The sequence below is a fragment of the Humulus lupulus genome, chromosome 8 (genome assembly GCF_963169125.1).
Source record: "Humulus lupulus chromosome 8, drHumLupu1.1, whole genome shotgun sequence".
Taxonomy (NCBI): Eukaryota; Viridiplantae; Streptophyta; class Magnoliopsida; order Rosales; family Cannabaceae; genus Humulus; species Humulus lupulus.
In genome coordinates this window covers 45,924,400-45,995,857 of record NC_084800.1, presented here as the reverse complement: position 1 = coordinate 45,995,857, position 71,458 = coordinate 45,924,400, and the positions used below count along the sequence as shown (strand labels likewise).

The 71,458-nt window shown below is 37.2% G+C and overlaps 5 protein-coding genes across 5 annotated transcripts; 4 read left to right on the top strand and 1 right to left on the bottom strand.

The window, feature by feature from the left end:
* The first annotated feature begins 27,173 nt into the window (after positions 1 to 27,173).
* On the top strand, positions 27,174 to 28,892 carry LOC133797061 (peroxiredoxin-2-like). The gene is made up of 3 exons (XM_062234833.1): positions 27,174 to 27,492; positions 27,665 to 27,744; positions 28,522 to 28,892. The coding sequence occupies exons 1-3, from the start codon at positions 27,338 to 27,340 to the stop codon at positions 28,773 to 28,775; spliced, it is 489 nt and encodes a 162-aa protein (XP_062090817.1). The 5' UTR covers positions 27,174 to 27,337; the 3' UTR covers positions 28,776 to 28,892.
* Positions 28,893 to 32,877: 3,985 nt separating this feature from the next.
* LOC133795343 (uncharacterized) lies at positions 32,878 to 35,389 on the top strand. The gene is made up of 4 exons (XM_062232795.1): positions 32,878 to 32,932; positions 33,306 to 34,058; positions 34,159 to 34,811; positions 34,893 to 35,389. Exons 1-4 carry the CDS (start codon positions 32,878 to 32,880, stop codon positions 35,355 to 35,357), a joined length of 1,926 nt encoding a protein of 641 aa, XP_062088779.1. The 3' UTR covers positions 35,358 to 35,389.
* A 14,351-nt stretch (positions 35,390 to 49,740) lies between these two features.
* LOC133797060 (rac-like GTP-binding protein ARAC7) lies at positions 49,741 to 52,767 on the top strand. The gene is made up of 8 exons (XM_062234832.1): positions 49,741 to 50,221; positions 50,526 to 50,613; positions 50,761 to 50,870; positions 51,081 to 51,144; positions 51,247 to 51,311; positions 51,392 to 51,457; positions 51,612 to 51,718; positions 52,486 to 52,767. The coding sequence occupies exons 1-8, from the start codon at positions 50,120 to 50,122 to the stop codon at positions 52,514 to 52,516; spliced, it is 633 nt and encodes a 210-aa protein (XP_062090816.1). The 5' UTR covers positions 49,741 to 50,119; the 3' UTR covers positions 52,517 to 52,767.
* Positions 52,768 to 56,187: 3,420 nt separating this feature from the next.
* Positions 56,188 to 58,323, top strand: LOC133797059 (cyclin-dependent kinase F-1). Its single transcript, XM_062234831.1, has 2 exons — positions 56,188 to 56,792; positions 57,158 to 58,323. Exons 1-2 carry the CDS (start codon positions 56,304 to 56,306, stop codon positions 58,046 to 58,048), a joined length of 1,380 nt encoding a protein of 459 aa, XP_062090815.1. The 5' UTR covers positions 56,188 to 56,303; the 3' UTR covers positions 58,049 to 58,323.
* A 30-nt stretch (positions 58,324 to 58,353) lies between these two features.
* LOC133797057 (probable plastidic glucose transporter 2) lies at positions 58,354 to 64,179 on the bottom strand. The gene is made up of 14 exons (XM_062234830.1): positions 63,958 to 64,179; positions 63,203 to 63,374; positions 62,768 to 62,879; positions 62,562 to 62,629; positions 62,320 to 62,452; positions 61,576 to 61,675; positions 61,356 to 61,468; positions 61,181 to 61,274; positions 60,629 to 60,782; positions 60,280 to 60,423; positions 60,122 to 60,195; positions 59,630 to 59,718; positions 59,135 to 59,249; positions 58,354 to 58,928 (listed from the first exon to the last, which is right to left on the bottom strand). The coding sequence occupies exons 2-14, from the start codon at positions 63,324 to 63,326 to the stop codon at positions 58,746 to 58,748; spliced, it is 1,503 nt and encodes a 500-aa protein (XP_062090814.1). The 5' UTR covers positions 63,327 to 63,374; positions 63,958 to 64,179; the 3' UTR covers positions 58,354 to 58,745.
* Positions 64,180 to 71,458: the final 7,279 nt, after the last annotated feature.

Genomic DNA, 71,458 nt, shown 5'->3' with positions numbered 1-71,458 from the left:
GGCTACAGCCCAGACTAGCCCGTGATGTACATATCACCACTGTGGCAGGGGTTACTACTTATGCACAGGTGGTGGAGAAGGCACTCACAGCTGAGAGTGCAGAGACCAAGATCTGGCGTGACAGTGCAGCCAGAAAAGATTTCAGGAGGACCGTTCCTCCATTTGTGGATTCTGGTAGGGGTGTTGGCCCCAGTGATCAGAAGAGGAAGGTTCCTGATACCTTCCCAGTTCCAGGTCCTGACAGGAGGCCCCGTGGTATTACAATGGGTCGTCCTGGGGGTAGTGAAGCCTGGAAGACTTGTCCTGAATGCCCTAGATGCAAGAGGCGTCATTTGGGAGAGTGTAGGGCAAAGGCCTGCTACTTGTGTGGAGCAGTGAGTCATCTTAAGAAAGATTGCCCTCAGGTAGGGAAAAAAGAACCCAGAAAGGTGGACAGCTCGGCCCCAGCTCGAGTGTTCACGTTGACACAAGCAGAAGCTGAGGCTTCCCCCTCAGTTGTTACAGGTCAGCTTCTTAGTGCTGGAATCCATTATAATGTGTTGATTGATTTTGGTGCTACACATTCTTTTTTTGCTAGTAGCATTATTGATAGATTGTGTAGACCTTGTGATTTCTATGCTGTGTGGATTTGGTACTTTGTTACCCACTGGAGAGTTGGTGGTATCCAGGAGATGGGTCAGATCTTTGCCAGTGACAGTGGAGGGCAGAGAGTTGTCAGTGGACTTGATAGAGTTGGTTATGACTGACTTTGATATGATACTGGGTATGGATTGGTTGGCAAAGTATGGGGAAACTATTGATTGCAGAAGGAAGATGGTCACCTTTGAGCCTGATGGTGAGGATCCTTTTGTGTTCGTTGGTGCTGTGCATGGACCTCGCATTCCTATGATTTCTGTGTTGAGGGCCAGGGATCTATTGCAAAGAGGTTGCATTGGATTCTTAGCCAGTGTGGTTGACACCACCCAGGTCATGCCAGTGAAACCAGAGGATACTAGACTTGTATGTGAATTCCTGGATGTGTTTCCAGAAGATTTGTCAGGATGGCCACCACACAGGGAAATTGAGTTCGTTATAGAACTGGCACCAGGGACGGAGCCAGTGTCTAGAGCACCATACAGAATGGCCCCAGCTGAATTGAAAGAATTAAAGGTACAGTTGCAAGAGCTGTTAGATTTGGGTTTTATCAGACCTAGTTTCTCACCTTGGGGTGCGCCAGTTCTATTTGTGAAAAAGAAGGATGGTTCTCTGAGAATGTGTATAGATTACAGGGAACTAAATAAGTTGACAATTAAGAATAAGTATCCTTTGCCAAGATAGATGACATGTTCGATCAATTGCAAGGTAAGAAGGTATTCTCAAAGATCGACCTTCGTTGTGGTTATCATCAGTTGATGGTCAAGGAGGGAGACATACCGAAGACTGCCTTCCGTACCAGGTATGGGCATTATGAGTTTCTAGTTATGTCATTTGGATTGACTAATGCCCCTGCTGCTTTTATGGATCTGATGAATAAAGTGTTCAAGGATTATATAGACCAGTTTGTGATCGTCTTCATCGATGATATTCTGGTATATTCTCAGACTGAGTTAGAGCATGAGCAGCATCTGAGGTTGGTTCTACAGAGACTAGGAGAACACAGGCTGTTTGATAAATTCAAGAAATGTGAGTTCTGGTTGTCTCAGGTATCCTTTCTTGGACACATTGTCAGTAAGGAGGGGATTAAGGTAGATCCAGCAAAGATCGAAGCGGTCAAAGATTGGCCAAGGCCAAAGAATGCTTCTGAGGTTAGAAGTTTCCTTGGATTGGCAGGTTATTACAAGCGTTTCGTGGAAGGGTTCTCGAAGATTGCTACTGCTTTGACTGAGCTGACACGCAAGAATCAGAAATTTGTGTGGTCAGATAAATGTGAGAACAGCTTCCAGGAACTGAAGCAGAGATTGATTACAGCTCTGATTCTGAGTCTTCCGACAGATCAAGAGAAGTTTGTGATTTACTGTGGTGCTTCTCATCAGGGTTTGGGCTGTGTTTTGATGCAATCGGAGAAGGTTATTGCTTATGCTTCTCGTCAGTTGAAGGAGTATGAAAAGAGATATCCCACTCATGATTTAGAGTTGGCGGCTGTGGTTTTTGCTTTAAAGATATGGAAGCATTATCTCTATGGAGAGAAGTGTGAGATTTATACAGACCACAAGAGCCTGAAGTACTTCTTCACCCAGAAAGACCGGTTGCTGGAGTTGGTAAAAGATTATGACTGCGAGATTTTGTATCATCCAGGAAAAGCCAACATAGTAGCTGATGCTTTAAGTTAGAAGGGTCCGGGACAGATTCATGGTATGAGGCTGATAGCCAAAGAGTTAGCAGATGATATGACCAAAGCTGGTATAGAGTTGCTGGTGGGCCAGTTGGCTAACATTACGCTACAATCTACGCTGTTGGAGAGAATCAAAGAAGGTCAGTTGAGTGATCCACAGCTGATCAAGATCAGAGAGGATGTTCTGGCTGGAGCGTCCAGAGATTATTCAGTGTCTGAGACAGGCTTGTTGAGATACAAAGGGCGGATATGTGTTCCGTTAGACACCTTACTCTTTGCATCCAGGCACCACGAAGATGTATCAAGATGTGAGATTGTTATATTGGTGGTCGGGGATGAAGAGAGATGTAGTAGAGTATGTGGCTAAGTGCTTGACATGTCAACAGGTCAAGGCTGAGCATCAGAGGCCGGCAGGGTCATTGCAGCCTCTGGATATCCCAGAGTGGAAGTGGGAAGACATCACAATGGATTTTGTGGTGGGCTTACCCAGGACTACTGGTCAGCATGATTCTATTTGGGTGATAGTGGCTCGCTACACCAAGTCAGCTTACTTTCTGCCAGTGAGGACTACATATCCAATTGATCAGTATGCAGATCTCTATGTGAGAGAGATCGTGCGCCTCCATGGAGCACCTCAGTCGATCGTGTCAGATCGGGACCCCACTTTTACTTCCAAGTTTTGGGGGAGTTTGCAGAAAGCCATGGGGACACAGTTGAAGTTCAGTACAGCTTATCATCCTCAAACAGATGGGCAATGTGAGAGGACGATTCAGATTCTGGAAGACATGCTGAGAACATGTGTGCTGGACTTTGGTGGATCTTGGAGTAAGTATCTGGCTTTGATAGAATTCTCCTACAACAACAGTTATCAATCTACCATTGGAGTAGCACCTTATAAGATGTTGTATGGTAGGAAGTGCAGATCTCTCATTCATTAGGATGAGACAGGTGAAAAGAGATACTTAGGTCCTGATGCAGTTCAGAGGACCAATGAGGCTATTGAGAAAATTAGAGCTCGAATGCTTGCTTCTCAGAGTAGACAGAAGAGCTATGCAGATCCCAAGCACAAGAACGTGGAGTCCCAGGTAGGAGACTATGTTTTCCTCAGAGTCTCGCCATGGAAAGGGGTGAGAAGGTTTGGGAAGAAAGGCAAGCTGAGTCCTAGATTTGTAGGTCCATTTGAGATCCTGGAGAGGGTTGGTCAGGTAGCTTACAGATTGGCCTTGCCTCCGGCGTTGTCTGTCGTGCATAATGTGTTCCATGTATCAGCTCTTCGGAGGTATATATCTGATGTGAGCCATATTTTGAGTTACGAAGATCTGGAACTTGAACCAGATCTCTCCTTTGAGGAGCAGCCAGTTCAGATACTTGACAAAAAAGACAAGGTCCTCGGAAATAAGACGATACCTTTGGTTAAGGTATTGCAGAGGAACAGCAAGGTCGAGGAGGCAACCTGGGAGCTGGAGTCAGATATGCGGAGTCAGTATCCCGAGCTGTTCAGGTAAATTTTGAGGACGAAATTTCAGTAAGGAGGGGATAGTTGTAATGCCCCGAATTCTCCGTTATGGTTTAGTGACGGGAATAGTAGGCCGGGAGGGCCATACTTGTTTAATTATGTCGTTAATTGATAAAATGCATGTATATGTGGATTATATTATAATATGATGTGAAATGCATGCATGTGAGTCCATATTTCTAACTACAGGGGTGTGATGGTAATTTGGCCGTTGGGGGTAAATTGTATATTTGTATGCATGTCAGTGATATATGTTGAAACCACATTATAATGTGGGTTTGTTCGAGCCATTCGGCATGAGACGATCATGGTATGTAAATTATCGGTTTGGTCATAACAGGCTTAATCTCGGGGCTCGGGGTGAGTCTCGGGGTGATGTTGATGATTAGAGTGTTACCCGGAATTAAAGGGTAACGGGATATGAATTATTGGTGTTTGAGACTATCGAGGTTAGCGGGAATTGGAGAGCGTTAATTATGATTAACGAGATAGGTTGGAAATGACAAATATGCCCTTGGGAGCCTTTAGAAACCCTTAAATGACCTAGGGGTATAATGGTCTTTTTACCCCTAGGATAGATATAAACTCCTTTATGCTGTAAGTTGATGAGAGAAACAGAGCAAGTTCTTGAGCTTCCCGTACCTTCTCCTTCTTCCATTTCTCTTTGTGATTTTTGGTGATCTTGTTGAGGATTCAAGCTTGGGAAGTAGGCCTTGGGAGTTTGGGAGAGTGTTCCACCATTGAAGAGCATCACAACCTGAGTTTGAGGTAAGATTCCAGCCATTGGTTTACTAGTGTACTCTATTTTGGTGTTAGTTTTCAACTTGTGTTTTATGGTGGATTGTTGGAATTGATGGAAGTTTTGGTTGAGGTTTATCTTGGGTTTTGCTAAGGGAGTGATATAGATCAAGTTTAGGGGTTGTATTGGAGGTTTGAGTGGTGTTTAAATTTGGTTTGAAGGGTTGGTTCCAAGAGAAATCGCAAGGGAAGAAAAACAGGAGTTTTGGTTGAACTGAAGGTTGGGCCGCGGCATGGCCAGGGAGGGCCGCGGCCCTTGAAGGATGCTGAAGTTAGGTGCCTCTGTTTGAGGGGCGGGTCGCGGCATGGCCAAGGAGGGCCACGGCCCTTAGTGGCTTTTTGGCCAGAAATGGCTTTTTGGCTTAGGGATGCAAGCCTTAGGCCTCGGGGTCGATCCTATTACCTGGTTTAGTAGTGTTTGATGTCTCAGAGGCTAGGTTTGGGTTTGGGAACCCTTTGTTATTCATTTTATTGATGGAATCCCATAATTGGTTATGACCAGGGAACCGCCAAAGGACCAAAAGGTTGATCGTTCTCAAGGGTCGTTCTTCTATTCATTCTAGCTCGAATCAGAGGTAAGAAAATTGCACCCCAAATGTGACATGCATGGTTATTCATAAGGCATGTTGGTGTGTATAAATGTGGACATGAATTGATTATGAAATACTTAGCAAATATTGCTCACTTGTGCATGGTATGTTAGGAACGAGTTTCCTAATACGCAGCGGAATGGTGGTGTGGTTGGCCCAATGTACAACAAAATTTTTGTAACATATTTAAACTACCTTTAAATATGCGGATCCATTAATATACATACATTAATTATAAGCAAGATACTAATAGAAATCATACCTCTTGAAGCCTATCAAGTGTCATTGCTATCTTTTCGTATTTAGAACGATCTTCCTATCCAAGCCGCTCCCACGTACTCACACCAAGATCTTCCAAAGCGTTCTCTACACCTCAAGAAATGTGTGGGCACTTAGAGAATGAATGATAGTTTATTTGTGATTCTACTTGATGTACTCAACTCATGAGATCAAGAGAATAGGCATGACAATTGGTTCTTTATTTTCAGGGAGAGAGAAAACTATCGTTCTATTTTTCACAGAGCGAATGATCTGAGTTGTCTCACACTCTTCTCTTATTTTGAATAATAATCTAATCAGTCTTACTTAACAGAAAATATTCAAAATTTTAAAAATAAATCTGTAACCATTTTACAATTTACTTTTTAATTAATTAATTATTCCATTAATGAAAAAATCCAAAAACCAATTCTTGAATTATCCATTAATTAATTAATTAAATAAATAAAATTGAAAATCTCATCCCTGAAAAATACATGCTCTACACGCCACACACAGTCCTAGACTGTGTGTGAACGTGTAGCTTCCTAATTTATAAGGATATTGGTTTTTCAAATTTTATTTAATTATTTATTCAAATTACTTTGTCAGATAAGTTCTAACAACCTGATAACTAATTCAAATTAATTATCTATTTAATTAATTATCAAATATAATTAATTATTTGAATAAATATTAATATTTTAAATTCAAATCCAATTTGAACTTATAAGATTATTTTCTCCCACTCAAATAAATATATTTAATTAATTCTACCAATTATTTAAATCCAAAATTTTCGAAAATAAATATTTAATTAATCATAATTTCGAAAATTACAATTAATTAATTATTTAATTAAATTTCGAAATTTAATTTAATTATTTAGTATAATTTCGAAAATTATACAATAATTAAATATTAATTAATTTTGTTAACTACAACTAATTTGTAATTAATTAATTAATCACTATTATCATATAATTGCATATTTGGCCTAAAGAAGAAGAACAAGTTTCTTCTTAAATATGTCTTCAAACTATTTTCCATTCATATCAACTCTTACCTTGAACAGTGTTGATAGAGCCGCTATGGGGACCTATGGACCTATAATTGCAAGCTACAATAAATTTGAGATTATTAATTAAACTCTTTAATTAAATAATCTTAATTTATTAATCTCATGATTATTCCACTATAAATATGAAACTGCACTCTTGTAATTATAGACATTTCATTTACTGAGTACTTTATAGTCATAAAGCGTCCATTGATATAATCATTGCATACAACTTGACCCTCTAATAATGGTTCATAATTAATCGGGAATAAAATTACCGTTTTACCCTTTTAATTATCTCTTGTTTCCTTAAGTACCATTGACTCTACTAGTGAAGGTTAATTCATAATTAAATTATGAATTTGAGCTCAATAACCTTTCAGTCCCAAAAGTCAACCCTTAAGAGAACCATCATTCAATCTCTTGCGATAAGGTATAGATTCCATATTTGTATACTATGTCCCCAGCCATCTATATTAATGAGTTCCCAAAACAAAAGTTTTTAGCCTGATCATTCTGACAGACCCTAACAAGTGAATCAAAGAACTCATATAACATAAACAGGAGTTCATAGTAACTTCAGGATTAAGATCTATTTGTATATGATCATCAGTTGATATATTTAATTAATACTTCGAAACGCTATTTAACTAAGTATTAATAAACATATCTGGTCCAGTTCTATATATTCTCTAATATATAAAGCACCTCCACTAAAGTGTCCTACCACACTAGTGATCCGGATCTAGATCACATGTATTCATAATACTAGTGGACCGTACTTGCAGTAATTAATCTAAAGATTTCATAACTTTATTTTACTGCGAACTATTCAAGTTCATTTATCTCAAACTGTTATCCCTAAAAATGGAGATTAATGACGTGGCAATAGAGGTGACAAATGGCAGTACATGGTCCGTAAAAGACACATTAAATAGTCAATAAATGCATTGACTCCTCAGAGTTGTGATAAAGTGACCCGGTAGACTGGTGAAGAATTTGGACTGCTTGAAAGATGTCATAACCAAGCCAAGTGCATCCTAGGAGACCTCAAGGGGGTGGTCCTAGGAGAGCTAAGGAGAGTGCATCCTAGGAGATCCCAAGGGTGTGGTCCGAGGAGACCCCAAGGGGGTGGTCCTGGGAGAGCTAAGGAGAGTGCATCCTAGGAGATCCCAAGGATGTGGTCCGAGGAGAGCCCAAGGGACTTTGGTCCGAGGAGAACCCAAGAGAGTGGTCCTAGGAGACCCCAAGAGAGTGGTCCTAGGAGACCCCAAGGATGTGGTCCGAGGAGAGCCCAAGAATTTGGTCTTTATACATATGTCCAACAAGTGCATGGTTGCCCAAATAAAAGAGTGCCATGTTAGAGGAGAGATATGGCATGCTAGAGGAGAGTGCCATGTTAGAGGAGAGATATGGCATGTTAGAGGAGAGGAGTGCATGTCCTACCACCATGCACTTGTCCGACCCACAAAAACATGTCCTACCACCATGCACATGTCCGACCAGCACTTGCATGAGTGGTCAGTAGGAGGTGGATCAACTAGCTAGAGGAGGACTAAGTCAAGATTCCCAGAAACAACTTCAACAAGATATGCGGGAATCTCTCATTCTTCCCACAAATGGGGGGTTTGTTACATTTTGAATGTTTTTTGTAATTTAAATGTAATGAATATAATAAAATATCCTGATTCTAGGGGATATCAGATGTATGACCCTAAGCCTATAAATAGAGGGCTTATGGGATTAGAGAGGGCTTCTGCTTCTTCTTTCTAGGCTTTTGGGTATGAGTATTCTAGAGAGAGAAAGTGCTGGTATTTGAAAGGATTCTTGTATTTTTGCAATCTGTACTGAAGAAACTCAGTTGGCTCAATCCATCTGATCTTGAGTACAGATCTATAATCACAACTCTAAGTGGATTAGGCTATTACCGACTGATCGGGGCTGAACCACTATAAAAATCTTGTGTGTTATTTACTTTTCTTGATAAAACTGTCTGTGTCGTTTAAATTCTCTTGAAGGTTTATCGTTTTTTGACGTTCTCACGTCGTTGGCTAAAAACACAATCCTCTCGTACTAATACGTGTTTGAGATTACATACATGAACTTATGAATTTTCCTGATATTTACATAATATTATCATAGAATAATATAGTCCATAAAATATATGCATAAAAAATTCAATTTATTTATTTATTTCATAAAACAATGTCTACTACATATGCTTTCAGGGCACATTTCCAACATGGTACTGACTCATTAGTCAGATTTGGCAAAGGTGCTAGTATCAACTGTGAAGCTGTGACTCATTAGTCAGGTTCGGCAGTGGTACTGGGCACTGGTCACATTGCGCTGACTCATTAGTCAGGACGGTCTTAGCGTGTGCAACGCAAGCCAATAAAGATTAGATCTAATCGACTTTCTGCATTGAATGACTCAAAGAGCATTAATGTCGGACCGACCTCAAGTTCGATGAATATTATAAGCGCTTGAAGGCTAGTGGCTTACCCATCAGCCACTCTTCCATTTCAATAAGTGACCTGCTTGTCAGTCACTCAATATGGTTTACCAGAACCTGTTGAAGGCTAGTGGCTTACCCATCAGCCACTCTTCCATTTGAATAAGTGACTTGTTTGTCAGTCACTCAGTATGGTTTATCAGAACCTCAAGTGATATTCACTCATTTGTTTGAAAGCTATGAGCTCTGTGTGATTATAATGATAATCATTTGATGATGTTTACATACAATGTTATGTTTTCTTGCTGGGCTTTGGCTCATGGGTGCTATGTGGTGCAGGTAAAGGGAAAGAAAAGCTCACCCAGCCTTGAGTGGAGAGCTTAGGTGGTGATGTGTACATATGCGGCCGCTTGACCACCACGGCCAAGGAGTTTACCCTATTTTTGCCGCTTAGGTCGGCGGGGTTTGAAATTTTGGAACAGTAATGACCTTTTTGAGTTGTAAATAACTTGTAAATATTCTTGTGGGCCCATGAACAATTTTATGTATTAAATGAAATATATCATTTCCTTTTTACTGGTTTTCACCTTAACCTGTTAATAACACTTAGAACACGTTTTTAACCAAAGGACTCAAGCAATGAGTCAAATTTCCGGTTCACCGTTCACCGTAACTGTTCTGAGGCAACCAGGGCGTTACACTTGTCCCATCAGCAGCTTTCCCAGCCGCATGGAGCTTCTTCTGCCCAAACCTCCTAAGCTCCCCAACCACCGTGGGCCTTCCCTGCAGCTTCAGCCAGGTCCAACCGAAATCTTCAGCTGCCAGCAACCTCCTTCAGCAATCCTCCCCAGCTTCTCCTGTTTGCCTCAGTCGAAGTCCACATGCCCACCACACCCAGCCTAGTGTCACGGGCCGGATATTTGGGTACTCCAACTAGACGGAACGTGCGGCACTTGCAGACTCTTCAAGCTAGCAAGTCAGCCTACAACACACACCTACAGGCAAACAAACTCAGCGGTTAGCCACATACATATCTCGGACATGCAACGGGCAATGACGAAGTATGAGCAAGCACAAAGCAAGTCATTCCTAGGAACGTCCACACAACACAAAGCACACAACAAGGCAAGTGGCACGCAATGGCCCAACGAATATAACAAACAAGTAACACATAAGCAACAAGGAAGCACACAGGGGCAAGTATGGATAAATGTTGTTTTATTAATATATAGCCTTGATAGGGCAAGGGAGTACACAGCTTTGGCCCCTATCTGCTGATGGCCATGGTGTTTCCCTAAGTCACCAGGTCACCTCCCCCTAAGGAGCCTTCTAGAGAAATAAAGTCTTCCCAGGAACATATATGATTTTTGTCTGGGAGACATATGCAATATTACAAAACTGCCACTACCCTATCCCATGAGGTTGCTTGGTGCAAGACTTAACTAATGATCAAGCACCAAGGCATGCTCACTTACAAAATGGCCCCATGTGGGTGTGCCAAAGGGGCAGGACGCCACATTCTCCCCCACTCAATCCTTCGGCGTCCTCGACGAAGTAGCTTGTAGATCTTCAATCTTCTGCGTGAGCTTCTTCAAGTCTTCCGCCCTCTCCCAACTGATCTCGTCATCTGCGAGCCCCTTCTATTTTACCAGATGCTCTTTATGCTTTTTGCGGTCAGTGGTAACCGTCCTTTCCGCCAGGATTTCTTCAGGTTGATGCTTGCTCCTTGGCTGAACGATGACTCCTCCTCTGTTTGCGCTCTGGATTTACTGGATCTTCATGATACGGCTTCAAGTTGCTGAAGTGAAGGACCGGGTGTATCTTCATCCAAGCTGGTAGGTCGACTTTGTAGGAAGTTAGGCCAACTTTTGAGATGATTGAGACCGGACCCTCGTACTTGCGAACGAGTCTGATGACTTTGTCCCATCGAAATCTCAATTGTTCAGGCCTCAGCTTGATTAACACTAAGTCACCTACTTTGAAATCCAGTGGTATGCGCTTCTGATCTGCCCACTTCTTTATTCTTCTTGATGCTTTTCTAAACAAGCTCGGGCAATCTCTGTCGTTTTCTTCCAGTCTTTTGTGAAGTGAAGAGGTCGCGGGTTCCGACCGCGATATTTGTCCACTGTGTGGGGCAACAGTGGTTGCTATCCATTAACAGCTTCAAAAGGGCTCTTATTCGATGAAGAACTCTTTTGAGAGTAGAATCAAAATTGAGCAACATCGAGTAGTTGCGGCCAATTCTTCTGATTGGCATTAACAAAGTGGCACAAGTACTCCTCCAACATCTCGTTGAATCTTTCTGTCTGCCCATCTGTCTACGGATGGTAGCTCGAGGAAATGTTCAGTTATGACCCCAAGAGATTGAATAGTTTGGACCAAAAGGTCCCAGTGAATCTTCCATCTTGGTCACTAACAATGTTCTGGGGCACTCCCCAATATTTGACATATGCTTGAAAAATTGTCTGGCTGTCTCTTCTGCCGAACAGTACTTCGACTGTAATGCCCCGGATTCCCTATTATGGTTAATGGTTGGATTAGTAGGTCGGGAGGGCCATAACTGTTTAATTATGCCATTAAATGTGCTTATGCATGTTTATGAGAATTATATTATAATATGATGTTAAATGCATGCATGTGAGTTCACATTTGTTTACAGGGGTATTATGGTAATTTGGCCCGTTGAGGGTATAATTGAATATTTGATTGTATGATAATGATATATTGTGAGACCACATTATAATGTGGATTGGTTCGAGTTTTCCGACATGAGACGATCTTAGAACATGATTTATCGGTTTGGTCATAATAGGTTTGAGCTCGGGGCTCGGGGTGAGTCTCGGGGTGATATTAAAGGTTATAGCGTTACTGGGGATTTTAGGGTAACGGGATATGAACTATTGGTGTTTGAGGATATTGATATTAGCGAGAATTGGGAAGCGTTAATTATGATTAACGGGTTAAGCTAGAAGTACCAATTTTGCCCTTGGGTTGATTTAAGAGGTTTTGGATGGTATAAGGGCATTTTGGTCATTTTAGGGGTGGATATACTTGTTTTAAATGGCTGAAGGCTGTAGAATAAAACAGAACAAAACAGAGGCTCTATCTTCTCTTCCCGTACCTTCCCATAGCTTCATCTTCTCCATTGCCTTCTTTGAGAGTTTTGTGTTCTTGGTGGTAATTCAAGCTAGAGGAACTTAAGGCTGGGTTGGAGCACTTGTGTTAGCCTGTGAGGGAGGCTTAAAGCTAGTCTCAAGGTGAGTTTTGGCCATTAATTTCAGTTGGTGCTCTGTTTTGCTTATAGATTTTTAGTTCATGGATTTTGATGTGGGGAGTAAGGATTAAAGGGAGTTTTTATGTAGTTTTGATTGGGGTTTAATGTGAGTGAGCTAAGGTTGTTATTTGAGGGTTTAATTACATGTTTGGAGGAGGTTTTATGATGGTTTGAGAGAAAAACGCACAGGGGGAAAATCTGGTTTGTGCGTGGGCTAGTTGCTGAACTGGGCTGGGTGCCGCGGCACAGCTTTTGCGTGCCGCGGCCCATGCGCGTCTGGCAGATGGGGGCCTTTTTGTTTGGGGGCGTGCCACGGAACAGCTTTTGGGGGCCGCGGCCCATAAGGCCAAATTTGCTAAAAAGTGGTTTTTAGCTTAGGGATTCAAACCATAGGCCTCGGGGTTGGACCTAGTACCCGGTTGGGTAGTATTTGAGGTCTCGGGGGGCTGGGATTTGGTTTGGGAACCCTCAGTTATCATTTTTATTGATGAATCCTATATTTTGGTTATGACCAGGTGACCGTCGAGGAATTTAAAGGTTGATCGTTCTCAGGGGTCGTTCATATAATTATTCTCACTCGAACCAGAGGTAAGAAAACGGTGTTTGAGTACAGTTGCACCCTATATAGGTATATGACATGCGTGGTTTGATACTTGAGGCATGTTGGTTGATATATGTGGACATGGATTGCATATTAAATGTTGTTGAACGTTGTTTACCTGTTTAAGACACAGACTAGTCAGGGACCGACTCTAAAATCGAGAATCATGCATTGAATGACTCTATAGCACTAATGCCAGACCGACCCTAGGGTCGAGGAACTTATAAGCGCTTGCCTGGCTTACAACCAGATGAATTTAGCCAAGGTATATGACCCCGGTGACTGTTTGTCACATGGCTAAGGGACATTGTCCATAGTTACGACTCCAGAGTCGAAAGGAAGGTTATGTTGGTGACTAATCACCATACACCTGTCCTAACACAACTTATGAAAGATTCATTTCTCAGTTAAGCCCTGGTGACCCTATCATCGCATGGCTAGAGGGAGCGATGCTCATTATTGTGACTTTTGGCTATTGTCACCTATTTGTTGGACTGATAGTCCTGAATGGTTATTGTGATCGTTGTTGATATTATATCATGTTTTATCATGTTTTCTTGCTGGGCCTTGGCTCATGGGTGCTATGTGGTGCAGGTAAAGGAAAGGAAAAGCTTAGCCAGCCTTGAGTGGAGAGCTTGGGCGGTGTGATGTACATACAGGGCCGCTTGATCACCATGGTCAAGGAGTTCTCAGAGGGACTAGGGGTTTACCCTATTTTTGCCGCTTAGGCCGGCGGGGATTGTATATTTGGAACTGTAGCAACTCTTTTGTAACATGAACTACTTGTAAACATTTTAAAAAGGCTCATGAGCAATTTATTTACTTAATGAAAAGTGCCCTTTCCCTTTTTACTGGTTTTACACCTTAATCTGTTAATGACACTTAGATCACGTTTTTAACCAAAGGACTCGGGTAGCGAGTCAAATTTCCGGTTCACCGTTCTCCGTAACTGTTCTGGGGTAGCCAGGGCGTTACATCGACACTGGGATGAATGTTGCGTACTTTGAGAATCTGTCCATGACCACCAAGATCGCACTTAGATCCCCTATCTTCGGTAGACTGGTGATAAAGTCAAGCGACACACTCTCCCATGGTCGGCTTGGGAACAACCCAGGTGTCTTGTTCCTATCGACCTTGTCTTGCTGGCAAACGAGACAGGTCTTGGTGTACTCCACTACATCATCTCGTATTTGTGGCCAGTAGTAGCCCTGCTTCAAGAGGGCATGGGTTCTCTGCCACCCTGGATGACCTGCCCACAAGGTGTCATGACACTCGCTTAGTAATGTCCTCCATAAATCTCCAGCTTTCAGAACATATAAGCGACCCCCTTTAGCCCACAGAAGATCATCCTCCACCCAGAACTGGCGAGTCTTGCCTTCTTTTACGAGCTTCAGGATGGTCCTGACAACCGGGTCTTTCTCCAGGTTTTCTTTGATGCGCTCCTTGAGTGGAGTGTTCACCACGCTAGCGGATAAACTAGCCAAGATCTTTAGAGTCGCCAATTCAACTTTGCGACTCAAGGCGTCAGCTGCCTGGTTCAAGCGTCCTGCCCTGTGCTCAAAACAGAAGTCGAATTCTGCCACGAACTCCTGCCATCGAGCCTGCTTAGGGGTCAGTTTCGGCTGAGTAAGGAAATGACTAACCGCTGCATTATCCATTTTCACCACGAACTTTGACCCCAGCAAGTAATGCCTCCACACTCACAAGCAATGGATAACTGCGAGGATTTCCTTCTCCTGGGCAGTATACCGCCTTTCAGCTTCAGACAGCTTGCAGCTCTCATATGCGACCGGGTGGTCTTCTTGTACTAGTACCCCTCCCAGGGCATAATCTAAGGCATCTGTCTGTACTTCGAAGGGCTTGCTAATAGTTGGCAAGGCAAGAACAGGATCCTTCATCATGGCTTCCTTCAAATCCTGAATGCGTCAGCACACTTTTCAGTCCACGCCCAAATCACACCCTTTTTCAGAAGCTCGGTCAAGGGTGTCGCCCTTCTTGAGTAGTCGTCCACAAATCGTCTATAGTAGTTGGCTAGGCCCAAGAAGGAGCGGAGTTCTTTTACATTTGTGGGGGCTTTCCATCCTTGGATTGCCCTCACCTTCTCCAGATCCATACGAATTCAGCCACGTTCCACCACGTGGCCTAAGAATTTGATGCTCTCCTGTGCAAACGAGCATTTCTCGCGCTTCACATATAGCTGGTTCTCTCTCAACTTCTGAAACACTTGAGCCAAGTGTTCTTAATGCTCTTCAATCGTGGCGCTATAAACCACGATATCATCCAAGTGCACCACCATGAACTTATCTAAATACTCGTGTAATACTTGGTTCATCAGTGTACAGAAAGTAGCAGGTGTATTTGTCAACCCAAACGGCATTACTCGAAACTCAAATGCTCCGTATCGAGTAACACACGTTGTCTTTGGTTCATCCCCATCTGCAATCCTCACCTAATAGTAGCCCGATCTCAAGTCCAACTTTGTGAAGTATTTGGCTCCACTTAGCTGGTCGAACAAATCAGCGATCAAAGGGATGGGGAAGGTGTTGCGAACTGTCACCTTGTTGAGAGCCCTATAGTCAATGCACAGTCTCAAGCTCCCATCGTGCTTCTTTTGGAATAGCACCGGTGCGCCAAATGGCGCCTTCGACGGTCTGATGAAGCCTGCCTCCAATAACTCTTTTAGTTGTCTTCTCAACTCTTCTAGCTTAAGGGGTGCCATTCTATAAGGCGCTTTAGTTTGAGGTTTTGCTCCCGGCACCAGCTCTATATGGTGATCAATCCCCCTCTTTGGTGGCAAGGCTTTGGGGAGTTTATCTGGCATCACGTCCCCATACATCTTTAAAACCCTCGTAATTTCTAGTGGAACAATTTCTTCCACTACTTCTTCGAACACGGTGGGTACAGCTACATAAGTGGGCTCCTGCTTCTTCACACCCTTCTTGAACTGTAAAGCTGATAGAAGCTTCACACCAGGGGTGGTTTCACCTTTGCAGGCATCATTGAAGGAGTCTCTCCCATTATGAGTAAGCTTTCAGTGGCAAGAATTGGAATGGCGCCTTTCTCGGTTAGAAAGTCCATTCCCAAAACTACATCAAAGTCGTCCATATGGACGACCACTAAGTCAGTCTGCTCCTCCCACATGTCAATTCTCACTTTGACCCCTTTAGCCACGCCAGTTGTGGCCAAGGCCTTGGAGTTGACCGCTTTCATGCGGCCTGCATCTTTCTCCAACTTTAGTCCCAGTCGCTTTGCTTCAAGTTCAGAGATGAAGTTGTGGGTGGCGCCAGTATCAATCATCACGCTTTTGGCAGGCTTGTCATTGATAGTGGCATCCACGAACATTAGCCCATTCCTCAGGGTCTTCTTCCCTTTCTCGCCATGTTTCTTGAGAGTATTCAACAGGCGAACAACACCCATGTGCGTGCACTCTTCGTCTTCCTCTTCTCCTTCGCCCTGTTGTTCTTGGCCAATGAGGGCATTCAGCTTGCCCCTGTAAGGGCAAACTGCCGACTTATGTAGGCCTTTGCAAAGCCAACAAGCTAGCGGCTTCCTCCCTGCAGCAGCATCTGTCCCACTGGAAGAATTAAACTCAGTTGTCCTCTTCTCTTCCCCACTCTTGCCCTGCCAAGACTTCCCAGACTTCTTACTCCCAGCGCTACTTGAGCTGGTTGGAGGAGTAGCCCTTTTCGGCAGGCTGCTCTCCAGATTGCAATCTGTTAAGCGTTCAACAGCAGCTTGAGCGGTGGCAAGATCAGACACACGCTGTCTTTGAAGTTCTTGTTTGGCCCACGGTTTCAATCCCTCGAGGAAGCAGAAGAGCCTGTCTACTTCGGACATGTCCTTTATATCGAGCATCAGTCCCGAAAATCTCTTCACATATTCTCGGACTGTCCCGACTTGTTTGAGCTCTCTCAACTGGCGACGAGCTATGTAAGCGACATTTTATGGCATAAATTGCGTCTTTAATTCTCTCTTCAGGTCTGTCCAAGATGTGATGGTGCACCTACCATTCTCTATGTCATCATACTTGGTCCTCCACCACACCTTGGCATCCCCAAACAAATACATGGTAGCCATGGCGACCTTTCCGTCTCTGGCCCCGTTATAGGGCCTCGGCTCGGGTACTTTAGCTCGGCCATACTCCATACCTATCGGCCCTGTTGCAGGGGCATTCCCAACCGCTCGCATGGTTAGGTTTACCTTGGCAGTTAGCTCAGCCATTTCTTCTCTGAGCACGCCAACTGCCTCCCTGCAGTCTTCCGTAGTATCATTTATGGAAACTTCTTGTTCCTTCAGCATGCGTTCCACTACCGCGATGCGCTCTTCCCACCGAGGGGAAACAGAAGTACTTGTTGGAGTGTTTCTTTTCTCCAACGCGATTATTCTGGATAGGAGAACATCATTCTCCTTTTCCAGCGCAGCTATGCGATTGTTTGCATCAGACGATCCCGAGTCATGACTTGCAGAGGAAAGATCCCTGACCCTTTCGTCCAGGCCATCTAGTTCCCCTAACCGCTTCTCAAGAGCTTCGATCCTCTGAGTGTTGCTCACCATAGTGTGTTTTTCCAAGCTCTTTCTAACTTGGCTCTGATACCAACTGTCACGGGCCGGCTATTTGGGTACTCCAACTAGACGGAACGTGCGGCACTTGCAGACTCTTCAAGCTAGCAAGTCAGCCTACAACACACACCTACAGGCAAACAAACTCAGCGGTTAGCCACATACATATCTCGGACATGCAACGGGCAATGACGAAGTATGAGCAAGCACAAAGCAAGTCATTCCTAGGAACGTCCACACAACACAAAGCACACAACAAGGCAAGTGGCACGCAATGGCCCAACGAAGATAACAAACAAGTAACACATAAGCAACAAGGAAGCACACAGGGGCAAGTATGGATAAATGTTGTTTTATTAATATATACCCTTGATAGGGCAAGGGAGTACACAGCTTTGGCCCCTATCTGCTGATGTCCATGGTGTTTCCCTAAGTCACCAGGTCACCTCCCCCTAAGGAGCCTTCTAGGGAAATAAAGTCTTCCCAGGAACATATATGATTTTTGTTTGGGAGACATATGCAATATTACAAAACTGCCACTACCCTATCCCATGAGGTTGCTTGGTGCAAGACTTGACTAATGATCAAGCACCAAGGCATGCTCACTTACAAAATGGCCCCATGTGGGTGTGCCAAAGGGGCAGCACGCCACACCTGGCACCTTCAGCTTCCCCAACACTTGGCTCACCTCTCCCACCTGCCAAGCCAAGCCTGCCACTTAGCAACCCAGGCCCGTGCCTCCCTCTCCCAGCAAATGGGCCTGCACCTGCCCAACCCAACTCCCCAAGCCAGCTAAAAATAGCCATCTTCCCAGCTGTTTTATTCTCCTTCTTGAGCCCATAAAATGCATTTTGTCCTCTTGTCCCTTTGTCCCAAAATACCACATTTTTACCCAAACTTTTCTACACATTTTACCCAAAAACATCATCATTACACCCTATAATTTACCCATATTTGTCATATTATTATTAATTCAATTAATTTAATCAATTTAAATTGATTATTTTAATACTCATATTTTGGCTATAAATAAAGAATTTTCAAGACCATTTGGAGTGCTACATTTTTTGTTACCATTTTCTCTCTTCCATTTTGGGTTTTTCAAGAGCATTTTCAAGTATGTATTTCATTTATTTTGTAATTTATATTCTAGTTATGTGCTTCTAATCTTTTTCATAAGATTATTAAGATCATGATGAAGCAACTTGTAACTAGATAATATTTATGTTGTATGTTGATTTCCCTTGTAATGCAACAAAGTTTATGGATTTTTCTTCTTTATATATGTCTTTCATCTTCAATATCACATATTTTGGAGTGTTAGATAATACACTTTGTTCTTCATTTTGCAAAACATAATATTCTTTGTGTAAGATGTGTCATTAAATTGTACATATCCAATGCTTAGAACAAAAATATTATGTTTTGCCTTATAAATAATGTTATTTAATTTTTTGTTATTTCATTAGGTTAATTCACATTAAATACTTTGAAATTATACTTTTTGAAAAGTGAAGAAAAATCATATCTTTTTAGAAGTAATTTGTGCTTAAAATTATAAACCTATTTGGAAAATTATAGTTTGGCTTATTTTAACTATCACTAAAACTTGGGAATTAATATACTAATAAGTATTATTAAACTTACATTTTGTAGATTCTAGTATCTTAATAATCTTTCTTTTAACACTTATTTTCAAATCATTATTGGTTTATTTTTATTCTCTTAAATAGCTTTATTTTAAAAAAATTATTTTATATTCATGACATTAAACCTCATCAATCTTTGAAGCTAGGTTAGAATTTATTAATTTTGATTTAAAATAGTTTTCTTTTTTATTTTAGACAACTCATTTGGGTTCGATCTCGTACTTACACGAACACTATATTCCATATACGATTCGTGCGCTTGCAAGTATAAATTTTTAAAACATACTCATTTTGAATCCCTCAATATATGATTATATATATGAGAATATTATTATATATAGATTAAAAAATTGTTATTTATAGTTATTTTTTTATATTTTTAGTACATAGATAAGTTGTCACTCTACTATTTTACATGACAGTATATAATGTAGTTGCAAGAACCTACTACAAATTTTCAATTTTTTTTTTATAGTTTAGGATTTCAAAATTAGAATTTAAACAATTTGTTGCATGTGTGTTTGTTTTGATATTTATAAGTTGGTTTTGGTTTATATTTATATTTAAAAATGGGAATTTTAGAATATGTAGGTTTGGGTTTCGAGAAACTAAAGCAGAGGGCTCGGGAACGATTCCATTACCCGGTTTAGTGGAATTCGAGGTCTCGAGGGCTAGGGGCTAGGGGCTCCATCTTAAAACTCTTAATCGGTTTAGTTCTTGATGGATATTCCTTAATATGTTGTGACTAGGGGTACCGCAGGAGGAAAGGATTGTGCTAGTTGCCGCTTTACCTTATCGCTCAGGACTTGAAGTAAGAAAACCGCACTTGCACTGAGTGTAGGGCATGCACCCCAATTATAGGGCACGGGGATGACTATGTCATGAATCTGTTTAAAGTTAAATGTCTGCTTTGTATGAACTTATGTTGTTATAACTGTTTATACTGATTGATTGTGATCATGATCGTTCGGTCGTGAGACTGTTATGGGCATTGCATGCGTAGTGCAGGTCGTAGTGGTGGGGCCATTACAGGGGTGCGATATCCGCCGTAGTGGCGAGGCCATTGTGGGGGTGTGATATCCATTTACTCGGCGTGAGTCGTATATTGATTGGAAAATCTATATGAACCTGTTGTGGTTATAAAGTATGAAGTACATGTTAGTGTCTATCTGGATATCTGTTTTATTTGTTTGGGTTTTCTTGCGCGAGCCTTGGCTTGCGGGTACTTCATGGTGCAGGTAAGGGCAAAGGAAAGATGGACCAGCCATGAGTTGGAGAGTTTCAGGGGCGATGTGTACATATGCAACCTACTCGACCACCACAGTCGAGACTTCTTTTGGGGATCTAGGGTTTTGGTTGATTTTGTCGCCTAGGTCGACCATTATGTACCTTGTTTAGGGTTGTAACCACTTATAAACTCTTGTCTAGGATCCCATGTATATATTGAAATTTTTGAATGAACAGTATTACTCTTTTGGCCAAAAACTTTAATGCATAATCCTTTAATTAATTTTAATTATACGTTTAAATCCAAATGACTCATTTAATGAGTTAAGCACTATTTTTAAACACACAGTGTAACGGTCCTGAATTAGTAAGGCGTTACAGAAATGGTGTAGAATAAAAAAAGTGAGTGCCAATAGAATCACTCGGGGAGTTTGTTATAAGTTTTGGGTGTCATGAGAGTGTGTGGCAATGACTCACATGTGGGTGGGGTAATATAAAACTCATAATTTTAAAAGTATTGACATTACCTACTAAAACTTTGTTGGACCCACCACATTCTCACCTAAAAAATGGCACATACATGGTGTACACTTCAAATGCCCACTCATCCCAACACTTCTCCATATAATAAATAAAATAAATATCATGTAATTGATTATTTAATATTGATTGAACACATTTGATAATAAATGATTTATATGATTAATTATTCAATATTGATCGAGCATAATTATCAATAAATACTAACAATATATTGCAATTGAATCTAATTCATATTCTTAATTTTAATAAGGTGAAAATAGCCTTATTTTTACCTTCAATAGACAAGGATTTTCTTTTATGAGTTTTTTTTTAATAAAAATAATTTTAGAAGAATGATTAGGACAGTAAATTTTTAAAGGATTTATATATTTTTTGACTATGTATTTTGTCTCATTGCCTGATTGGACCATCTGTTTTGGAAAATTATTTTTTGGACCCTATGGTTTATAAAATTGTTCAAATATAACCATAATCTCGATTTTGGTCAAAATTTTCTTAACTGAAATCACAAATAATTCATCAAACTAACAATTCAAAACAAAAATAAAATCATTCTGCTTAAAAACTGTGTTGTTATATTCAATTTTTTATTCATCAAAATGAGTTTAGGGGTCTATTTGAACCATTTTACAAAATATAAGGTCCAAAAATATTTTTTTTTAAATACAGAGTCTAAACAGATAATCAGAAAAAATACACGGTCCAAAAAAGTATAAACCCATTTTTAAATAATATGTAATAATATGAGGATATTTATTTGGTTTGGGCGATTCTTTTTACCTCATTATATTGGCTAAGTAAGACGGTATTATAAGATTTCGAATAGAATTGTTTGCATGTTATCTGTGCACTTTTATTAATTAAAAGAATTATTTATATTTTTTTCTTCCTATATTTTATCTCGTTAATTGTTTGGACTATGTTTTGACAAATTACATTTTAAACCATGTGTTTTGTAAAATAATGTAAATATGTCATTAAATCTAATTTTGGTCAAAAAATTTTTAACTAAAATTACAAATCATTCACCAAACTAATAATTCAGAACAATAACACAATAGTATTGCCTAATAAATAAGTTCTCATATTCAATTTTTTTATTTATCAAAATTAAATTTAAAAATCTATTTGAACAATTTTATAAAATAAAATACCAAAAATAGTTTATTAAAATACAGGTACAAACCACAAAAGCAGTAAAAAAGATTATATAAAAAAGGAAGAAATCAATTACGAAATTGAAATAGTAGCTGAAAGGAATCCTTTCCAAGCCCGAACAAGCTCTTATCTTCCAATCGTCTTACGACTATGACGATCGAAGGAAGATTGACATAATCAATCTCAAGCAAATAAGGTAAGTCTTTTTCCGGTAGTTTACGTTAGTTGCTTCTTAGATTTGTGGTAAATTCTATCTTTATGAAAAGTGGAGAATTTTTTATTTAAAAAACTGAGCTTTTACTGGTGTTTCTCTGCTTTTTTATGAGTATATTCGGCATTGTGATTGATTTGGCATATATAAATATATTTAGCTATGACTCATTCAAAAAGGCTATTATGTTTACGGTTCAGAAAACTAACTTGTAACCTGGTATGCCATCTAACATGCTTAACCTGCTTAAATATACCCCAAAAAAATAACGATAAAATTTGGGTAAAAAATATTAGACAATACCGAATACAATCATCAAAAACAATACACGAAAAGCAAAGTCTACATAAAAAAAAATACACTAAAGGCAAATGAACACCAATAAAAGCCCAGATTTTTTTAATAAAATATACTACTTTTCAATTATGAGAACTTGTAGTATTCCATATAATATTTGGGTTTTCATGTCCCATTCGCACACACTTGTCTAATAATCTTATAAAAACAAAATATTACCACCAATCTAAACATTCATATGTAAACTATGACGAAAAGAAACTTACCTTATTTGCCAGAAATTAGTTTAATCAAACTTTCTTAGATTGTCGTTAGACGAATTTGAAGAGAAGAGCGCGGATGTCTTTTTCCCCCAAAAAAATCAGCTATTATTTCAAAAAATAAAAGTGTGCAAATTAAATGCAAACAGTTCTATTCTAAATCCCGTAAAACCATTTAGTTGGCCAATAAAATAAAGTGAAATGCTAAGTAGACTATATATAACACTTTTTTTTTACCTTTTTAGATAATAAATAATATGAACAACCGATTTTTATATGGGCTGTCATATTTGCATCTCATTAATTAAAAAAAATTAATTTTAACATTTTTTCTCAATATTTGTTTTGACATTCTCTAATTTCTTTTTTTTTTGTCAATCTCAATAATTTTATTTTATATTGTTTTCAGAATTTTTTTTTTTAAAATAATGTATAATTTTTAGAAAAAAACTTATTTTAACAAGTTTTTATTATTTTTTGTTTTAAGTAAATATTTAACATATATATTATTTATGTATTTTTTACAAAATGTGAGTTGAAAAAAAATACTATATATTAATTTTTAATAAAAATAAGGTGTCTTAATCAAATTTTGGGTGCAAATACAATGCCATTTTTATATATGTAATTTACTATTATATCCCTATTTAATCACTCGGAAAAAAAAAAATCTACTAGTTATCTTCCTATTGTGTCCTTCTTACCTACTCAGTTTTTTCATAATTTATTTTTTTACATTTAATTTCCTATTATACCTTCGTTTAAACACTTGAAGAAAAAAAATTAATAGTGAAATTCTTATTATGCCCTTTCTCATTTGCATCTGTCTCCGGCATTGATTACATAATCTAATCGGTAATATAAATTGAAAAAGAAAAAAAAAACTACAGTGTTAGTAATTGGAGGATGCCAGACTTTTGATTGACGGGAGAAACGGATAGCCAAGAAATAAAGAAATCTACTTGGCATAATAGAATTAGTGGACCTATTACGCCAACTCCAGTTGAGAGATATGGCTTAAATTGTCACTTTAAAATTTAACCAATCAAACAAAAGAAAAAAAAAATAAAAAATTGAAGGCAACGTTGCTACTATTGGGCAACGTTGCCAAATTTCAACACAAATTAATCTCTTCACATCAGTTTTTATTTTCCACCTTTGACCATCTCTGACAAGGCATTAGGTAAAGCAACTCCCATTGGAGTTGGCCTTATGGCAATAATACATTGGGCCCGGGGCCTATGTTGATTTCTGAATAGAAGAAACCTAAATAATTGATGATCAATGTTATACTCTTGAGTAATGATACCCATAAACATAAAACACTAAGTAAACATTTGGTATGAGAAGTTCATAGTTTTCATATTACTGTAAAAGTTGAAGAGTTGAAGAGGGTAATCTGATAGTCTAGAAATTTACATCATTGTGTTTGGTTGTGCACTGTAACATTATCTATAATTTATGGAAATATCACTTTCTGTGTTTGGTTGTGCATAGGAATCTGTTAAGTTTTCATATTTTCATAAAATTAATATAATAATATATTTCATCAAAATAATTTATAAACAATTTTACTCATGAAATATTTTTTAACAGAATTAAAAAAATACATTTATTGAATACTAGAATCAAATATAATTTTTAAAATTACAAAAATACTCTTATTTTATTTTTAATAATATTTCATTTGTTATTTTAAACTAAAGTAATGATATAAAAGCTTTACAAATTAATTTCTTTAAATAAACAAATATTATTTATCATTTTATAATTTGATATATGTATATTTGTTTTTTTTCTTCATATTTTCATAAAATTAATATAATAATATATTTCATCAAAATAATTTATAAACAATTTTACTCATGAAATATTTTTTAACAAAATTAAAAAAATACATCTATTGAATACTAGAATCAAGTATAATTTTTAAAATTACAAAAATACCTTTATTTTATTTTTAATAATATTTAATTTGTTATTTTAAACTAAAGTAGTGATATAAAGGCTTTACAAATCAATTTCTTTAAATAAATAAATATTATTTATCATTTTATAGTTTGATATATGTATATTTCTTTTATATTATAAGCTTCAAAAATAAAATAAGCCATTAACTAAAAAATTATTGGTTTAAGATTTTTTTTTTAAATAATAATAATAATTTTGAAGTGTTTCACATTCCTGGGTATCTAAAAACCACTTGTCAGATGGGTTTCACTTGAATCTAGAATCATGAAAAGTTAAAACCCCTGGAGTACAGATTCACAGGTTATAAAAACTCAAACCCAGTACCAAACATGAGAAAGTGTTCAGATTCTCATTCCCGTGTCCAGATTCCTGCATACCAAACGACCCCTAAAGGGTTTATACTTTTTTTGTGCTTATATTTTGTCTCATTAATTATTTAGATTCTATGTTTTAATAAATTACTTTTTAGACCCTATATTTTGTAAATGATTAAAATAGAATCTTAAATTCAATTTCGATAAATAAAAAATTGAATATAACAACACAGTTTTTAAGCAGAATGATTTTATTTTTGTTCTGAATTATTAGTTTGGTAAATTATTTGTGATTTTAGTTGAGAAATTATTGACTAAAATCGGATTTAGGGTTCTATTTTAACTATTTTACAAAACATAAAGTCTAAAAAATAATTTATCAAAACACAAATCCAAATAGATAATGGGACAAAACACATGATCCAAAAATATATAAACCTAACACTAAAACATACACATTTATGTGTTAATTATTTTTTAATGTAGTTGGTTTTATCATAAATTAATGTGATCTATCATAAAAATATTAATGATATATTTCAGTAACTATAGTAATTAGTGTGTAATTTTATAATTACAGAATTTAAAATGTGAAAACCATACATAAAAATATTAAATAATTAATATTGATGATACATGTAGATTTGATGCGTTTGTCTTAGTAAGAACAATGATATCAGTACTTAAAATATGTACTCAAATATTACACATAATAATATTACAATTTAACCTAACCAATTATATTTATTAAAATTAGGTTAGAAATCACTATTTAAAAAAAGCAATAATACATGTGTATAATATTTAGTCACATGAGTCCGCATATCATTACTCCTCCTAGTAATACTAGGGAAATTTGATAAATCATGCTTACATTAGCTTAATATTTAAAATTTGAACCAAAGTTAACCACCATATGATACAAATGCTCATCTTTCATTTAATACCAAAAATACCCTCATACATTTCCTCTCTATTCTCCCTCTTCCTCTCTACCTTTCATTTAATAGCTTAATAATTAAAATTTGAACCAAAGTTAACCACCATTTAGAATGTTGTTTAGATGTTGGATCTGTAGTTTGTTGGTATTTTTTGCTGTTTTTTTAGTGAAAATCGTGTTCTGTGAAAACCTGCGTTTTTTTTTGTTCCTTGAGTTTTTTTCGAAATGCCCGATAGTGTCCGATAGAGGCCCGATTCGGGCACGATAGTTATTGAGTTTCAAGGTTAGGGATAAAGGTCCGATGACAACCCGATGGTTGCCCGATAGTCAAGGTTAGGGATGGTGGTACGACGGTATTACGATAGTGGGTACGATAGTGTGCAATACTGTAGTTATTTCCATAATGGGTACGATGATGGTACGATATTAGCACGATAGGTGTACGATAGAATTTGTTAAGTAGTTACTATAACATCGTAATTTTAGAATTTGTAGTGGGACGATATAGGTACGATGGTAGTACGATAATAGTTAGTTTCAAATTGTTAACTTACTTTGTCAATGGTACGATGATGGTACGACAGTGGGACGCTAGTGGGTACGATGGTGTATAATACTGTAGTTTTTGCCATAAATGTACGATGATGGTACGACATTAGCACGATAGGGCAACTATCGGGTAACCAAAACTATCGAGCAACCATCGGGTTTCTATCGGACCTTCATCCCTAACCTTGAAACTCAACAACTATCGTGCCCGAATCGGGCCTCTATCGGACACTATCGGGCATTTCGAAAAAAACTCAAGGAACCCAAAAAAAACGCAGATTTTCACAGAACACGATTTTCACCCAAAAAAACTACAAAAAAATACCAACAAACTACAAATCCAACATCTAAACAGCATTCTAAATAGTGGTTAACTTTGGTTCAAATTTTAATTATTAAGCTATTAAATGAAAGGTAGAGAGAAAGATGGAGAATAGAGAGGAAAGGTATGGGGGTATTTTTGGTATTAAATGAAAGATGAGCATTTGTTTCATATAGTAGTTAACTTTGGTTCAAATTTTAAATATTAAGCTAATGTAAGCATGATTTATCAAATTTCCCTAATACTAATACTCATTAATTATTATTATTTTAGAGGCGGACTCAAAGAGTAATATCAAATCCAGCTAAATACAATTCCCTAAGCCCGACACTCGATATCTCCAGAGTCCAACCTCTATAATATATACGTCCAGGGCTAGCACAACGAGGAGCGAGTGAGCTTTTATTCAACTACTCATACTTCACTCTGCGATCTCATCTGCCTTTTTCCTCTTCCAGCGTTGATCAACAGCAATGGCCCCGATTGCCGTTGGTGATGACTTACCCGACGGAACCTTAAGCTTCTTCGACGAAAGTGGCGCTCTCCAAAACGTATCCGTACACTCTCTGGCCGCCGGCAAGAAGGTCATTCTCTTCGGTGTTCCCGGTGCATTCACTCCTACTTGCAGGTCCTTTTTACTTTATTTTTCTCTCTTCTAGTTACTAATTTTGAGATCTGGTTGCTGAAAAAACTGTAGGAAAAAAAGGCGATCCATTAGCCATATAGCATCACTTGTTGAGGAGTGTTTTTAATTGATTTTGATTGAAATTGAGACTGGGTTTTTTTTTGGGGTGGAACAGCACGAAGCACGTACCGGGTTTCATTGAGAAAGAAGCTGAATTCAAGGCTAAGGGCGTAAATGAAATTTTCTTACTAAGCGGTACGACTGACCTTTTTTTTTTTCTTTGGGTGTTCGGGAGTCAAGATAATCTTGCTTTGTTCTACTTTGTATATATTTTTGCAGTTTATTGTACAAGTACAACTATTTTGGAAGTTTAATTGGCTAATTTCACTCTGATTTGGATATCATTACACGAACACTGTCTTAGTCAATCTGTGGATTATTTCCAATTGTGGTTGCAGTCATAGCTTGTTTTTAACATCATCGGGTCCTAAGGTCGAATTCTTTAGCCCCTTATTTTAAAGAAAGAAAGTAAAAAAAGGGTATTCATTTGTCAATAAAATTATAGTCTTTGAGTTGAGTGAGAATAAAATGAATGGGACCATTATATTTTGCTGATATATCTAATCTTTGCTTTCATCTGTATCTTCCTAGACCATTCAACATACATTAACACGGGTTTTAAATATATTCCTTATTTATTTAGTCATTGAGGTATATTGAAACAGTTTATATTTTCCTTGGTGGCTTATGTATGAACTGTCAAAATATGAAGTAAACAACACCCAATTATTCTGTCTAAATTGTTAAATTCTTCTCAGGTTTGCGTTAGATCGAAAGATTAGTTTGATCGTCCTTCTTGAACTTTTAGATGACTGAACCAAACTTTTTCTTTGCATCTTTTAGCTCTTCATTTTGCCAATTTATTATGGATTGATAGAAATGTCCAATTCCATAGTTAAGATATCGATGATGAAACAAGCCAAATTTGAATTTCCCAATCTAACTTGCTTCCTTATTCACTCGTTTTTGCAGTCAATGACCCCTTTGTCATGAGGGCATGGGCTCAAACCTACTCTGATAACAAGAATGTCAAGTTCCTTGCTGATGGTGCCGCAATATACACCAAAACTCTTGGCCTTGAGCTTGACCTTTCAGAGAAAGGCCTGGGAATCCGTTCTAAGAGATTTGCTCTCGTGGTTGATAACCTCAAGGTGAAGGTTGCAAACATCGAAAATGCCGGAGAGTTTGCCGTCTCCAGCGCCGATGACATCCTCAAGGTTCTTTGAGTTTGTGTTGTCTTGGTGACTGCTCATACATGTTTCCTTTATGACTCTTTCGATGGTTTTAAAGGTTCTTTGTTAAACATGGAGCACTTTATGGAAATAAATGAGGCGATTCCTACTCTTCCGTTTTTACATATCGTTTTATGCACCAGTTTGACTTAATGAATAATGGGTGGAAGAAATGATGGTGGATGGGTAATATCAATTAAAAAGAAATGCTTGTGTTTGTTAAACTACCTCAAGGTGATGATGGATTGTCGTTTCTTAGCGCAAACGACTCGTTTTGTTTGATTGATCAGCGCAAACGCCTATGTCGTTTTTGTTACTCTCAGTTATTGTTGTTTTCGGTCACGTGGGTTTTCCAAAAATTAGGTGGAAGAGAGTAGTTCTGCAACACGTTTTTATTTTATTTTATTTGTTAAAAAAAAAAAGCCTTTTTAAGTCATTGAGCTCCCAAAAATCAAAAGCTCACATGCCCTTTTTGAATTTCTTCCCTGATCATTGCTCAAAGATTCTTACACTTGTTCTGTTGAAATATTATGAGATTTGAGAGATTCTTACACTTGTTCTGTTGAAATATTGTGAGATTTGAGAAATCATTTGCACGTATGTTTATGGTGCGAATAACGGATTTTTTTTTTATTTAATACTTTTTTTATTTTCTAGAACCATTGGTTAAAGTAAATAAATTAAAAAAATAATAAAATTATCTAAATAATATAAATAAATAAAAAGTATTAAATAAGTTGTAAAAAATTTCATATTAAAATACTTAAATTATTTTTTTCAAAAAAAAAAAAATACTTAAATTATTTTATTAATTATGTTTTAAAAAATATGACCAAAAAATGTGTGGTGAAATTATTCTATTCATTCTATTATTAATTATATATTTTGTTTATTCTATTAATTAAAATACTTAAATTACTCTATTAATTGTATTCAATTTTAGTTGTAAATAATTTTATTATATTGTCAAAAATGTATCACTAACGGTGAAAAAATAAACAACTATTTTAATATTTAGATTTTATCAATCATAATTTTTTATTATATATTTTTATTTATATAAATTAAATTATAATTGCAGCATATACCTGGTATGTACTTCCACGACCAGTACTAATATACATCTATGTTGTTCGTCCAAAGACAAAGCACCAATTTTCTTCTCTCCTCTGAGCTTCATATATGCGTGAACCACATACGATTTCCCTGTCATTGTGTTGTCAGAAATTGGACTGTCTTCTCCAATTCTGAATTTGAGTGTCTCACTAATTCTTTGTGACCTCAAACCAGAAGTTCTTGTTATGATCATTTTAGGAAATTGGAAACTTTTCAAAAGGAAATAAATCAAAATGTAATCCCAAAATTTAAGCCCTAAAATGATATAATAGCTTTATAAACTGATATGTCTGCATTCATTAAGAGTTGTTAATATCTAAGTTAATTACGAATATAAATTTTAATAGTGAAAAAATTACTAAATAATCGATAGTGAAAAGAATTAGGATGAAGTTTTTTTTCACTTAAAAAAAATCCATTATTAAATATATGTGTCCGAGTTTGATGAAAATGTTACTATGAAAATAATGTTTTGTGCAGTGCACCTAAGCACACTTACACTAGCTTCTCTACTCTATGTTTCAAAATATATCACCAAAACCCCCACTTTTTTATTTTACGTCAAATTTTTACATTACACATTTCATCATCTTATCTATATTTTTTTTACATAGTTAATATACTACATTTTTAATAAAAAATTTACATTATTATAATTATTATTTTTTAAAGTTGAATTGGAAAATGAAAAAGATAGAAACGAAGAGTGGGACACTATTAAAAAAAAGTTAGATCAGCACTGAAGGTGGAGGGATGCAAGGGAGGAGTCGACATTCTTCGCAAGGGGGACAACACATGGGATGTGATGATGTTTGCCACACCAAGGGCAGCATAGTGACGACTTCTAGGCAAGGCTGCCACAGCAGTAGCTATTGGGCAAGGTCGATGAAGCGGCAACACCTAGTTCTAGTCGACAATGGGCTTCGATGGAGAAGGGGTGGAGCTGCCGATGGGATGATCATCTTTAATCTCTCTCTCTTTTCTTCAATTTTTTGGTCTATCATTTGAAAGTTTGAATTGTTTTCTTTGACATTTGATTTAGATTTGAGTTTGTTGTTGTTGATTTGTGAATGGTGTATTTGGAAGTGATAAAGATGAAGGGTTAGTGATGATGATGAACTAGTCGGATTAGGGTTAATGATGAAGATGAAATGATTTGTTTGTTTCATTATTTAGTTTAGATTTTTTTAAATAGTTTAATTTTGTTTTGTATTTAGTTTTGGGAATAATTTTTAGTATGATTTAATTTATTTTAATTATAGGGTTTATACATTTTACGGACTTTGTGTTTTGTCTCATTATCTGTCTGAACAGTGTATTTTAACAAATTACTTTTTAGACCTTGTGTTTGTAGAGGTGATTTCCTACAATTGATTAGATGGGCACCAGCAACCTGTCAATAACAAAAAGAAGAGAGACGAGAGTTCAATTGGGAGCACCGGTGGGGTGTCAGCCAAAGGGACTCCGACGCTCAAGTCAGTCGGGTTGTAACGAGAGCTAATAGAAAGTAATAAAATTAAGATATAAATAGTCGAAATGATGATGGATGAAGGAGTCGTAAAATGGTCAGAGTGACGATGGCGATGACGGAGGAGTCAAGCGACTAGGTCAGGTCCAATCAGACTGACTAATTAGTCTTGCTTGACTGGATTGCTCAGAAATAGAGTAGCCTTCGTTTCAATTAGAGAGTAAAGAAAGTTCAGTGATTATTTGATGCCTTTTCTCAACCTCTGATGGTCTTATTTATTGTCCTCCTCCTCGTTCCGTCCTCCTCCGTCTTTCTCCTTCGCTTGACTCGCTCCAAGTGGTTTTATTCCGAGATTCTTGGCGAACGTGATGGGAGCCTTGACTGTTTCAAGGTCCCTGGCTGACTGAGTGTATCCGAATTCGGGTCCGGGTATGGTTTTGGGTAATTGGATGGTACTTTGTATATGCGAGCCTATTTTACATGGGCTTTGGGCCTTCTTGGCTAGTTAGATAGCTTATTGGGCTGACTGACTGCTTGTTGGACTATTATTTTTCAAGTATACGAATTTTGTCCACTACAGTTTGTCCCTCACTCTTTGGTATAGAATTCATTCTTTTATCAAAGAGTAAAAAAGAAATTAATTCCATCAGAATTTATCCATTTTCCCAATAGTTACAGAATATGCATTGACTCAATTTACCTTTTTCAGAAATTATTCACGGGGGTCTCGCTGAGTGATGGGCACCTACGCATCCGGCTGTCCGAGTGACCTGTGGATGCGCGCGGCCTGGTTGGCCGATCGGCTGTTTGGGCCGACTGGCTGCTTACTTTGCGGCCGAGTGATGCGCACCTACGCATCCGGCCGAGTAATGAGCACATATGCATCCGGCTGTCCGAGTGGATTGCGGATGCGCGCGGGCCTGGTTGGCCGACCGGCTGCTTGGGCCGACTGGATGCTTGGGCCGAACGGCCTTCTGGCCTAGTGGTCCACGGGGTGGCCCTGAGGCATGGCCGAGTGGGTCACATGTTGGCCGACTGAATGGGCTGCACGAGCCGAGTGTTCCTCCGGGAAGGCCGAGTGTTTCGTTGGCATGGCTGATTGCTCCCCCGAGTGCTTTACCGGGGTGGCCGAGTGCTTTGTCGGCATGGCCGAGTGCTCCTCCGGGTGGGCCGAGTGCTTCGCCTGGGTGGCCGAGTGACTCGTGTGTTTGGGCCGAGTGGTCTGCCGAGGAGGTAGTGTGTCCGGGGGAGATGGCCGAGTGGGCCTAGTGCGCTCAATGTGAATTTTCATTTGTCTCTGAGACTTTAAGTGTCCTTAGGAAGTTAAATCCTTTTTGGTAGGGCCACCTGATGGTTGACACTTGGCACTAATCGGGTGGATTTGTGTGCCTATATAAGGGTGGTTTGTTTTTACTATTGCATTCATTTGAGGAAGGCTTGGAGAGGAGGTGCAAGGTGTGGAGTAAAAGAGCTTCTCAAGAGGTAAGTTTTCTCTCATTTGTTTTCCTTTCAATGTCCTTATGCATGTTCTTTGTGTTCTTCGTGTTCTTCATGTTCTTCGTGCTAGGTTAGTTTATTCAACTGTTATTTTTGTTTGATCCTGTAGATTTTCTGTTTGCGTTTGATCTGATTGCAATGGTGGCATATGAATTTCTGTTGTTTAGGCGTATGTCTAATTCATGTGTTTCTGTTCCTTGAGCTGAGTGGTATGTCTGACTGATTAGTAGAGACTTATAGGCTGACTGCTGTTTAACTGAATACTTTGTAATCTAATTTGATATAGTAGTCTGTTTTGCCTCGTTTAATCATATGTTTTTTATGTTTGGTCCGTCTGACTGATTGATTGATGAGTCGTCCAGCGCTTCTTGATTGTGTATCGAGCTAAATATTCTTTATGTCTTTTTTGTGTTCCTTAAGGCTTAGCTGTTGTTTTGCTCTAGGTGATCAGCTCATTATGTCTACAAGTAGGTGTGATAGTCACGCTGATTCAGTCTGTCGACTGTCTTGTTCGTTTAGTGAAGAAGATTTTAGTTCTCTCTTTCAAAGTTCTGCTGAGATGGTTGATTGCAACCGAATTACAGTAGTAGAATTGGGGGGTCGTCCTTTAGGTGATGTTACTGGAAGGGGAATAGATTCTAACGAACCTATTGATGGTGGTATGCCGGGTTCTGGTAGTATGCTTAGTTCTAATCCTAGGTCTTCCATAAGTTTAGGTGAGTTGACCTATCTTCGTCGTCATTATGAGATCCCTGATACCATCAGTCTGCATGCTCCTGCTAAGGCGGAGCGGCCTGACTGGCACTTACCTGGTTGGGTGTGTCTGTATGAACTTCCCTTCAAAGAAGGGCTTCGGTTTCCCATCCCCCGATTAGTCGTTGAGTTGTGTGAGTACCACGAGATTTCGCCCGGACAACTAATGCCAAATTCATGGCGGATTTTGATGTCTCTCGAAGTCCTTTGTGAAAGGCACAAGATAACACTTGGGGTGGCTGACTTGTTGAGAGCTTACTACTTGAAGGCACACCTTAATGACAAAGGTAGGTACCAGTTAACAACTAGGGGGAAGGACCCTCCTTTAATTATTAGTTTGAAGAGCGGAGATAAGAGGTGGAAGGACCGTTACTTCTTCGTCCCTTTCGTCTCGTTGGGGTTACCTGCTGATAGTAGGATACCTTGTTCATGGTCTCCTGCATGTGAGTCTTTTATGCTTGCCTACTAATCCGTTTCCTTGCATATACATGTTGTTGTTGTTTTTATTTTATTTTGTGTGCTGATACTTCTATCATTTTGCAGGTAGGCTTCGAGTTGAGTACCTTTGGGATTCGAGGGAGTCTTCTGGTCGACTTAAGAGTATTCTTGCTATTCCTGAGGCGGAGCGTGAGTGGAGTGATTTGTTGTCTGAATCGAGTCTTCGTCAGAGTTCTTTGTGGCGCTCTGTTGAAAAACTCCCTGAAGGTATTCCTCTTCTACAGAGTCCTGATAATCCTCGTGTTGTGTTTATCAAGAGAAGTTTAGAAGTCTTGGGATATACTCCCAATTTTTTGACTGAATTGACGACAAGTGAGCGGTTGTTTGCAGACGTAGCTATGTCCCGACCCTTTACACTTCCTCTAACCGGTTCCAATGCCTTGGAACGTTTGCGTCAAGCAAAGAAATCGTCCGTTGGGAGCTCAGAAGCTGACAGAGAGGTTGTCGTGCCTCCGGCTGATCCCCCTGTTTTGACGCGGAGTCAGACGAAAAAAAAGAAGAAGGCTGTGCAGGATGATTCTTCCGACCCATTTAGCGACACCGTTGCCCTTTCGTTCCCTTCCAATGCTGCGGCCTATAGTGAGATTGGGCCTCACTTAGGAGAGATTGATAAGTTGTTGTGGCCCGAAGATGATCACAGAATGGAGCAGGTTGGTACGGATGGGTCAATTGATACCACTGTTTCTCATTTGTTCCAGGTACGAATATTTCATTTAGTTTTGTTTGTGCCGACTAGCTGATTTCTCTTGTTGTCTTACATTTTCTTTTTTATGTGTCAGGGTTTGCAAGGGGTCATTTGGCTGAAGAAGAAAATCAAGTCCTTAATGGCAACTCTAAAGGAAGTAAGGAGTCAGAGAAATGATCTTCGGGGTGAAGTTAGTCGGCTGAAAGATTCCAAGAAGGAGTCTGATCAACTCATAGCTGATTTGAAGGCTCAACTAGAATCCAAGGAAGCTGATGTCGAGAAGCTGAGAGTGACTCTTGGTCAAGTTGATGATTTGAAAGCCGAGGTTGCTTCGTTGGAGAATCGGATGTTGGTCATTGGGCTGGAGGCTGAGATCCAATGCCGTGGCGTAATGGCTAGTGAGTTTCGGGATGGTAAGGCTGATAGCTGGGATGTTCCCAAATACATTGCTGATCTTGAGGAATTGGAGAAGATGAGGGCTGAAGAGATAACCCGGGCCGAAGAGTTAGCCACTTCTTTTGGCATCATGACTACTAATGATCTGGTTGTGGATGACTGATTCCTCTTCTTTTTGTGTTCATTGTCATGGGATAACAGAGTTTGTCGGGCCTTTTCTAGTTGTTGTATGAACTTTTTCTTATGTAGTATTGTATCCTGATCTAACTGACCTAGTTCTGTTGTATTATGGCTTGTTGTAGCTTCTGTTAGTGTTGTTTAAGTTATTGTATCGGATGCTGATTGGCTGAATGACTTATGGAGTATTAGTGTCTTATTCCCCCAATCTAAGTATAAAGTGACTTAGTCAATTTATTTTTAGATTTGTTATTGAACTGTTCGTAGTATATATATAAAGAAAAAATGGTTGTGATAGGGGGCTGCGCTCCGTGGAGCTGCCTACATACCCTTTGCAGGGATCAAGCCCAAATGTAGTTCTGACACTTCCTGCATTATAAGTGTCAGTATGTTGCTCGAATGAAGATCTTGTGAGAATACTGATGAAAGAATATGAAAGTAGACTGGGTTAAGTTAAGAGTGATACAGTCTCAAGTGGATAGCATTCCAGCTGTTGTTGATATCGCGTCCCTCCTTTGTTTGTAGCTTGTATGCTCCATGTCCGACTACCTTTGTGATGAGGTAGGGACCTTCCCATGTCGGGGCGAGCTTACCTGCTCCAGCTTCCTTAGTGTTCTGGAAGACTCTTCGTAGAACCCAATCTCCTACTTTGAATGTCCGAGTGCGGATGTTCTTGTTGTAATGTCTGGCTATGCTCTGTTGATAGGCTGAGACTCTTAAGAGTGCTTTGTCCCTTCTTTCGTCGATGGTGTCGAGTTCATGGCACATGTTTTCCCAATTTTCTTCGTCTGTAGTTAGCTCATATCTGGCTGTCGGAACTTCGCTCTCAGTTGGGATGACTGCCTCCATCCCGTAAGCTAATGAGAATGGTGTCTCCCCTGTCGCAGTCCTAGTTGTGGTTCGATAGGACCACAGGACTCCTGGCAACTCGTCAGCCCATCTTCCCTTAGCTTTTTCGAGGCGCTTCTTGATGTTGTTCATGATGGTCTTGTTGGATGACTCTGCCTGTCCATTTGCTTGGGGATACCTTGGTGTCGAGAAGCTGAGCTTGATGTTCCAGAACTTGCAGAAGTCTTGGAAGTCAAAACTGATGAATTGAGAACCATTGTCTGTCACAATTTCTTTTGGTACTCCGTACCTACAGATCACATTCTTCCAAATGAAACCCTTTACTTCTTTGTCTCGGACTTGGTGGAATGAGTCTGCTTCGATCCACTTGCTGAAGTAGTCGGTCACTGCAAGCATGTACATTTTCTGTCCTGGTGCGGTTGGAAGCTTGCCTACTATATCCATCCCCCATTTCATGAATGGCCAAGGGGACGTGATTGAGATGAGACGCTCCGGAGGTTGGTGGGATATCTGAGCGAACCGTTGGCATTTGTCGCATCGTCTGGCATAGTCAGAGGCATCAGCTCGCATGGTTGGCCAGTAGTAGCCTTGTGTTAGGGCACGGTGCGCCAAGCTTCGTCCTCCAGAGTGGTTGCCGCACTCTCCTTCATGCAACTCAGCCAGTACGTATTTGGCCTCTGCAGGGTTAATGCATTTCAAATATGGACCAGAAAATGAACGTTTATATAGTTTACCTTGTATAATAGTGAAGCGGGCTGACTGAGCCTTGACCCGACGTGCTTCGTTCTTATCTTCGGGAAGTATGTCATGTTCTAAGTACTCGACTATTGAAGTCATCCATGTTCGGTTGTTGGAGATGTCATTAACTTGCTCTTCTTCATCTTTCCAGACAGCTGGCCATTGGAGATATACTACAGGTATTGTCTTGGGGTCGGTTGTCTGGATGGAGGATCCAAGGTTTGCTAATGCATCTGCATGGCTGTTCTCCCCTCTTGGTACTTGGTTGATAGTGAACTCGTCGAAGACTGACTGCAACTCTTTAGTCTTGTTGAGGTAGGCAGTCATCTTGTTATCCCGGGCCTGGTAGCTACCTTGCATTTGGTTGACTACCAATTGAGAATCACTGAAGACCACGATCTTTTTTATTCCCATGTCTTTGGCTAGTCCGAGTCCTGCTATCATTGCTTCGTATTCAGCTTCATTGTTGGTAGCTTTGAACCCGCATCGGACTGCTTGTTCGATTATGTCACCTTGGGGTGAAGTCAGGACGAGTCCGAGTCCACTTCCTCTGGTGTTACTTGAGCCGTCTACTTGCAACTTCCAGATTCCGACTGATTGTCCCTCGGTCAGACAACAAAGTTCTTTTTCTGCCTGCACATGCATGTTAGGTGTAAAATCTGCAATGAAATCAGCTAATACCTGAGATTTGAGGGAAGTTCGTGGCTTGTATGTTACTTCGTACTCGCTGAGCTCTACCGCCCACTTGGTAAGTCTGCCTGACAATTCTGGTTTATGGAGGATTGTTTTGAGTGGGAAGGTGGTCAAGACCGTTATTGGATGGCACTGGAAGTATGGGCGTAGCTTCCTTGCTGCGTGGATGAGTGCTAGTGCAAGCTTCTCCAGCTGGCTATATCGGGTTTCTGCATTAAGCAAAGCTTTGCTTACATAGTAGACTGGAGACTGCTTGCCTTCCTCTTCCCGGACTAGGACTGCGCTAACTGCCGTCTCGGATACTGCTAGATAGATGAATAATGTCTCATTGTCTTTTGGCTTTGAGAGGAGAGGCGGGCTGGTCAGGTACTGTTTTAGCTGGCCCAGTGCCTCTTCGCATTCAGCTGTCCACTCGAAGGTTTTTGATTTCCTTAGCGTGTTGAAGAAGTGGTGACATCGTTCTGAAGACTTTGAGATGAATCGGCTGAGTGCTGCAATGCGTCCAGTTAGTTTCTGTACGTCTTTTATGCACGTTGGGGAAAGAATCCTTTGGATTGACTCTATCTGTGCTGGGTTTGCCTCGATTCCCCTTTGGGTTACAAGGTACCCAAGGAACTTTCCTGCAGTCACACCAAAAGAACATTTAGTTGGATTCAGTTTCATATTATATTTCCTGAGAATGTCAAAAGATTGTTTTAAATGGTTGATATGGTCCTCTGCAATGAGGGATTTGACGAGCATGTCGTCAATGTAGACTTCCATCGTCTTCCCCAGTAATCCGGCAAACATCTTGTTGACTAGTCTCTGATATGTTGCTCCTGCGTTCTTCAATCCGAATGGCATGACCTTGTAGCAGAATATGCCTAAGTTGGTCATGAAGGCTGTCTTTTCCTGGTCGTCTGGATGCATCAGGATCTGGTTGTATCCTGAGTATGCGTCCATGAAGCTTAGGAGTTCATGACCGGCTGTGGCGTCTACTAGCATGTCTATGTGCGGTAATGGGAACGAGTCTTTTGGACACGCCTTGTTGAGGTCTGTGAAGTCAATGCAAACTCGCCATTTGCCATTCTTTTTTTTCACAATGACTACGTTAGCCAACCAGTCGGGATAATGCACCTCCCTCACGAACCCATTATCAATAAGCTTTTGAACTTCTTCGTTAATGGCTTTGTTCCTTTCAGGGGCAAATTTTCTTCTTTTTTGCTTCCTTGGTGGGTAGTCTGGATCAACCTGCAATTTATGGACAATTATTTTGGGGTCAATTCCAGTCATGTCCGCATGGGACCAAGCAAAACAATCATAATGGGCAGATAAAAAGTCAATGAGCTTAGTTCTGATGTCAGGATCCAATCGTGATCCGATTTGGACTTTGTGATCTGGAAAGTCCGGATGTATCTGGACTTCGTCCAACTCCTCCATGTCTGGTTGGTTCAACTGGGAGTCAGTCAGTCTGTCTTCCTGTAATTGCTATAACTGAGCGGGTTTGGGTTTCATGGTAGTCTGGTAACACGCTCTCGAATCTTTCTGTTGGCCTTTAATTTCTTTTACTCCCCACTTAGTTGGGAACCTTAAAACTTGGTGGTATGTTGAAGGGACTGCCTCCATTTCATGTATCCATGGTCGTCCCAGTATCACGTTGTAAGCAGACGGAGAGTCTACTACCAGGAATCTTGTGCATAGATTGACTCCTTCGGCATAGACAGGTAGCTCGATCTCTCCTAGTGTGTTCTTTTGTTCTCCACTGAAACCGATGAGGATTGTAGTCTTCTTTATAATCTTTGATTCATCTATCCCCATTTCCCTGAGAGCACTTAAAAATAAAATGTTAGCTGAACTACCATTATCAATAAGTATACGTTTAGTAAGACAATTAGCAATGTAAAGTGCAATGACAAGAGCATCATGATGTGGGTTGAGGAGTCTGGTTGACTCTGTTGTTGAGAAACTGATGGTTTGAGCTGGTAGGTTGATGGTATTCTTCTCTGTCTCGTCGGACTCTCCTTTGACCCAGTTGGTCTGCCTGGCATGTCTTTTGGCTGCTGAATGGGTGACTCCGCTTACCTCAAAGCCACCAGTTATTACGTTCACCGTCCGTTCATGAGTAGGTGGTTTCGGCGGGGTTACTTCTCTTCGGACGACTGACCTGTCTGCCTCCTGCTGGAATGTTCTTTTGCCTTTGTCTGTAAGTAAGTCAGTCAGGTGACCACGCTTTAACAGGTTGGATACTTCGAGTTTTAAGGCAATGCACTCATCCGTTCGGTGACCGTGGTCATTGTGGAATTCACACCATTTTGCTTTGTCTCGCTGGTCAGACGGAGTCCTCATCCTTTCCGGCCATTTCACTTTGTCTCCGAGTCCTTTCAGTACGCCAACGACTTCAGCTGGTGAAATTGAAAGATTGTATTCTGGTATCTTTGGTCCATCTCGCAGACGTGTCTCGGACGACCGGTTGTACTCCCTCCTTCTGTTCTCTGATCTGTTGGGATACGGGTATGGCTCGGATCGTCTATCACTCTGCCGTCTGCCTGCCCTCGAGTCTCTTCGAGTGTCTTTCCTCGGAGAAGAGTGATAATAGTTAACTTCATCCTCCTCCCACTTGATCTGTGCCCAGGCTTTGGCGAGAACATCTTCCATCGTCTTGCAAGGATACTTGGTAAGTTCTTTGTATAGGTCTGAGTCGTACCGGAGTCCCTTGCGGAAGGCTGAGATGGCTGTGTCCTGATTACAATGGGTTATAGAAACCTTTTCTTTGTTGAAGCGGCCTACGTACTCTCGTAAAGGCTCACCCCGTCGTTGAACTATGATGTAGAGGTCTTCTGCAGACTTTTCAAGTTTCCTGCTACTAGCAAACTGCTCAACAAAAGTGTCAGTCAATTGTGCAAAAGTAGAAATAGAATTATTAGGTAAATTAGTATACCACTGGAGGGCTGGTCCAATCAGACTAGAACCAAACCCCTTACACATGCATGCTTCCCTCATATCACGTGGGATGGCAACGGTGAACATCCTCTGCCTATACTGTGCGATGTGATCATCCGGGTCAGACGTCCCGTCAAACATCTTCATATTTGGGAAGTTGAACTTCTTTGGCATTTCCACTAGTGCAATGTCATCTACGAATGGAGAGTCCGCATAACAGCTTGCTGCACTCTTCTTAATCGGAGCCGGCATCCCAGGAATCCGTTGAATGAGCGCCTCCATCTCAGCTAACTTTCGAGCCAACTCAGGATCTTGGATTGGAAATGAGCTTGTGGTTGCTCGGCGGATTGGCTCGCTCAAGACTGGGTGATTAAATCCGATTGCCTGTTGCTCAGGTATATTCTGACCAGCTCCAATGATGATCTGGCTGGCTCCAATGGTAGGCTGACTAGCACTTGGAACCTGCTGCTGTCCGGGTCCAGTGACTGGCTGACTGGCTCCTGGAATCTGTTGCTGTCCGGGTCCAGTGGCTGGCTGACTGGCTCCTGGAATCTGTTGCTGTCCAGCTGCACCGGCTGGCTGACTGGCTCCTGGAATCTGTTGCTGTCCAGCTGCACCGGCTGGCTGGCTGATTCCCGGAATCTGCTGTGATCCGGGCGCATGTTCAGTCATGGTTACCTGTTCGCCTGTATTGACAACATAATTTTGAATGTTAGACATGGTGGGTGGAGTTTGATAATTCCTTACCGAGGGTGATGGAACTGTCTGATTCGGTCCATCACTGTTAGAGATAGGAGTGAGGTCTCCCAGAGGTTGCATAGGGCTGACTGGGCCTCGGAAGCGGGATGGCTGAGCCTCGGTGGCTTGAGAGGACATGGCCTCCATTCGTACGAGCAGGTCAGCATTTTCAGTTTCGAGCCTCCTCATTTTCTCGCGTTCTTCATTCATCTGGGCAGTAAGAGCAGCGAGTTGAGCAGACAGATCGGGTGTCTCAGTCACGTCTGACATGGCTCTCAAGTGAACTTTTTGATCTCTTTGTTGATCGTTTGATTGCTAGGGCCCCACGGTGGGCGCCAAATTGTAGAGGTGATTTCCTACAATTGATTAGATGGGCACCAGCAACCTGTCAATAACAAAAAGAAGAGAGACGAGAGTTCAATTGGGAGCACCGGTGGGGTGTCAGCCAAAGGGACTCCGACGCTCAAGTCAGTCGGGTTGTAACGAGAGCTAATAGAAAGTAATAAAATTAAGATATAAATAGTCGAAATGATGATGGATGAAGGAGTCGTAAAATGGTCAGAGTGACGATGGCGATGACGGAGGAGTCAAGCGACTAGGTCAGGTCCAATCAGACTGACTAATTAGTCTTGCTTGACTGGATTGCTCAGAAATAGAGTAGCCTTCGTTTCAATTAGAGAGTAAAGAAAGTTCAGTGATTATTTGATGCCTTTTCTCAACCTCTGATGGTCTTATTTATTGTCCTCCTCCTCGTTCCGTCCTCCTCCGTCTTTCTCCTTCGCTTGACTCGCTCCAAGTGGTTTTATTCCGAGATTCTTGGCGAACGTGATGGGAGCCTTGACTGTTTCAAGGTCCCTGGCTGACTGAGTGTATCCGAATTCGGGTCCGGGTATGGTTTTGGGTAATTGGATGGTACTTTGTATATGCGAGCCTATTTTACATGGGCTTTGGGCCTTCTTGGCTAGTTAGATAGCTTATTGGGCTGACTGACTGCTTGTTGGACTATTATTTTTCAAGTATACGAATTTTGTCCACTACAGTGTTTTGCAAAATGGTTCAAATAAACCCCTAAAATCAATTTTGGTGAATGTTTTTTTTAACTAAAATCACAAATAATTCACCAAAATAATAATTCAATTGAAAAGCACAATCATTGTGCCTAATAACTGTGTTGTCATATTCAATTTTTCTTCATCAAAATTAAGTTTAGGGGTCTATTTGAACTTGTAATGCCCTAAAATCCCTAATGTAGTTTAATAGTTGGATTAGTAGGCCGGGAGGGCCATAATTGATTTATTATGCCATTAAATGATTACGTGCATGTTTATGGGAATTATATTATAATATGATGTTAAATGCATGCATGCAGATCCATATTTCATCATAGGGGCATTTTGGTAATTTTGCTCGTTGAGGGCGTAATTGTGTATTTTCATGCATGTTGGTGAACCATTGTTGATGCCACATAATAATGTGGATTTGTTCGAGCCATTCAGCATGAGACGATCTTTGAGTGCAAGTTAGCGGTTTGGTCATAACGGGATTAAGTTCGAGGCTCGGGGTGAGACTCGGAGTATTTTGGTGATTAGAGCGTTGCCGGGAATTAAAGGGTAACATGATATGAATTATTGGTATCTGAGAATTTTGAGAATAGTGGGAAATGGAGGGTGTTAATTATGATTAACGAAATAGGCGGGAAATGACGGTTTTACCCTTGGGAGCCTTTAGAAAACTTTAAATGACCTAGGGGCAATTTAGTCTTTTCACCCCTAGGATATGTTTAAGCCATTGAAGGTTGTGGAATGTTAGCCAAAACAGAGTATCAAAGCTTCTCTCCCGTACAACTTTCCTTCTCATTTTCTCTTTATTTTCTCCTTGGATTTTTTAGCTTAATTTGAGGATTCAAGGTAGGGAAGAAGATCTTGAGGGCTTAGGATTGTGTTCCACCATTGAAGATGGTTCTAAACTGAGCTTGAGGTAAGTTTCTAGCCATTAAAACTCTGGTTTCCTCTGTTTTTGTTTTGAAATTCAGCTTGGATTTCTAGGTTGGTTAAAGGGAATTGACGAGAGTTTTTGGCTAGGGTTACTTGGGTTGTGATGCCTAGGGCATGTGTAGATGGTTTTTGGGTTCAATTGGGACTTAAAATGAGGTTTGGAAGCTTTTAGTTCAGGTTGGAAATGGTGGAGTCGAAGGGGGAAGATTCAGGGCAAAACTGGTTGGTTGTAGCGCTACAGCACTACTCAGGGGGGTTTCAATCTGTCTAGAGCGCTGGGGTATAGCGCTACCCTATTTCTTTAGATTCCTGCTTTGGGCCTTTTTAAGGGTTTTGGCTCGAGGTTTCAATTCCAAAGGCTCAGGATTGAATCTACTCACCGTTTGGGTACAATTTTGGGTCCCGGGAGTGAGGTTTAGGTCAAGACCCTTTTATTGTTGATTTTCATTAATGGAAGTTATAATTGGTTATGATTAGATAACCGCTAAGGAATCAAAAGGTCGATCGTTCTCAAGGGTCGTTCTTTTATTATTTCTCGCTCGAACTAGAGGTAAGAAAATTGCACCCCATATGTGGCATGCATGGTTATTCATGAGGCATGTGAGTGTTTAAATGTGGACATTGATTGCATAACAAAGGCTTGTGCATGGCACTGACTAATTAGTCAAAATTGGCAATGGTGTCAGTATTAAGTGTGAAGTTGTGACTCACTTGTCAAGTTGGGCAGTAGTACTAAGCACTGGTCACATGGTATTGACTAATAAGTGAAGAACGGTCTTAGCGTGTTTAACGCAAGCCGACAAATATTAGATCTAATCAACATCTGCATTGAATGACTCATAACGAGCATTAATACCGAACCGACCTCAAGTTCGATGAAAACTAAAAGCGTTTGTCTAGCCTATGGCTAGTCACTTAAAGCCAGGGCCAGAGGCCCCAAGTGACTGCTTTGTCACATGGCTATGGGTGCTGAGTCCTAGTGACTTACTCATCAGTCACTCATCTAATTAGGGCTAAAAGCCATATTATGGTTAAACAGAACCTCAAAGTGATATTCACTCATCTGTTAAGGGCTATAAGCTCTGTATGATTATCTTAATCATCATTTGGTATTATTTACATGCATTAATGAGTTTTCTTGTTGGGCTTTGGCTCATGGGTGCTATATGGTGCAGGTAAAGGGAAAGAAAAACTCACTCAGCCTTGAGTGGAGAGCTTAAGTGGTGATGTGTACATATGCGGCTGCTTGACCACCACGGCCAATGAGTTCTTGGAGGAACTAGGGGTTAACCCTATTTTTGCCGCTTAGGTTGGCGGGTTCTAATTTTACACTGTAATGACCATTTTGGATTGTAAATAATTTATAAACGTTTTTATGGGCCCATGAACAGTTTTATGTTTTAAATAAAATATATCATTTCCTTTTGATTGGTTTTCCACCTTAATCTATTAATAACACCTAGATGCACATTTATAACCAAACAACTCGATTAGCGAGTTAAGCACGGTTCAAAATTCACAGTAACGGTCTTGGAGTAACCAAGGTGTTACAGAACCATTTAACAAAACATAGAGTCCAAAAATGTATATACTCTTAATTATATATAATTTGAAAATTTTGTTAAAATTTAATTTGTATTGATTATTGTTTTTTAATTAATTGATTATATTTTAATTTTAAAATTAATTTATAATAATATATGAGTTGGACAAATTAGATTAGCACACTTGTTTAGTTCAATGTCACATAAGCAAAAGTTAACGGTGTTAGGAGGTGGATAGTAAATGTGCACTTATTTTAGAGTATTACGGTAGTTTTACCGTCAAGAAAAAAATTGAAGTATTTAAGTATAACAAACCAACAAGCATAAGTAGTTTAACTATGATTATTTAAACAAATGAGATGTTAATTAAAAGATAACATATAATTTTTTTTTTAATTTTGGGGCGAAAGCCTTGATGCATTAGGATCTTCTTTGGCATTTTGTTTGGTTAGTATATACTTTTGAATGACCTATACAAATCGTCCCAAAATTCATCATGGAAGATCGGACTTGAGTCAACTTCAATTAAAGAAGGAATACAAAGATTATGTACGGCTATCCCTGAAGATGCTGTCTTGGTTGTTCGTTTTTTCATCTGCTTAGCCTTTTTTTGCCTTATTGGCTGGCAATTTGGCATTTTGTTTGATCCACATTTTTATTACTTTCTAGTTCTAATAATAAAATTGAACAAAATTTTGATTATCGAAATGTTGATTTTTGGGATGTAGGTGTTTCTGCCAGCTTCAACCAGACTGGTTACTGTGAATTTGAAAAGAAACCCATTCCATCAATATATTCCAAAGCAAACAATGAAAAAGTAAGTAGCAAACAAAACCATTTTATTCAACTTTCCAGCTAGATTCTTCCTTATATTACCATACAATGCCAAAATCAAATAAATACTTTATGCTAAAACTTGCATGTGTTTGCATAATGAAATGCTAAGGCCGTGAAGTTGTTGCAGAGCTCTATTAAGGTACTTTGGAACTTGCCAAATAATCATTTAACGTCATCATCAATTGAATTTGGCTACAAAATGATGATCGCTTACATATTTTGTAATCTTTCGGTTTGTCGTTAAATTGACTATAGTATTTAATCACACTCAATATTCAACTTTATTCTTCAAAATACTTGGACAAAACACTTGTTTATCTCTTTTACTTTAAAATTTTCTATTTTTTTATATTATTTAAATATTATATTTTAATATATTTTATTAATTTTAAATATTTCTTTAACTATTAATAATATAATTATATTTTTAATATTTATAATATTTACCTAAATATTTTCTCAAGCTATTAATATTGTAATATTATTATAATATAAATTATTTATATCTCTTCTATATAAAAAATAAGTAGATAACGAAAATTCTTAATTTTAAGGATTTGTTTTGTTAATTTTTAGTAGAATTGTCTTTTTATTTTAACAATGAGAGAGGAGAATTTAATTTTTGTTTTATAAATGTTGTTAAATAGTTCTATAAAAAGTTTATATCTATATAGTTTTTAAATTTGGTATAATTTGTAATGTACAATTTTAATTGATTTTAAAAATATTTAGAGTCTTTAAAATAGATTTTGATGATTTTTAAATAGGATTTAGATCAATAAGGTGTGGCCAATGTATCTCCACATATTTTTAGTTAGTTTTGATGGCAGAGACTTTTGATAGAAACAAAAGTAGCTATTTGAGTAGTTATGCCGTCAATATTTTACACAAATATTTAAATACTACAAAAACAACTACTTGGGAAATTTCATTGCAAATTTCTCTATTTGACCAATGAGGTGTGACACATGACCTCCGCACAAATTTTTGGTTAGTTTTAACAATGAGATTAAGGACTGAAACAAAATAGCATTGTCATCAAATTTTTTTTTTAAATATTTAAGTGCTATAAAATCTATTTAAAGAATTTCACTGCAAATTTCCCTAAATTATTGGATGAAATCTTAAATTTTTTACTATATTATATTTTTTTTCCATGTGAAGTCAACAAAGGTAGGTAGTGTCTTCAATTTCAAACTCAATGGTAATTTAAGAATTTACAGATAATACTACAAGTGGGATAAAAGAGGGCATGATCTCCATTATTTTTATAGACAACAACATGATATCCAATGAGAGAGAGGAGTATTTTCAAAATGTAATATTTCAACCCACAACAACAATAAGAAGATCAATCTGTTAATGATTAACATAAGAATCATAATAGGTCATCATCTTACCATAAGAATCATTAACTACCACCAGCAGTTAAGTCAACAAGCGTTGAAATGTGAAAGACTAATAATAGCAATTGTATAAACCAATCACTTCCTATTTTGTATCCCAATGTTTTCTTCTTACACTATAACCAAACACATGTTTAATATTCCTCCTCGTGAAAGCTTCAGTACAGCTTAGACTGACCAAGGAGGCTTTATGAACTCCGTTATTGTGGAACGATGCAATAGCTTCGGTTAGATCAAAGCTCAAAATAGCATAATCAAATGATTGTTTAGCTAATGATGGATTTTGCGCTATGGAATAAATTAAAGAACTGAAGACGCTTCTAATACCGATAGCAGCTCCTGCTGAAGTAATTGTAGCAACTCCGAAACATTAATTTTGCACCTTCTAACATTTCTTAAAAAATCAAATTCTCATCACACTTTCTTTTTTATTCACGATTAAATGTTATGGATTCCTCATCCATGGAATCCTTATCAATTCTTCCCCCTCATTCTTTTTATCTTGGCATCTCATACAAAGACTCAAAACTAACCCAATCTTGATATCCTCACTAAACACGAAAAAAAATATTGGAATTTTTGAAGACTTTACATCACAAGTGAGAAATGGTTCTTAACCAATGGTGACTGGCTCAATTTTTGACCTTTAAGCGATGCTTTCTCGATCTGATTTCTCACTTGAAGAAAGATAGCCAGCCAAAATTCAGTGGAAGCTTTTGTGCAAATTTCATTAAACACTGTAAAATTGTATAACCTATAATTAGCAACAGCAATTCTGAGTAGGTAGGAAAAGTGGGCATATTATTATAATTAAGTAATATTACAAATACTATGAGATAACAAACAAAAGAATCCGTAGATTATGCCTGAACATACTACAAGCATATGCACATAATATGTTACGTCTTAGAAAAGGCACAAAAATAAAAATAATAGTAAGAATAAAAATAACAATGTGTGACAGATTGGGAACAAGGCGTGGTCGGCAAAGTGAGAGATGGGTAGGACCCATATTTTTTTTAATAAATACACACTTCCAAGTTTGATGCATGTGTATAACTTTTAACTAATAAGGACAATATCCAACGGTCTCTTATGAGTCTTTTCAAAATTTAAAACCATTGATTAAGAAACTAAAAGATAAATAAATGAAATAGGAAAAATATTCATATTCTACTTATTCTTTTACGTGACAAGGAAGAAGATAATAAAGAAGGGTTGCGTTGCATTTGTCTTATGCAATTGTTGGCTTGCTCCTTCATGGCATCGCAAAAGTCAAGCTTGACCTCAGTCAAATGGACCAAGCAACTAGTGAACAAAGCACTTTTACTTATGGGAATTACCATTTCAGCAACTGTAACTGTAAGTTTAAATTATTCTTTTGATCATAAAATGTTATTATGGACGGATCCACCATAGAGTCAGACTCCCCCACAAATTTTAGTTGTTTTAAATTTTCTTTAGAATTTTTATCAATTTTTTGTTTGTTAAGCCCTTTTCTAAAATAACAATTTATGAAATAGTCCCCTCTTCCCAAATTTTCTGGCTCTGTTCCTTGATATTACAGTAATGGATATTACTATTTACCCTTTAATTCCACCTTTAAAAATCACAAGAACGATGTTCATGAAAGGGAGAAAATGGTAAAAGATAAAGGGAGAGTGATGATTTCAGGGTATTTGCAACATCTTCTTACAAGTATGGCGAACAAAATTACAGTGCTCGAGACCTAAATTCAATTACCTTAAAATGTATAGATATTTAGTGCAATTACCCATTTGTTTTATACTAAAGTAAATAAATAGATTTAATGAAACATTCAATATTTATAATTTACTGAGTAAGTATCATGTAAATGTTGAATGTAGTTGAGAATATCAATTTAAATAAAACTATTTACAATTGGAGTTGTCTTGTATTTTTTTAAAGGGGAATTATCTTGTATTTATGTACTATACTTTTTCAATATGGGTTTTCTTTCCTTTTCAACATATATTGAAATGTAAATTTTTATAAACATTATTGTTAAGGGGTATATATAGCATTGGATACCGCATTTAATATAAGAGTAATAAAATGTATACACACATTTTATACTAAATTATTACACAATAATTTTTTAAAAACTAATCATATTGATTCAAGATGGCTTTTATTAAGTTAAAAAAAGACTAGTGCATAAACATAAATATGCGTAATGTTTTAGTTGAAATAGTGTTTATACTATGTCACGTGCCTCGTAACCATTTTATTCTCTACGGTAAAATCAAACAATGATAGTACTAGTAGTACATAGTTCATTCATAATAGCATTAATTGAGAATTCAAGGCACTATATAATATATTACCCCTGTTTTAACTTCCCCACGAAGTTACCAAATAAATTACGAGACCAAACCATACCTTGTTGTCGTCTATTTCTTTACACGTTTTTTTTCTTTTCTTAATGAAAATGAAATTATTACCTGTCGTAAATAGTATTATTATAATTATTTACGTGTATGGTTGCAAGTTGAAACCAGCAAACAAAGATTAGAAGAGGGCCTATAGTTAGGTACCCGTTTGAGAGAGGGTCCCATATTCTGCATTTTCAAAATATTTGTGTTGGATTTGAAATTTATATAGAGGGACGATAAAGCTCAGAGTCGTTTGACTACAGAAACAAACAACTACTTCTACTACACACACACTCTCTCTCTCTCTTACTCTCTAATTCTCTCTCCATGTTATGTTAAATAATAAATCTTTTTTCTTGAAACCAGAAGAGGGTATTTCTTTATTAGCTTAACTTCTTGACCTTGGCTTGTATATTATCTGTGCTCCATCTTCCATAGTTTCTTTCTTCTTACATACACGTCCGCACTCCTTTTCTTTTTCTTTTTCCATTTCTCCCTCTTCCTTCTTCTGTTTAACTTTTTCTTTCTTTTAAGCCCAACTTTTGAAGATTCAAATACATACATATATGTATATGTGTTGATAGTGTACTTGAAGAGTTACTGTTTAAGCAAGTTGTTTGGGTTAGCGGCAGAGATGATGAGTGCTTCGAAGTTTATCAAATGTGTCACGGTTGGAGATGGAGCTGTTGGCAAGACCTGTATGCTCATTTGTTACACCAGCAACAAGTTTCCCACTGTAAGTCTTTCAAGCCCATTTGAAAAAATTCCACTTTTTATTTTTGTTTGAGGCAACTTTCTTACAAGTTCTGTCATTTAAGGATGTTTCAAAAGATTTTGTTTCTGGGATCTTTAAAACTCACCCAAGTTGTTAATTTACTGTTTTTTTTTCCTTTCTTTCTTTGTCGTCTTTGTCCCTTTTCATGTCTACTCATTTGTTTTTTTTTTCTGCATATTTTTAAGAAGAGGGTTAGAAGTATGAATAGTTGTATGTGTGCTCTTCCCATTTTTTGTGTCTCAAAAGTTAGCTTTTTTTTGGGCAGGATTATATACCCACCGTATTCGACAATTTTAGTGCCAATGTAGCTGTGGATGGGAGCATTGTCAACTTGGGACTATGGGACACTGCAGGTTAGAATAGTCCTCCAGACCCTGAAGCCTAAAACTTTCTTTTTAGTATTTCTTTGTTGGCGTGTTGTGGTCTCTTTAGGGTTTGGGAAAGGGTTTTGTATTGTTCTTGATGTCCTAAACAAACTTGTTTCCCTTTTGATTTTAAAGGTCAAGAAGACTATAGCAGGTTGAGGCCACTGAGCTACAGAGGTGCAGATGTATTTGTACTGGCTTTCTCATTGATTAGCAGAGCAAGCTATGAGAATGTACTTAAAAAGGTACTAATTTTTTTATTTGTCATTGTTTATGCTGGAAAAAGCAAGTCATTTCTATTTCTGTTAAAAGCCAACATAGTTTTTTTCTTTGCACTTTTGTTCCTCTCATCTTAGCTTTTGAAAATGCGTCAGTAACCTAGCATGACTTGATGTCTTTTATTTATAAATTTTACTAATAAGGTCGTTTCTGTAATGGGATTTCCTTTTTTTTAGTGGATGCCTGAACTTCGACGATTTGCACCAAATGTTCCAATTGTTCTTGTTGGAACAAAACTAGGTGGGCATATTACCTTGCCTTGTATATTTATTTTCACCATTGTGGTCTGTTATAACTAAATTTGGAGCATCATTAAATTGACATTCTTCATCTACGTTTCAGATCTTCGTGATGACAGGGGTTATCTAGCTGATCATATGGGATCTAACGCCATAACATCTGCTCAGGTATATTATGAGGAAGCATTTTTGGTTATTACCTTGCAATGAGTGAATGAAACTAATTCAATCACATGCTTATGAAACAGGGAGAGGAGCTGAGGAAGCAAATTGGTGCTGCAGCTTATATTGAGTGCAGTTCTAAGACTCAACAGGTATACACAGCTTTTAGAAGAGTTCATAATTCTTTATGATGTTTTCCGTTGAAACTTTCAGAGGAATGCTCTGTCTTGCAAATAGTTTAGTTGGGTAATGATTGATTTTAATGTTTTGTGGATACTGAAAATAATATTCTTCTTCACTCTTCAGAATGTCAAAGCTGTTTTTGATACTGCTATTAAGGTTGTTCTTCAACCTCAAAGAAGGAAGGAGATGGTTCGGAAGAAAAGGCATCGACGGTCTAGTTGCTCGATTGCGTGAGTACTTCCATTCATAAGTTCCTTGATCTGTTTCTTTGTTGCCCAAACGTATTGCTGTCTAGGATTGGATTGAGTGAGTATTTGCTCATTATTGATAAGAGTATTTAGAAGCTAAAATTTCAACATATTAGATTAGAGAGAATTAAGAACACTTCAACATGAGAAGGTCCAGTCTTCCAGGTCAAATTGAATCCAAAACACCCCATGTGAAGGTGAACTAGTGAATGTGTGGTGTTGCCTTAGGATCTTGGGTTGAGAGTTTAAGGCATGGTTTATTTTGATAATTTTGAAATTAAAACGGCAAAGAGAGGTAAAGATGCTTCTCTACTTGGCAATACACAAGGGTGACATGTTTTGTTGTCTTGGCTTGAGCCAAGCTCTACTTTAAAGCGGGGGACCTCAATTGACCAGGAAATAGTCTAGGAGAGTACTTTGAATGGCACCAGAATCGTGCTGTCAAATCCAAGCATGTGAGTGATGTCTGCATGAGAAAAAAATAAAAAAGAAGAAATATAAATTTTGTTCTTCTTTACTGTCATGTACGTTTCTAGTCAATCCTCTGATCAACTTTTTCTGAAAATTAATCTGAGCTTTTATGATAAGATACTTTTCACTTTCAAAATTACCATGGACCTGAAGACTCTGAATGAGATAATAACTATTATACTGACTGCTTTTATTTTAGTTCATCCAAAAATTAATTAGTGTAGGGATATATTTTAGTTGATTATGTTAAATGTTCTTTGTTCTTCTCTTAACTGCAGGAGCCTAGTATGTGGAGGCTGCGAGGCTTAGGACAGATTAAAGCCAGATTAGATGACTTTCACTCACTTTTGGAATGGAATATTGGTTTGTAGTTTTTGGGGGGTGTTGAACAAGGAAGGGCTGATTATTACTGATAGCTAATGATGTTCTTTTGAGTGTATTATAATAGTTTAGACACAGTTTACACCAGAAGGTAATGAAGGGAATTGTTCATTCTCTTATCGAATATACTGTCACTGGGTAAATCATGTCTCAACATATATGTTTTCATTCTCTCCTCTGTGTATTTTCCTTGATGCCTTTTGAGCCTAATGAAATGAAAAATTTGTTGCTTTGGTTGTTCTATATTATGTGTTACCCTGAAACATATGGTGAAAATTGCCAAATTATCACTGGCACAGTAAAATTTTGTGAGTGTCTCGTTTTTACCACAAATAGTAAAAATGACATTCGAATGGTAGAAATCTCTGCCTGAACAAAGCTTTTTACGAGGGTAAATTCCTTTACTTGGAATGAAGTGACAGTAAAAGAGTGGTCAAAAATCAAATCAAAAGAAAGAGAAAACCACCCCATAAATTCCCTTTCAGAGAAGTTACCCAAAAGTTTGAGACAAGGAAATGTTCTTACCTAGAAAGTAATCTCTTTTGGTGTGAAAATTAAATAAAGACAAAAGTAATGAATGAGAAGAGAGAAGTGGGGGAATTAGATGGATGATAATAATGGCTTGAGGCAGCTTCCACTTCCTTCTGCCTCTTATATTGGCAGGAAGAAGAGGACAGAAGTTATGATAAAAGATGGGTCCTGCTCCTCCTGTCTCATGCTTCATTCTGGTTTGCAGACAGGTAGGTTTTCCTGCCTCTTTAATACTACTACCAACCCTCATTATTTTGGATTATAAAGGCCATAGATTACACTTTTTTTTTTAAATTTTTTTTTACATTTTTGCAACACATTTTAAAATTTTTTAGAGAAAAGTTGAATCAATTAAGGCACCTTTTTTAAAAAAAAATTAAAATTAAAATTGTAATCGCCCCTCTCAAACCTAAAAAAGACTTGCCTTGGAGGCTTTTGACTAACCTAACCCATCAAGTTATATCCATAAAATATTTGTCATTCAATCTTTCACATGGAGAAAAATCAAAGATAAAAAAAGTAGATAGATCTAGTGGAATATCAAAAAGAGGTTGGAAATTGGATTTTTCTTTTTCTTTAAAATTTAATTTATATATTAATTAATATGTTCATCTATAAAGATGAATATTGTTCTATTTGTTTTAGTTATAAATCTTGGAGATATTATAATTTAGACATAGGTAATATTATTTTGACTTCTTTTAAAAATGACAATTTAGATCTTAAATTTTACAAAATAAAACAAAAGTGTTGCTATTTGACATCTTAAAGCGCACAATAACCACATGAGGTGTCGCTTTGGTTAGCGAAACATTATAATTCTTATTAAATTCAAATAAGTGAACATGATATTAGATTGCACCAATAACAGTATGTCACCTACTTGTAGTGTTGGACATTTGTAATACCCTTAGCAATTATCATAAAACAAAATAATATCTTGAGCATTTAATCAAATTAATTTTAAATATAATATTTTCATATGCTAATCAAAACATTCCCCACGTTTTTATATGTGGCGGAAGTCTATGTCCATTAATGTATATTAAAACGAAAAATACAAAATTTAATCAAAGCACTTGTAATAATTATTACCAAAGGAGTTATAACACTTTATTATCGTGTTGTTTACTTCTTAATCAATTTACACCAATCTATTTGATAAACTAATATTAAATTATTTTTATATCGGAGTTTATCAAAACTAGATCTATAATTAAGATTATGATGTCTTTTATATAATATTTATGGTCTTAATAAAATTTTCAAAAATAATATAATACTGATTTGTCAATAATTTGCTTTATATATATAAATTAAAATAGACGAGTAAACTGTAAAAAAATAATAAAAGAAAAATTAAATTAATTAAGTGATATATTTTTATCTTTATCTGACAATCATATATATAAAAATTTATACCACTTCGTTTGGTATGTCCTATGGAAATATTATTTTAATTATCTATATTTTAAAATTCTCTAAAAATACACCATTTATTTTATAAAAGAGCTAAAAAAAGGTCTACATTAGTAAAAAAAAAAGTAACATAACCAAAATATTATTTATCTTAATACTTGATTAAGTCAAATTATAAAATATATCTAAAAAAAATATTGGTAGTTCTCTCCTGATCTATTGAAAGGCATCTTACTTATTTTTTAGAAATTTCAAATAATTTACGTTATCGAGATCAGAGTTTAAATATCTATTCTATGCGCTTATAATAAATCAGACACACGTTCTGACATTTTAAATCATTCAAAAAAAAATTTAAATTTGTGAAATACTTATTATAACTACAATATACATAATTATATAAAAAAAATTAAAATTATAAGTATATTGAAAATACAAAAATATACCATTAGATTTTTTTAGGAAATTACGGGAGAATTACCCACAAAAAAATATATTAAAAAAAATAGCATTGTTATTTAAAGGCATTCCGCATTCACATTCCTCGTAGGCAGAAAATAGAATAAAAAAAATATAAGATACATCTCAATTTTTTTGAGAAAACTTGGTGTCTTTATAATTCATATCATTTTTTCTTTTGGAAAGGAATCAAATTCTCTTTTCTTGAAGTGATAAATTGGAAAACAATTGAAAAGGATATAGATAAGAGATTTTGTGGATGTTTGACTATTTGACTAAAAAAAACTGTTTTTTGTTTTTTAAAAGTTAAATTTTATTTTTTGATTTTAGAAAATAATTTTTAAAATCAAAATTACAAAATATACAAAATTTTGACAACAATAAAAAGTTATTTTATGATGTTCTTAAGTTTTTTTGTCTATCTTTTTTTTTTTACTATTATCAAATATTATTTTCTCTCTCATCAATTTTTATCACCTTATTTTTTATTTCTCTCATCACTTACTATATATTTATTTTCTTTTTTATTTTTTTATTTTAGAAAATAATTTTTAAAATCAAAATTACAAAAAATACAAAATTTTGAGAATAATAAAAAATTATTTTATGTTGTTCTCAAGTTTTTTTGTCCATATTTTTTTTCTTACTATTATCAAACATTATTTTGTCTCTCATCACTTTTTATCTCCTTATTTTTTGTCTCGTTACTTACTATGTACTCATTTTCCCTCCTTATTTTTTTTTTTGTTACTTTCTATCTTTTCATTTTCTCTCTTCTTACTTATTTCTCCTATCAATTTTTCTCTTATTAATTTTTCTTTGTCACTTTTTCTTTCCTCAAATTTTCTTAACCTTGCTTTCTCAATCCTTATTTTTCATTACATTTTCTTTCATATTACTTTTTTTTTTTCATATTACTTTATCTCATTAATTATTACAAATTTTGAGAAGATATTTTGCTTTGTAATATATTTATTAAATTTTTATTTATAAAAAATTAATTTTTTAAAATAACTATTTTCTGTCCTTATTTATGAAACACAATTTTGAAAATAAAAAACAAAAGAAAATTCCAAACATTCCTGTGTTTTTAAACAAAATTAAATTAAATTATTACATGAATATAAAGAAAAAGAAAAACGAATGAGGGGCATTTAAGTAATTTAGTTTGTCATCTTTCTCATCTGAAGCTGTACGCATCAGTAGTAATCACAGTCGTCTCGTCGTCCTCAAAGCCTCATCATTCGCGCTCAAAAACTGTGCTCCTCCGTTCCAGAAACTACTACTCAAGATCATCCATTTCGATATGGACCCTTCACCGCCCAAGAGCTGGAGCATCCATACCCGAGCCGAAATCATCCGAAAATACGAGATCCTCGAACGGGTTGGATCCGGGGCCTACTCCGACGTTTACCGGGCCCGTCGCCTCTATGACGGCCTCATCGTCGCGCTCAAGGAGGTCCACGACTACCAGTCCGCCTTCCGCGAGATCGAGACCCTCCAAATCCTCCAAAGTTGCCCAAACGTCGTGGTTTTGCACGAGTACTTCTGGCGAGAGGACGAAGACGCCGTGCTTGTCTTAGAGTTTCTGAAGACCGATTTGTTCTCGGTCATCAGGGAGGCCAAGAAAAGAGACGATGGTGGAATTGGTCTCGGCGAGCTCAAGAGGTGGATTCTGCAGATTCTTTCCGGAGTTGATGCGTGCCACAGGAATATGATCGTCCACCGTGATTTGAAGCCCAGCAATCTGTTGATCTCTGATGATGGAGTTCTCAAGTTGGCCGATTTCGGGCAGGTAATTTCCATGAATATACTTTCTTTTCTTTTATAGGGTAAAGTCAAGGAAATTAGTGTTTTCTTGGTGTCTAATCGGTTGTCTCTTGAATTAGTGTATTGCATTAAGTATTGTATTGAAGTAGTAATACTATTAGTTTTCGAGCGATGGGGTTGGTCATCATTATCAGTCTTTTGATTGTGTAGTGAATTTAATCGACCGAGCATGAAAAATGATGGAAATCTTGAGAATTCAAACCATTCTGCCTGTGGAAGGATCCTTACCAAGAGAAATGTGGTTGATTGGAACCTCCATTGCATTAGTCTCATTGTGGTCATAGATATTAGGAGAGAATGTTTGGTTTGAATTATTGACTTTGTTTGCAGGCTAGGATACTCATGGATCCTGGATACGGTGGTGAGAACCCAGGTTCTATAATTCAGCCAAATGAGGTAACCCCTGAAACAGGAATATCATATCAGGAACGCTATAGAAGTCAAGTGCAAGAGCATGGAACAATGATGAGCAAAGAAGAATTTTTGGAAGTGTTGGATGGTATAAAGGCTAAAGATTTAGATAAGGAGACATACATTCCTGATGGAGATACATCTTGTCTAGCCACTTGCACAACGAGCGACATTGGCGACGATCCTTTCAAGGGCTCTGGTTCTTATGAGGCAGAGGATGTTGGAGAGAACAGCCTTGGTTGTCTCACTTCATGTGTGGGAACTCGTTGGTTCAGAGCCCCTGAGCTTCTCTTTGGATCCACGGACTATGGCTTAGAGGTTGATCTCTGGTCATTAGGGTGCATTTTCGCAGAGCTTTTCTCCTTGCAGCCACTTTTTCCAGGAACTTCTGATATTGATCAGCTGAGTAGAATCATAAATGTTTTGGGCAACTTAACTGAGGAAGTCTGGCCAGGGTGTGCGAAACTTCCTGATTTCAAGATAATTTCGTTCAGCAAGGTGGAAAATCCCACTGGTTTAGAAGCTTGTCTTCCTAATCGTTCACCTGAGGAGATTTCTATTGTCAAAAGACTTGTTTGTTATGACCCTGCTAGTAGAGCTACAGCCATGGAGTTACTTCAAGACAAGTATTTGAGTGAAGAGCCACCACCGGTTCCTTTGTCTGAACTGCGTGTTCCTTTGACCAGAACTGGAGAAGATGAGACTGATAGCTGGGGTCGTTTCAATGACATGGATTCAGAGTCTGATGAGGATTTGGACCCTCTCAATGTTACCACCACAAATACTGGTTTTTCTATTCGGTTCTCATGAGCTCGAAGGGCGTTGAGGTGCTTTTTGTCGTTGTTGTATCGTTTTTTTTTTAATATATTCTTTGGTATTCATAGACCAATTTTCTAAAATACCCTGTCCAAAGCGAGAAACACCAATATTGGTTTGTGATTTTGTTTCTTCCCTTTCAATGGAGCGAGTATTTGGGTCTTCTTTTTTGCTTTGCTTTCATTTTCTTTTCCGGACAGGAGTAGAATTCAAGTTGTAATTGCCTTCAATCATTGCAAATGACTACTAATAAAGACACTACTCGTACCGAAAGCTATTAGAACTCTGATAATATCACCGATGATAAACTCATAATTCATTATAGAAGAAAGTATGTAACTGCAATAAAATGCTCTTTAAAACTGTCTTTCCATTCAGCAATGATTTGGATAAATTAAACCACAGTACTCACGTGACATGACCCTGGCTAAAAAAGCTCAAACTTAGTCCACATAAATCCGTGCAGGGTCACTAAGATTGTCCTTGGATAAAAGTAATCCTGCCTAATCTCTAATATATGCACCACTCTCACTATGTGTTTGTTCCATCGAATCGAAAGGAACTCCTGCTTCCGACCGATGATTGGTAAGTGTATATAATTTTCTACTAGACTAAGTTGACAACGTTTAAGACTAGTTATGACGTAGGTATCCCCCAGCACCAGCAGTTGAAGCTTCTTTTTTTTCTTTCTCTAATCCTGAGGAAGAAGCGCTATCTCAATCTCTTGAAGTGACTTCCCTTTGGTTTCCACCACGTTTCTTTTCACAAAAACAACTGCCATCATGCAAAAGGTAGCAAAGATTGAATACAAGAGTCCCGGCCCAAGTTGTTCCAGCAATCGCAAGAAAAGCAGTCCAACAAAGAAATTTACCACCTGAAGATTGAAGAACAATGAGTTTCGGAAAAGATTACACGGTAGAAGTTCTTTTTTTTTTACAAAAAAAAAAAAAAAAAAAGACCTCAATATTTGCATGGACCAATCTGAAGAGAGTATGTATATTTCAAAATGCTATTGCCTTTAATCTAAGGCAACAAATAAACACAGAAAATAAACAAACATGAAAAGGATAAAAAATTTACCCAGTGCACCGACATACAAAAGGCCATAGCTTTAGCCCGAATTCGGTTCGGGAAGATCTCTGAGAGGAGAAGACCAGGAACTGGACCAGCTCCAAGAGCAAATGTGAATACGAACCTGCAGTTAGTTATTATAAGTTAATATACCGACAATTCTAAGTAAAATACTAGTCGCTGCCTAGTGACCATGGATACTAATACTAGCTGTTAGGAATTCAGTATTTCCACCCAAACTATTCTTGTGGTTTGCTTCCACTGATAGCACAGACAAAATCATAAGAACCATTGTCCCGATTTCCCAAATTTTGTTCGAAGTTTTCAGCATTATAAACATTTTTACAAATTAAACATTCTGGTTAGCACAGGACAACCAACTCCTCCATACGGTTGTCAGTGAAGTGCTAGACAAATTTGTATGTTGCTTAATTAATTTATTTGATTCCCTCCTAACTACTACATAATTTTCAATTTCAAGAAAAGAGTAAAACTAATACTCACATGAGCATACCACCAACAGAAAGGTACAAAGATCCAGTCTCTGATGCAAAAGAAGTTGCTGCGGCGACTTGAATTGCCATTGCCATTGACTAAAATGATAAAAACATATGTGTAAGCCAAGGCATTGATGCTTGTAAAGTCCATTTATTTATGTATCAAATCATAAGCCCAGAAAAAATGAAGGTCTTAATAGCTGTGCTATCTGAGTGTGCTTTTGAGGTAGTACTGATTCTTTACTTTTATTAATAGAGATAAAACTAAAACTAAAACTACAATGATAGGGTGAGATTTGCTGGCTAAAGAATATCATTCAAGTATAGAACATATTTTTTCTCAACACATGAAAGCTCATTTTCCTTGGTGCCATGAACATTAGTCCTGTGTTAGTGACTGTCCGATATATATCCCATTTTGGCTCCACGTAAATATTATGGAGGTACATAAGTTCAATACGAAGCACACTGAAAAAGAATATATACAGTGAAAAATTACCATGCCGAAGAAGCTCCATTGAAGGAGAATTTTCCTTCCTAGCTTATCCATCAATGCTGTTGCAATGACCGATCCTGAAAATAAATAAAAGTGAATGGTAATGAGACGGACTGAAATAATTCAACACATGTAACCTTGTATCTAGAAGCAAATTATACCTGTTAAGTTCACAATCCCTATGAAGACATTTGCAAGACTTGATGGTACTCCCGCTTTCTTAAAAACAGTCGAAGAGAAATAAAACACAGCATTTATACCAGATAGCTGTTGTAAAGCAAATAGGGTTGACCCAATAAAAACAACTGCAAAAGGAATGCGTGAATAACAAAGAACTTTCGGAGAAGGAACAAAGAAAACAGATGAACGGAAGTGTAGCATTACAGATTTTGAAAACAAGGAAAAGAAGGATACATATTCTTATATAAAATAGATGAATGGAAGCTTAGAATTATAAATTTCACAAACAAATGATATTACCAATCATACAAGACAGTATCTTATCTATACCTCTAAAATGAGGGCCAGATAACAATTCTGAAATCTTAACAGAATCTATATCATCTCCTCTGTCTAACTTGGCCAGCTCTGTCATTGCTACTTTGACATGTGCTACTCCAAAAAGCTTCTCAAATTCAACTTCCGCTTCAGCAGCTTTTCCTTGCTATCAAATAAAATAATAGTGAGAATGCTATAGGATGTTTTCAATAGAGCCACTGACATAATTTTCAGATTATGCAAAACACGTATTTTTTTAACTAATTTTATGTGTTTTCTGTATTATGTCTACATAGTAGAAAAATAAGTCGCTTTCATGTATGTTCTGTTTAAGAATAGGAAAAAAGATATGACAGACAAAAGGAGAAGGTCTCAGCCAAAGTGAGAAAAATCCCAGGAAATTTATCATTGTTAAAAAAAGAGATGAAATGGATACATAACCAAATGGAACTAACTCTCCTCATGAAAAGAAAAACATAGTAAAAAAAGTCTGAAGACCATCTTCTTTTTGCTAGTCAAACATAAAGCTGTGATCTTCTATGCAAAAGATGAATGCATGCAAACCTTGTACAGCCAAGAAGGACTTTCCGCACAGAAAATCATGGCAAGAGCAAGTATTGTAGCTGGAATTGTAGATACCCAAAAACAAACGCGCCACCTGAGAAAATAAACTATAATGTACTTCCAAACAATTAAATATATAAAACCAGAGACAGGAAGATCTGGAATTCATTCTTACCAGCCAGCAATATCTTTGACAGGGATTCCAACTAAAAGAGCCCCCATGATCCCAAGGCATGTAGCAATTTGGATTAAGCTTCCATAAGTACCCCTAACAAAAGCAGGTGAAACCTGCCAACGATAAACATTGGAAAAGTTGGATGAGATAAAACTACATCTTTGAGATAGTGGAAAAACACACGCTAACACCTGCGAGAAAGATTTAATGGTCCTCGTACCTCAGTTACATAGAGAGCAGCAACAGGAGGTCCCAAACCCATACCAGTCCCAACAAATAACCTTCCTAAAAGCATGCCAGCAAGGGTTTTGCTTGTTGCACTGAAAAATTAAGATTTATCTTTAGAATGGAAGTCTTCAACTGAAGAGTATCAATTATAAGAAATGGATGAAAGAGAGAAATATAACCACTGCGAGCACTTCTATATTTATTTATTTTAAAAAAAAAAAAAACATAAACTAAACTTGTGAATAAATATGAAAAGGCCACTAGTAAATTAATTGATGCAAACACATATAAAAAGCTCAAAACTTGACAAACTAAAATCTGTGTATTATACAAAATCAATTTATTAATAATGAATTTTCCCCCCTTTTAAATGTAATAGGCTAAATTGACCGATTGGTCAAATTGTTCACTATGTCGTGTGTCAAATCTTAAACAGTCAGTGAGCCTATAGATGAAAAGCAAAAAACTACTGCATTTCTTCCCACAAAGGAAAGGAGAAAATGAGGATATCATAGCTACACCGTAGGAGTATCAAGGAATACACCCACCACCGTAGAGTAACAAGTGCACATATATGATATATCATAAAGAAATAGTTTCAGAAATGTACAGGACTAGCTCAAAGCCAACCTCAAACCACTATGGTCTTGAGAATAAGGTTTGTTTAAGTACTCAATCAGAATGAAATGATTTTGATAGCAATTGCTTTATGGAACAATTACATGATTCACATCACCTCATAGCAGCACCAATAATCATAGGCAGAGCACACAGCTGAAATGCCCTACGACGCCCAAGTCCATCAGCAATCCAACCACTGAACAAAGATCCAATAAAGGCTCCACCCAGACATGTACTCACCACCAGACCTGTACATGAAAAATTAAAATGTTATAGAAGAGGAAGCAGACTTCAAATTAAAAGTTGGAGTGCGCACCCAAAGGGGGGGAAACGAAGAGGATGAATAATGCATCTCACCTTCTGCCAATGTATTACCACTGAAACCAAGGTCAACAGAGATGCTTTCAAGTGGTTCATTTACTACTCTGCACATCATAAGCATGGAAAGAGAACGCATGTCATTAGTGCAATTTCTTTCTTATATATGTAGGGTCGTGCAAATAACAGAGCGAGCGATTATATAACAATACATATTTATACAAGTTCAAAACGAAGAAACCAACCCCAGATGATAGCCAAATAAGAATGAAGATATGGTTGCCACCACAACATGCGGAAAAGAAAGCTTCCATGAAGGATTTGAAGTTTCTATACCCACATCGTCCTGTAAAAGAGCTAAAAGACATAGCAGAGTTCAGCCCATTTATTCAGCTGTACCGTATCTAAACATATTGTTAACTAAACGATTTACTTGATGAACGAATATGTGATTTATATCCTCAATCAAAAGAGATCAAAGAAAAGCTGAAAGGAAACACAAATTCAAATCCTCACAGAAATCTCAAACCAGGAACATGAAAAATGGAACAATTCGGAGAAACAGCTGTTTAAATGACATTATGATTCAATAAAGCTACTAGTAAATCCATGGCTTATCAGATGATCACCATGTAAACTAACAATAAATGAGCTCTGTATGATCAAAGGCATGCACATACCAGATTTAGCTTCCACATCCATAGTACTCATATAATCTCTTGATTCCACATCAAGAGAATCAGTATAATCTCTCGACGTTAAGCGCTTGTACATCGAGGAAGCTTCACGTTGGCGTGCCCACATGCCACGATCCCCTCCCAGATTTGGAAACCTCAGTGTTTCACTAATTCACTGCATCCATTAAAGAAAATTAATCAATTTCCCATTCCAAAACCCATATATATCACCAAGTTACAATAAGTTCACCTGCCTTCCAACATCATAGTAATTATACTGTAACCAGTATAAGATGGTAAAGTTAGATTTTAAATTCAAAAACTAAGTTGAAAATTATGTAATTCAAACTGATATGTCCATTATTCTTGCTTGCTTGACATATTATGCATAAAATCACTAACTAACATTTTTATCTCAAACATCTAAATTTTGGTAATAGACCAACATGACAAATATTAACGTTACTAGATCTCTAAATACACAATGAACAAGTTTCAATGATGAGAGTTGGTGTTCTTGGGAGACAGTAGCTAACTCCACTACTCTCCTCCTCACCATCGTAGAAGGCGAAAAAAAATTGACAGGATCAACCAGCTCAGTTGCGATTGCGAATCAAATGCAACACTACGAATATTTTTCTATCTTTTTTAGTTTAAACAGATTTCAAAAAGAAAATCCAAAAAACAAGGAGGAAAACATAAGCAATAATATGAATCAATAAAAACGGTAAGACATTAAAACGAATTCTAATGCTAACCTCTTCTACAGCACCGATCATGGACCAGATCTTGGAGGAGCTGAACAAAGAAGTTTCTGGAGAAGGCACTGTATTCAAGTACCACTGCTAATCAAACTTTATACGACACCTCCACAACTCTTTACGACTATGCTGTACAACCGCTTATCGTGCGCCACCCGCTACGACGTTTTTCTCTCTCTTTTTCTTTTTTCTTTTTCAATACAATGAATATATTTATGTTCTACACACACAGTCGAAGCTCATAAGTGAGATTAGGCCGTCAATTATTGGAAAAGTAATCGAAAATTCGCAATAGTTCGTCCACCAAACAGACAATGAAATAGGAACGACAACACGACAGTAATTATTTTAATAAATTATTAAAATAAAAAAGAAAGAATGATTAATTAATTAAATTTAATAAGGACATAGGCGGTTGAGGTGAAGCCAAGTGTCCTGGACAAGATTAGTATTTTTCATTTCTTTACAGCTTTGTCAGACTACGCGACGTTTGATCTCCACGTGTACTATTCTCGATAGTTGTGCTTTTCAATTTTGTTTTTTTGTTTTTTCATTTTTTGCGTACGAGGACATTAAAGTTGGTTATTTATAAAGGAAGACGATTACCTTCTGTTTAGTCTTTAGAGTTGCTCCGTCCCTCCGCCGATTGTGTCGAAAAGCGCGTGAAAATTATGGGGAGTGAATGAAGGAAAGGAAGGTGTTCCGTCACGCGAGCGAGAGAGCGAAAGAAAGTATATAGCACGCGCTGTAGGTTAGCGCGTCGACTATTTCCAGTCGATAAACGACAAACTTTGACATGCTGATGTTCCGTATAGATACACAGTAGTCACTAGTCAGCAACAGTGCTCGCATGTGTAATATTTTTTTGAAAGTTGAAAGTTGGAGTGAGAATTTTACCGTAACTCGTGAGTGAATTAAGACAATTAGGTAGTATTTGTTTTTGTTTTTGTTTTTTTTTCTGGAAAGGAGACAATTAGAAATAGTTAATGTCGACTTTTTTTCAAAATTAAATTTAATACGATTATTTGTAAGGTAATGTTTCGCTTACGTAATAAAATGAAATAGAAAAGAATCTATTCACATTTCACTTTTTTTTTTGTTTGGTGTGATGATTTTTTTTATTATTTATTATTTTATTTAAAAATTGGAGAAAATAACATTTCAATACAAGATAAAAAAAAATTTATTCATATTAATATTTACTTCATTTCTTTCATATTTTTATTTTTCTATTTTCATTCCTTCCAACCAGACGTTAAATAAAGTTTATATCAAAAGAGGTCTTCATTTTTTTTTAAAAGCATCACTTAAGTCCCTAAATTTTATTTTGTATCACTTAAGTCCTCATTTTTATTTTGTATCACTTAGGTTCTCAAATTTTATTTTATATTACTTTGGTCCTCAAACTTAATAAATGTATATCAGATAAGTCATTTCTATTAGAAAATAATTAGTAGAAAATTATTTATGACCCAGTTAATCACAAGAAAACTAATTGATTCATAAATCACTCTCTGTTAAGTCATAAATCATTTTCCGATAGGCATTTTGTAACAACCCAAAATTCCTAATAGACTTAGTGCCTTGATTAGAGGGTCAGGAGGACATTATTGGAATATTATGTATTTATATGTGAGTTAATTGAATATTTATGTGATTATATGAATTGCATGAGTTATGTCATTATATAACTTATTGAGCATGTTTAAGTGTATTAAATGTGCATAGAAGACCTGCTTTTATTTAAATAGGCATATTTGTAATTTTGACTCGTTGATGGTATAATTGTGATTAAATGATATTATATGATGAGAGCTCATTATTATGTGGATATATTTGAGATATTTGGCAAGAGTCGGCCTTTTTGAGAAAGATAGCAGTTTAGTCACAACGGAGGGATTTATACTCGGCTCGGGATGAGCCAAGGGGTATTTCGGTAATTCGGTGAGTTACCGGGACTCATTGGAGTATGAATCGTATCTTGGGAAAATTAGTGATATTCCGAGTTTAGCAGAATTAATTGGGAATTTTGAGTAATGTGGGATTAGGGAGTCAAATGATGATTTTGCCCTTGGTGGGTTTTGAGATGGGAGTTTTGCCTTAGGGTCAGTTTGGTCTTTTGGACTCATAGGCTGATATATTTAGCTGAGTTTATCCACCCAGGAAGAAGGAAAAAACATATCAAAACAAAACTCTCTCTCTCTCTCTCTCAATTTTGAGACTTTGGAAGAGAACTTTGATTCCAAGGCTTGGAAGCAAGCTTGCAAAGGATTTGGAAGTTGTTAAACCCTGGGGAAATAGTTGGGGGAAACGTTTATGGCATAGGTAATCCTGGTTTTAAGCTTTGGTTTTTAGTTTTGAAAGTGTACTTGAATTTTGATTTTTGGTTGAGTTTCAAGGTTTGTTTGCTATATTTCTGAGCTGCTGAGACCATTAATATGGTCGAAACTTGTTGAAATCGTGTTTTGAGACGATTTTGGATAGGTTTGCGATTCTTAAAATCGTTGGTTTTCCGGGTTTGCAGGTCGCGCGGCGGCATTGTTCTTTGAGCATCGTAGCCCTCATGAACTCAGAGAGGCAAGGAGTTGCCTCGAACTACCTTAGCGTCGCGTGCCCTATGGTTTTGGGCTTGGGGCTCTCTGACTTGTTGCGTTCCAGCCCTTAGTGGGGGGCGCATCTCTAATTGGGGAAAAATTAGAAATCAAGTTTTGGATTATGGGAACCCAAACCTAAGGGCTCGGGAATGGTTCTACTACCAGGGTTAGTAGAATTCAAGGTCCCGGAGGCTAGGACTCAGTCTGGAAGCTTTTATTAGTTCGCTTCTTGATAGTTATTTCTTGTTATGGTTGTGACTAAGGTGAACCATTAGGCTTGGGAGGAAAGGATCGTACCCGGGGCCGTCAAACGCTTTTCACTCAGGACCTGAGGTAATAAAACTGCACCCGGTCTGTGTTTAGGGCTTGGCCCGGTTATAGAACATGGTTATAACCATGTTTATAATGTTTTATTAAACATGTTGAATGTGCTATGCTTACCCGAGTTAAGTAATGACTGCTTATATGTTATGTCCAATTGAAAGACTCAGCTTATAAGTCGAGGGATATTTGTTATATCTCAATGAAATGTTCGGCTTATAAGTCAATGATCTATCTATTGTATATGATTAAAAGCTCGACTTATAAGTCGAGGATCTATCTATGGTATCTGATTAAAAACTTGGCTTATTAGTCGAGGATATATCTGGTTAAAAGGCTCGACTTATAAGTCGAATGTTTACAAGGCTCGACTTATAAGTCGAGAGTTTAAAGGCTCGGCTTATGAGTTAAGGGCGGCAATAGCATGCTGAACGTTGGTTGATGTGGTTAAGCTAACCCGGAAGCGTGGTACACGCTTGAACGGTCCTATGGCCGCCTGAAATATAAAGCGTCAGGTATGCTTGGTCAGCCCTAAGGCTAGTTATACAGGGAATTGGGCAATGGGCCCTGGTGTGGCTCTATAGTCACTTTTCTGGATTGAATGCATGCAAGAGTAGGGTTATTACTGCTAGGCGTGTTAATTATGATTCTGTGATCTGATGATTTACTGCTTATGAGCATGATTATGTTTTCTTGTTGAGCCTTGGCTCACGGGTGCTAAATGGTGCAGGTAAAGGAAAATAAAAGTTGGACCAACCATGAGATGGAGAGCTTCAGGGGCAGGGTGTACATATGTGGCCTGCCACGGCCTAGGGTATCAGTTGGAACTAGGGTTGGACCCTCATTTTGCCACTTAGGTCGACTTTTGTATTCATTTTTGAGCTTGTAACAGTTTTAAACTTTGTTGAGATCCCATGTATCGAACTATTGCGAAAATTATGTATCCAAGTGCACGCAATCGTAAACAAGTAATAAAGTGGTAAATAGAGTATCATTCCCACGAGGATTGAATATTAATTACCAATGAATTAATTTCTTAGTTCTATTTGGTTACTAAAAATGGATTTCAATAATAAAAAGAAAAATAACAAAATAACTAAATTAACAATTGAAAATTAAAAGAAACAAATAATTCAATGGATGAAAAATTTAGGGCATTTAATTTCATCATTTATCCACCCTATTATATCATCAATACAATTTTTATTATTATTTCTCTCCTTGTGATAGAAGGTTTACTAAAGCAATCTATATTCTTATTATGATGTATAAATCTCAACCTATATGCAAACTTTATGCATCTCTATGATAAGTTTCAACATACAACAACATTAAACATAGAAACTTAAGAACTACACAAACCATACAGGTACTCTCATCCAATATCGAAATTTGTGTCTAAACAACTATCGCATATTTAACTCTCACTTTTTATATTTTTAATTAAAATCATATAAATCATGCAAATGGTGATTAAGCATTCACAAGCATTAAACACAAAATGAATATATCACAAGTATGAAGAAGAAATCACAAAACTTGCATTGAATAATAATTGAGTATCAAAAGACTACATTAAAACCCTAGAAAAGAAAATTAGTTCATGGAAAATAATAGAAAAAGAAGAGAAGAAAAAGAGGAAATAGAGAGAGGTCAAGAAGAAAGAAAGAGATCTAAAATAGTCTAAAGCATTCTTTTTATAGTGATAAGGTTGTGAAAATATATAGTTTTCTAGATGTTTTAAATTGTTACTTGATAATGCTCCAAAATATCTTTATTTGAATTTCAAATCTTGTAACTCTAGCTTGCGTAATTTTGTAGCTCAAATATCACAAGTAAGCTTCTGAATTTGACTTTTCTTGTGAAACAAGCTTTCGTAAGTCTTTGAATAAGTTTTCCAACGCCACCAAAAACATGTAAATATATAAGTGAGTCAGGAGATATGGTCAAAATAAGGAAATTGTCTGAGATTTAAAATATATTAGATTTTTCCAACAATTTAAGTTTGAATTCTCTTTTATCTTTTCCAATAAATTTAAATAAATGTCTTCTATTGTTTTTATCTTGATTGAAGATAATATTTCAAATAACTTTTGAAATATTTTTCAAATATCCATTTAACAAATGACAACCTAAAAAATGCAACAACCACACATAAAAAGAACAAAAAATATAAAATAATAATAATAATAAAACTAAAAAAAATTAGACTAAAAAATATTAAAAATCTATCCTATCACGAACTCAGACTCTTTTAATGAAATGGTTGACTTTTGACCGAAATTTTTAATACCTAAACCTAATTAATTAACACATAATTATTCCATGTGCCCTCCTGCGCACGCTAACCAATGCACAAAGCCTAATTGGAAAAGTTGGGACGTTACACAACACATTATGGAATATTCATCAAGAATTGAATCGGTGGAGGGCTTCAAGACCAACCACTAGCCATCGAGACCTCGAATTCCACTAAATTGGGTAATGGAATTGTTCCTAAGCCCTTTGATTCGGTTTCATAAAACTCAAACTTAACACATCCTAAAATCCTCATTTAGTGTTGCGACCCCACACTAGGCCGAGAGGCCACCATGAAATTCCAAGCATTTTGCGCTGTGGCGACCACCACTAAGGGTTGCGGCACCCTACTTGGTAGAGAGCTGATTTACCCAAAACAGGTATGTTTTAAATATTTATAAATCATAAGCGCACGAATCGTATATGAAGTATAGTGTTCGTGTAAGCACGAGGTCGAACCCAAAGGAGTTGTCTAAAATAAAAAAGAAAACTATTTTAAACCAAAATTAATAAATTCTAACCTAGCTCCAAAGATTGATGAGATTTAATGTCATGAACATAAAATAAAAGACGATAATAAAGAAATTAAAGGCAATATATAAAAATAAATTAATGGTAGAAATCAAGATGGTAAAAGAAGATTATTAAGGTATTAAAATCCACAAAATATAAGTTCAATAATATTTATAAGTACATTGATTCCCAAGTTTCATTAATAGTATAAATTAATCAACTTTCACTTATTCAAATTAGATATTCTATTTAAGCTCAAATGATCATGGAATTGTACGATTTATCTTCACTTTTAAAATTATAATTTCAAAGTATTTAATATAAATCAATCTAATGAAATAACAAATAAATCAATGAATATTATTTATAAGGCAAAACATAATATTTTTGTTCTAAGCATTTGATGTGCACAATTTAATGGCACACCTTAATAAAAGAATATTATGATTTTGCACTAATGAGAAACAATGTGTAAATATGTCATAACAATAAAAAATACAAGATATTTAAGATGAAAGAAAATATTTGAAGAAGAAAATCTATAAACTTTATTGCACAAAATGGGAAATCAACATACAACATAAATACTATCTAGTTACATATCATGTCATCATCACCTTAACAATCTTAAAAAAATTATAAACTCATAACTAGCATAGAAATTACAAACAAAAAATTACAAACATAAATAGGAAAATTTGGAGGAAGAACCCCCAAATTTTTCCTCTAAAAACTCATAGAAAAAATGACCAAAAAGAATAAAAAGATGAAGAGAATGGAGTGGTCTTGAAAGTGTAGAAATTGTAGTGTAACCTCCCAAATTAAGCACACTCAAATGGTCTTGAAAATTTTCTATTTATAGTCAAAATGAGAGTATTAAAATAATCAATTTAAATTAAATAAATAAATAATAATATGACAAGTAAAGGTAAATTTTAGGTGTAATGATGATTTGGGGTAAAATGTGTAGAAAAATTTGGGTAAAAATATGGCATTTTTAGACATTGAGGACAAGGGGACAATGAGACATTTTTTTGGGCTCAAGAAAACATGGTATGGCAGCTTGGTGTGGGCTAGAGGTGTGTGGAGGCGAGCTGGGTCGAGAGGAGGGAGGCGGCCCATGGATGAGGCAGGGGTTAGGTGGCTGGGGAAGTTGGAGGCTGGCGTGGTGGGCTTGGCTGAGCAAGCGGCCCAGGCGTGGGAAGGCACGGGCCTTGGTGGCTAATGGGATCAGGCCCATGGAGCTTTGCTGATGAGGAAGCCCAGGCGCATGGGACATCTGGAGCACGGGCTGGGCATATGCAGATTGGGCCCGAAGCTCGCTAGGCCAAATGAGGCTGGGCTTGGCTGTTTCAGAAATGCCACATTTTGCTTTTCTTTTCTCTTTTTTTCAAAGTACCAAAATACAACATTGTTTCCTACAAAATAATCATAAACTAAATTAAAATTAAATATTTTCACTAATAAAATATACCATATAACTTCCATGAAAATATTAATTAAAATTTAATTTATATAACATTTAATTTCAATAAAATCATATTTTTAGCATTCAAACTAACAACACTAATTTCAAATAATTAAATTACAAGATAAAACAATAAAATATCTATAAAAACATATAAAAATCTAGAAAATTACTATAAGACTAATAAATGCAAAATTACTTAAAAACTTAATAAATTACTTAAAACCTCAAAGACTAAGCAACAATTAGCATAAAAAATGTGGTAAAATAACTCTATTTTGTAGAGTTATCAAGAGCTAACCCA

Coding starts and splice junctions, on each gene's coding strand:
- LOC133795343 (XM_062232795.1), top strand. CDS start 32,878: ATGTCCTTATGCATGTTCTTTGTGTTCTTCGTGTTCTTCATGTTCTTC. Junction 34,059..34,158: donor TTGTTCATGGTCTCCTGCAT/GTGAGTCTTTTA, acceptor ATCATTTTGCAG/GTAGGCTTCGAGTTGAGTAC. Junction 34,812..34,892: donor CTGTTTCTCATTTGTTCCAG/GTACGAATATTT, acceptor TTTATGTGTCAG/GGTTTGCAAGGGGTCATTTG.
- LOC133797060 (XM_062234832.1), top strand. CDS start 50,120: ATGATGAGTGCTTCGAAGTTTATCAAATGTGTCACGGTTGGAGATGGA. Junction 50,871..51,080: donor ATGAGAATGTACTTAAAAAG/GTACTAATTTTT, acceptor CCTTTTTTTTAG/TGGATGCCTGAACTTCGACG. Junction 51,312..51,391: donor ACGCCATAACATCTGCTCAG/GTATATTATGAG, acceptor CTTATGAAACAG/GGAGAGGAGCTGAGGAAGCA.
- LOC133797059 (XM_062234831.1), top strand. CDS start 56,304: ATGGACCCTTCACCGCCCAAGAGCTGGAGCATCCATACCCGAGCCGAA. Junction 56,793..57,157: donor AGTTGGCCGATTTCGGGCAG/GTAATTTCCATG, acceptor CTTTGTTTGCAG/GCTAGGATACTCATGGATCC.
- LOC133797057 (XM_062234830.1), bottom strand. CDS start 63,326: ATGTGGGCACGCCAACGTGAAGCTTCCTCGATGTACAAGCGCTTAACG. Junction 61,275..61,355: donor GTCAAAGATATTGCTGGCTG/GTAAGAATGAAT, acceptor TTATTTTCTCAG/GTGGCGCGTTTGTTTTTGGG. Junction 60,196..60,279: donor AGGGATTGTGAACTTAACAG/GTATAATTTGCT, acceptor ATTTATTTTCAG/GATCGGTCATTGCAACAGCA.
- LOC133797061 (XM_062234833.1), top strand. CDS start 27,338: ATGGCCCCGATTGCCGTTGGTGATGACTTACCCGACGGAACCTTAAGC. Junction 27,493..27,664: donor GCATTCACTCCTACTTGCAG/GTCCTTTTTACT, acceptor GGGGTGGAACAG/CACGAAGCACGTACCGGGTT. Junction 27,745..28,521: donor TGAAATTTTCTTACTAAGCG/GTACGACTGACC, acceptor TCGTTTTTGCAG/TCAATGACCCCTTTGTCATG.